General features: G+C 39.5%; 1 protein-coding gene and 1 pseudogene across 2 annotated transcripts; both read right to left on the bottom strand.

Moving 5' to 3' along the window:
• Positions 1 to 31604: 31604 nt before the first annotated feature.
• Positions 31605 to 32198, bottom strand: LOC308241257 (nuclear transcription factor Y subunit beta-like; annotated as a pseudogene). Its single transcript has one exon. The product of its transcript is annotated as a nuclear transcription factor Y subunit beta-like (transcript).
• Positions 32199 to 37786: 5588 nt separating this feature from the next.
• LOC308241258 (cell surface glycoprotein CD200 receptor 1-like) lies at positions 37787 to 41416 on the bottom strand (the record flags this gene model as incomplete). The annotated part of the gene is made up of 3 exons (XM_080654685.1): positions 37787 to 38061; positions 38182 to 38499; positions 41371 to 41416. 3 exons carry the CDS (start codon positions 41414 to 41416, stop codon positions 37787 to 37789), a joined length of 639 nt encoding a protein of 212 aa, XP_080510811.1.
• Positions 41417 to 72089: the final 30673 nt, after the last annotated feature.

A 72089-nucleotide genomic window follows, 5' to 3' on the forward strand; every position in this document is an offset into this window, starting at 1 on the left:
GGAGTGCATTGAATCTATAGATTGCTTTGGGTAGTATGGACATTTTAATGATTTTGATTCTCCCAATCCATGAACATGGTATGTTCTTCCATCTGTTAATGTCTTCCTCTATCTCTTTTTTCAGTGTCCTGTAGTTTTCTGTGTATAGGTCTTTTACCTCCTTGGTTAAGTTTATTCCTAGGTATCTTAATTTTTTTGGTGCGATGGTAAATGGGATTGCTTTTTCAGTCTCTCTTTCTGTAAGTTCACTATTGGTGTATAGAAATGCCATAGATTTCTTGGCATTAATTTTGTATCCTGCTACATTGCCAAATTCATTTATTAAGTCTGTTAGTTCTTTGATGGAGTCTTTCGGGTTTTTATGTACAATATCATGTCATCTGCAAATAGGACAGCTTTACTTCTTCTTTTCCAATTTGGATGACTTTTATTTCTTCTTCTTGTCTGATTGCAATGGCTAATACTTCCAGTACTATGTCGAACAGGAGTGGTGGGAGTGGGCATCCCTGTCTTGTTCCTGTTCTTAGGGAAAATGGTTTTAGTTTTTGCCCATTGAGTATGATGTTGGCTGTGGGTTTATCATATATGGCTTTTATTATGTTGAGGTATGATCCTCCTATTCCCACCTTGTTGAGAGTTTTTTATCAAGAAAGGGTATTGGCCGAAACCGGTTTTGCTCAGTGGATAGAGCGTCTGCCTGCGGATTCAAAGGTCCCTGGTTCGATTCAGGTCAAGGGCATGTACCTTGGTTGCTGGCACATCCCCAGTGGGGGGTGTGCAGGAGGCAGCTGATCGATGTTTCTCTCTCATCGATGTTTCTAACTCTCTATCCCTCTCCCTTCCTCTCTGTAAAAAAAAATCAATAAAATAAAAAAAAAAAAAAGCTGTGGCCATAAAATATTAAAAAAAAAAAAAAAGAAAGGGTATTGGATTTGTCAAATGCTTTTTCTGCATCAATTGATATGACTGTGATTTTTATCTCTCAATTTGTTTATGTGGTGTATCACGTTTATTGATTTGTGGATATTGTACCATCCTTGCATTCCTGGGATAAATCCGACTTGGTCATGGTGTATGATCTTTCTGAGGTACTGCTGGATCCGATGTCCTAGAATTTTGTTGAGGATTTTGGCATCTATGTTCATGAGGGATATTGACCTGTAATTCTCTTTCATTGTGTTGTCTTTATCTGGTTTTGGTATTAGAGTGATGCTGGCTTCATAGAATGAGCTTGGAAGTGTTCCTTCCTCTTGAATTTTTTGGAATAGTCTGAGGAGGACAGGTTTTAGTTCTTCCTTGAATGTTTGGTAAAACTCCCCTGTGAAGCCGTCTGGCCCTGGGCTTTGGTTTGCCGGAAGCTTTTTGAGGACTGCTTCAATTTTTTCCATAGGTATTGGCCTATTGAGATCTTTAGATTCTTCCTGATTGAGTTTTGGAAGGTTATATTTTTCTAGGAATATGTCCATTTCCTCCAGGTTGACAGTTTGTTGGAATAAAGTTGTTCATAGTATTTTTTTTAATATATTTTATTGATTTTTTTAAGGGCGGAAGGGAGAGGAGGGATAGAGAGTTAGAAACATCGATGAGAGAGAAACATCGATCAGCTGCCTCTTGCACGCCCCCTACTGGGGATGTGCCCGCAACCAAGGTACATGCCCTTGACCGGAATCGAACCTGGGACCCTTGAGTCCGCAGGCCGACGCTCTATCCACTGAGCCAAACTGGTTTTGGCTGTTCATAGTATTTTTTAACAATCCTTTGTATTTCTGTGGGGTCTGTTGTTATTTCACCTCTTTCATTTCTGATTTTGTTTATTTGGGTCCTCTCTCTTTGCTTCTTGGTGAGCCTGGCTAGAGGTTCATCAATCTTGTTTATCTTTTCAAAGAACCAGCTCTTGGTTTTGTTGATCTTATGTATTGTTTCTTTGGTCTCTATGTCATTTATCTCTGCTTTGATCTTTATAATTTCCTTCCTTCTGCTTACACTGGGCTTTTCTTGTTGCTCTCTTTCTAACTCTTTGAGTTGTAAGGTTAGGTAATTTATTACCATTATTTCTTGTTTTTTTGCAGTAGGCTTGTGGAGCTATGAACTTCCCTCTCAAGACTGCTTTCACTGTGTCCCATAGATTTTGGATTGTTGTGTTTTCATTGTCATTTGTTGCCATGATGTTTTTTATTTCTTCTTTGATCTCTCTGGTAACCCAGTCATTGTTTAATAGCATGCTGTTTAGTCTCCATGGGTTAGATTTTTTTGGATTGTTTTTATTGTAGTTAATTTCCAGTTTTATGCCACTGTGATCTGAGAAGATACTTGGTATGATTTCTATTTTCTTGAATTTGAAGAGACTTTGCCTATGTCCCAGCATATGGTCTATCTTTGAAAATGATCCATGTGCACTTGAGAAGAATGTATATTCTGTGGCTTTGGGGTGAAATGTTCTGAAGATGTCAATTAATTCTATCTGGTCTAGTGAGTCATTTAGGATTGATGTTTCTTTGCTGATTTTTTGTTTAGAAGATTTGTCCAATGGTGATAGTGGGGTATTAAAGTTTCCTACTATGAGTGTATTGCTGTCAATCTCCCCCTTGATATCCTCCAGGAGTTTTTCTTATGTATTTGGGTGCTCCTCTATTGGGTGCATATATGTTTACCAGAGTTATTTCTTCTTGATGGATTGCTCCCTTTAGTATTATGAAGTGGCCTTCCTTATCTCTTTTTATGTCCTTCACTTTGAGATCTAATTTGTCAGATATAAGTATTGCTACCCCCACTTTTTTTTCATTTCCATTCGCCTGGAAAACCTTTTTCAATCCGTTCACCCTCAATCTGTGTGCATCTTTTTTTCTGAGGTGGGTTTCTTGTAGACAGCAGATATATGGGTCTTGTTTTCTTATCCAATCTTTTACCCTGTGTCTTTTGATTGGGGCATTTAATCCATTTACATTTAAAGTTATTGTTGATAGGTGCTTATTTGTCACCATTCTTATTCTTTACCTCTGTGTTCCTTCTTTGCTTCCTATATTTTTTTTTACAGCAGACCCTTTAGCATTTCTTGCATTGCTGGTTTGGTGGTGATAAATTCCCTTAGTCTTTTTTTGTCTGTGAAGCTCCTGATTTCACCTTCAATTTTGACTAATAGCCTTGCTGGGTACAGTATTCTTGGATTCAGACCCTTCCTTTGCATGACTTTGTATATTTCATTCCATTCCCTTCTGGCCTGATGAGTTTCTGTTGAGAAATAAGTTGCTAGTCTTATGGGGATTCCTTTGTAGGTAACTTTCTGTCTCTCTCTTGCCGCTTTTAAGATTCTTACTTTGTTGTTGGTGTTTGCCAATTTAATTATAATGTGCCTTGGCGTCGATCTTTTGGGGTTCATTTTGCTTGGGACTCTGTGAGCTTCTTGGATTTGTGTGGGTTTTTCTTCCCTATATCAGGGAAGTTTTCTGTCATTATTTCTTCAAACAGGTTTTCTATTCCTTGCTCAGTTTCCTCTCCTTCTGGAACCCCTATTATGCAGATGTTGTTTTGTTTCGTGTTGTCCCGAAGTTCCCTTAGGCTCTCCTCCTCCTTTTTAATTTTTTTTTTCTAGAAGCTGCCCTACTTGGGTATTTTTTCCTACCTTGTCTTCTAGCTCACTGATGCGGTCCTCTGCTTCTTCTAATCTACTCTTGATGCTTTCTATTGAGTTCTTTACAGCAGCGATGTCATTTTTCATTTATTCTTGGTTCTTCTTCATTTTCTCTTGGTTCTTACTCATATTGTCGAATTTGTCTTCCATTCTTTTCATCCACCTTATGACCATTTCTCTGAATTCTTTCTCTGGAAGGTTGCTTGCCTCCATTTTGTTTACTTCCTTTTCTGGTGATGCCTGCTTTTCTTTCATATGCGGGCTTTTTTTTTTTTTTTTTTTTTTTTGTCTCCCCATGGTTTCTCTTCTCCGGATGTCTGGTTATGTAGTTCTCTCTCTCCTTATCCCAGGCGAAATCTGACCTTTCCATGGTGGAGTGTAGACCTCTGAAACTGCGTGTTTGCGCCAATTGGGGACCGGTGTTCTGGGGCTCGCAGTTGTTCGGTGGGTGCCGCAGTTGTAGATTTTCAAGCTTCCGATAAGATCCACTTTCCCCTTCAAGATGGCGCAGTCTCCACATCCTAGCCGGTCACTCTGAGAGGGAACCCAGCCGCAGTGGGGGCTGCCAGGTCAGGGGAACCCCGTCCAGCAGTCCCCCACCTTCTCCTGGAGTTTAGCTCTCCCTTAACTCGCCAACAAATACCTGGATGCTTTTTATTTCTTCTTCTTGTCTTATTGCTATAGCTAGTACTTCTAGTACTATGTCGAATAGGATTGGTAAAAGTTGGAATCCCTGTCTTACTCCTGTTCTTAGAGGAAATGAGTTTAGGTTTTGCCTATTGAGTATGATGTTGGCTGTAGGTTTGTCATATAGGGCTTTTTATTATGTTGAGATATGATCCCTATATTCCCACTTTGCTGAGTTTTTATAAAGAAAGGGAGTTGGATTTTGTCAAATGATTTTCTGCATCAATTGATATGATTATGTTATTTTTTTTCCTCAGTTTGTTTATGTGATGTATCACATTTATTGATTTGCAGATATTGTACCATCCTTGCATCCAGGGAATAAATCTCACTTGGTCATGGTGTATGATCTTTCTAATGTATTGCTGAAACCAATTTGCTAGAATTTTGTTAGAATTTTAGCATCTCTGTTCATCAAGGATATTGGCCTGTAGTTCTCTTTTTTGTGGTGTCTTTATCTGGTTTTGGGATTAGGGTAATGCTGGCTTCAGAGAAAGAGCTTGGAAGTGTGCCTTCCTCTTAAATTTTGTGGAATAGTCTGAGGAGAATAGATTTTAGTTCTTCTTTGAATGCTTGGTAGAACTCCCCTGTAAAGCCATCCAGACCAGGGCTTTGTTTTCTGGAAGATTTTTGATCGCTGTTTCAATTTCTTTGGTAGTTATTGGCCTATTCCAGTTTTTTTATTCATCTTGACTGAGTTTTGGGAGCTTGTATTTTTCTATGAATATGTCCATTTCATCTAGGTTGTCCATTTTGTTGGAATAGAGTTGTTATAGTATTTTTTCATAATCGTTTGTATTTCTGTGGGATCAGTTGTTACTTCACCTCTTTCATTTCTGATTTTGTTTATTTGGATCCTCTCTCTTTGCTTCTTGGTGAGCCTGGCTAGAGATTCATCAATCTTATTTATCCTTTCAAAGAACCAGCTCTTGGTTTTGTTGATCTTTTGTATTTTTTTTTTTTTTTTTGGTCTCTATGTCATTTATCTCCTCTCCAATCTTTATTATTTCCTTCCTTCTACTTACGCTGGGCTTTTCTTGTTGCTCTCTTTCTAACTCTTTGAGTTGTAGGGTTAGATAATTCATTACCAATGTTTCTTGTTTTTTGAGGTACGCCTGTAGAGCTATGAACTTCCCTCTCAAGACTGCTTTTACTGTCCCATAGATTTTGGATTGTTGTGTTTTTATTGTTGTTTGTTGCCATTATGCCTTTTATTTCTTCTTTGATCTCTTTGATAACCCAGTCATTGTTTAATAGCATGGTATTTAGTCTCCAGGTGTTTGATTTTTTTTATTGTTTTTATTGTAGTTGAATTCTAGTTTTATGCCATTGTGATCTGAGAAGATTTTTGATACGATTTCTATCTTCTTGCATTTGAAGAGACTTTGCCTGTGTCCCAATATATGGTCTATCCAAGGGATTGTTATGAAGTAATTTGGACAGAACCAGATGCATGTCACACATTCAACAAATGTTAAGTGTAATATTATTTGACTCAGCAGATCAATTTGGATATGTGTCTTCAGATTTCAGATCCCAGTTTCAAATCAAGATGTTTGGGATAATAATAGAGTAGGAAAAGTGTTAGACTTTGATCCAAGATAAAATAACAAATTATAGCTATTAGTTGCTGTGTAGTTCCTCAACTTTTCTAAGTCTTATTTTTTTAATATGCAAAATGGGTCATAATAATATCATTTCTCTGTACATTGTAGGATTATTGCGAGGGCAAAAGTTTGTCTGTTTTCCCAATCTTCAGATTCTACATTCCTTCTGTTCCTAAAAATAATGGCTGCTATTAAGTATGTATATGTTTCCTCAAATTACCAACTTCTAATGGAGTTGATTGCCTTCAAAAGGAAATAGACTCTATTTAATAGAGTGAAAGAATTTTAGCTAGGTTCTGGAATTCTACAGTCTTCTGTAAGGGATCATTTTATATGCAAAGGCAAACAGTAACTTTATAACAGAACACTGGTAACAGCCATGGTTAAGATAATTATTCATCTTTGGAGAAATGCTACCATCTTTTGTGATCTTATACTTTCAAGTTCAATAAGGTATGATAATTCCATAATAATTTAAATCCCAGAACTACCTTTATTAAGAGTCTGAGTAATAGTTTCAGAACACTCTACAAATCAAATTTTATAGCCAAATGGCTGTATTGTTAGATAAATCAAGCTTAAGCTCATGAAACCCTGAGTATTTTAAGAGTTCAGAACCAGTGAATTGGGTGGTATTCTAGAACATGAGGCATACATGAAAGTTTATGTAGCATTGCCTGGAGGAGAATAATTAGTTTACTGGGAAATCAAATGCTCAAATTAATTTATCTTCTTCCATTGGAAAAAAAATTAACTCTCTTTAAATTCTAAATAATTCATAGATATATTCCTTTTTAAAATTTATCTTTATTTTTGAAAATATTACAGATGTCCCCTTTCCCCCCACCACCATTGACCTCCTCCACCTCACTCCCACCCTCAGGCCCCCACCACATATATAAAATCTTTAAAAAAATGGTCAAACATAGAAACAGAGTAGAAAAGTGGGTAATGGGGGAATAAGAACACATTTGTAATACCTTAATCAGTAAAGAGGGGGAAAAAATAAGAGAAAGAAAAGGAAAGAGGTTGCCAGACTGCAAGGTGGAGGAAATAGGGAGAGGTTGGTCAATAGATATAAACTTTCACTTATAAGATGAGTAAGGTCTGAGGCCCTAACATATAACAACATGACTACAGTTGATAAAGTTGTATTGTATAATTGAAATTTTCAATTGGAAGATAAATGTTCTTATCAAAAGAAAACAAAAGTAAATATGTGAGGTGATGTATGTGTTAATTAACTCTATGGAGGAATCTTTTCATATATACATATATCAAATCATCATATTACGTACTTTAAATAGCTTACAATTTTATTTGTCAATTATAACTCAATAATACTGAAATAAACAAACAAAAGCTGTTCTTGTCTCAACATTTTCTGGATTTTGAACCACAATGAAAAACAATGCTTGAAGTTCTAACAAAGTTTGAGCTTAAGTTCTCAGATCCTCTGCAGGGTAAGTTACATAGCAGGAATGAAAAAGTATACTACAGGGCTAAAAGCCACATAGCTTGAATGAATAATTCCTGATTATTCCTGGGTCTACAACTTAGCTATCTCACAGCCTGCATGTGTTCCATTTGTAATCCTCAGAGGTAGAACTAAAGAATTTAAAGCCAATTTTATTTTTAGGAGAAACTTCAGTTGTCTGTTTAACACATTTATTTAAAAAGTAGGTTTGCCAAAACCGGTTTGGCTCAGTGGATGGAGCGTTGGCCTGCGGACTCAAGGGTCCCAGGTTCGATTCCGGTCAAGGGCATGTACCTTGGTTGCGGGCACATCCCCAGTAGGGGGCGTGCAGGAGGCAGCTGATCGATGTTTCTCTCTCACTGATGTTTCTAACTCTTTATCCCTCTCCCTTCCTCTCTTCCTCTCTGTAAAAAATCAATAAAATATATTTTAAGAAAAAAAAATAAAAATAAAATAAAAATAAAAAGTAGGTTTTTGTTTTTTTTTTTTTATCCAATATGTCATGCTGTCATGAAACATACCAAAAAGAAGACCATGTTCCTGTCCTCCAGGAGCATGTAGGGTGGAGGGAGGGAGAGAGGGAGAAGGTAAAGGGGAGATAAATGGTGATGGAAGGATGCTTGACTTGAGATGGGGAACACACAATATAATATACAGATAATGTATTATAAAATTATACACCTAAGACCTATATAATTTTGTTAACCAATGTCACCCCATAAATTCAATAAAAATTAAAAAAAAAGAAAAAGTTTCATTCTTTTATGTCCCTTTTTCATGCACAGAGAATACCAGTTTGAAGAACTAGAGCTTCAACAAAGGTAATGGGAATAAAGTCAAGTTGAAAGGGAGTGTGCTTGCCCCCACTCCCCTTAGTAAGTCTCAAGCCTACTAAAGGGGGAGGGGCAGGTGCACTTTATCTCTGGGCCCTTCAATAAGGGCAACTACCTGTGATGGCTCAGGTCTAATTTATGAAACTGCTCCTTTGGCCCCTGTCAGACTGCAATTCTCCTAGTCACACACACAATTTCCTGGCTCTCTAGTAGAAACTTAAACTTAGATACGAACTAATTTCTCAGGTCAGCCTACCTTCTTCTCTTGGTGAGGCAGGTTTTGTCTACTTAGATATTCCTTCCTTGAATTTTACGTATTTCTTAACTAACTAGTGACAGCTTCCTGCTCCTCTGGAGATGTCTGATCCTGGAACAATTACCCTTATGCTTCCCTTCCCCTTTCCCAATTTTCTAAAAGAAGGTCTAGGTGGTAGCAGTATTGTTGGAAATCCCCAACTTAGAACCTTGGCTCTCCACCACTTAATAATTTGAACTTCAATGTTCTTGATTGTAAAATAAATAAAACCATTGATAAGTACCTGCCTGGACATATTGCTGAAATGATTAAGGTATGTAAAACAGGTGCCTCTATAAGTACCGGCTGCTCTCTCCTTTTTCTAATTAAACCTTAAATTCTTTCTCTAGACTGTGGATCATCCCACTTTGGTCTACAGTAACCTTTCTTACTTTTTACAAAACTCTCTGTGGCTCTGACCCCTAAATATCTTCTGAACCAGTTCTCTTTGTCCTGTGGGCATTGCCTTCACTTGGCCCAAGCAGCTTTCCCTTCAGATGAAGCTCAACTTTTACCACCTCCTCCTCCTCCACCACCACCACCACCACCACCACCACCCATTGTGCAAACTCTAAATCATAGTACCACATTTTCAGGTGGTCTCCACTATGAGCCTCCTACACATCCTGGTGAATTAGTTATGACTGTCCTAACAAAATAGCATAGATTCAGTGGCTTACACAACAGAAATTTATTTTCTCACAGTTCTAGAGGCTAAAGAGTCAGTATTAAGGTGTCAAAAAGTCTGGTTTCTCATGAGACCTCTCCCTTCCTTGCAAATGTCCATCTTCTCACTGTGTCCTTACATAGTCTTTCCTTTCTTTTTCTAAGTCCAAACTCTTTTCTTATAAAGACACCATTCAGATCAGATTGGAGCCTAATATGATGGCCTCATTTTCACTTAATTTTCTCTTGGGGGGAAAAAAAAAAAAACCCTGTCTCTAATAACATTCTGAGGTACTAGGAGTTAGGGTTTTAACATAAGGATGTTGAAGACAACAATTCAGTCCGTAACAACTGGTTCTGTGGCAAGGGAGCCCTGATTTACAGAATGGTGCCAATAGTCCCACTATGTCCTACTTCAAGGCACCATAGCTTAACAACCAGTGCATACATTTCCTGAACATTTACTAATCATTCTCACAAGTTGTAAGAGCTGGCTTCAGCACATGGCTGGTATAGATGCCAGCCAAAAACTTCTTCCCTATTTAAGGAGGTTTCCCTGTATTCTGTAGCCATCATGAAACTTTGTAGGACTTTATATTATGTCCTTTTTCCAGTTAATGGACACCTAGTTTAAAGCCCATCTGCAATGCTGAAATGATTGACATTACCTAGCGCCAAGTAAATTCCCAAGCCCTTCCAGGATTATAATATAAATCTACTCACTTCCTCAGTATGGTAAGCCATTCTCTCTACCCTTGAAAAGCTAGCTATCAGGAAACATTTCATTCTTTATTTTTATCTTTCAATTACAGTTGGCATACAGTGTTATATTAGTTACAGTTATACACCATGATGATTAGATATTTATATAACTTACAAAGTGATCTCCCTGAGAAGTCTAGTTTTCTTTTACTTTTTTAGCATCTTAAATTCAGTGATACTTATTTGAACCAAAAGGGATATATACAAATAATTTAATTTAGGGCCAAAGAAGAGAAAACTTATTAAAATTCTATATCTCAGGGAGAAACCAAGATGGTGGCATAGGTTAGCACCTAAACTGCTGCCTCACACAACAATTTCAAAACTACAACTAAAAGACAAAACGGACACCATCCAGAACCACAGGAAAGCTGGCTGAGTGGAAATTCTACAACTAGAAGGAAAGAGGAAAGCTCGTGGAGAATCAGAGGAGCGGCAAAGGGCTGAGGTATGGAGACACGTGCGCAGAGAGGAAGGGCAGCTGAGTGCCTGGCTGACTTTCTCAGGCGGGAGGGGGAAAGAAGCCCCGACTGCACTGAACTCCAGTTCCAACTGCACTGAACCCCAGTTCCAGGCGAAACCCCGTGGACCCAGGCTTATACAGGGGGAGTCTGGACTGTAAGGTAGAGAGAAAGGCACATGGAGACTCGGAGACTCGAGGGAGCCGCGGTGGGCAGGGGTCTGGAGGCGCGTGCGCGCGAGTGCTCGCAGAGAAGACTGAATGCGGAGGTTGCCACAGGCTTTCCCTAGTGGAAGAGAGTCAGAAGCTTCTGACTGCACTGAACCCCAGTTCTGACTGCACTGAACCCCAGTTCTGGGCGAGCCCCTGGGGACCCACGCTCTTACGGGGGGAATCTGGACTGTCAGGAGGAAACTCAGGGGAGCCGCGGAAGGCAGAGGTCTGGAAGCGCACGCGCAAGGGCAGGGCTGATGGGAAGCCAAGACTGTCTGCTCCACCCTGAGACTCTGCCCCATCCAAGCTGAGCACAGAGGCTTTTGCAATTTGCAAGTCTGATCCTATATGTGTGTCTCCAGCACCGAACTTCTCCCAGCGAAGACACAGCTGATCCTCATAGCCAACTGGCCTGGAGGTCAATTCCTCCCAGTGATACCAACAACAATCAAGGCTTAACTACAATAAGGCTGTACACACAGTCCACAAAGGGGTGCACCAAGAGTGTCCACCTCAGGTTAACTGGGGAGGCCGACCCACTGGGCCATATAGGAAACCTAGCACACAAAGCTACCCTACCAACTCAGGGAAGCAACAAAAATGTGGAGACAAAGAAACAGATCACAAATGAAAGAAATGGAGGAAAGCAAATGACTGGATATAGAATTCAAAACCACGGTTATAAGGCTTTTCAAGAATATACTAGAAAAGGCTGATAAATTTAGTGAGACCCTCGAAGATATGAAAAAGGACCAACTAGAAATTAAACATACACTGACTGAAATAAAAAATATTATACAGAGACCCAACAGCAGACTAGAGGAACGCAAGTATCAAGTCAAAGATTTGAAATACAAAGAAGCAAAAAACACTCAACCGGAAAAGCAAAAAGAAAAAAGAATCCAAAAAGTTGAAGATAGTATAAGAAGCCTCTGGGACAACTTCAAGCGTACCAACATCAGAATTATGGGGGTGCCAGAAGAAGAGAGAGAGCAAGATACTGAAAACCTATTTGAAGAAATAATGACGGAAAACTTCCCCCACCTGGTGAAAGAAATAGACTTACAAGTCCAGGAAGCGCACAGAACCCCAAACAAAAGAAATCCAAAGAGAACCACACCAAGACACATCATAATTAAAATGCCAAGAGCAAAAGACAAAGAGAGAATATTAAAAGCAGCAAGAGAAAAACAGTTAATTACCTACAAGAAAACACCCATACGATTGTCAGCTGATTTCTCAACAGAAACTATGCAGGCCAGATGGGAGTGGCAAGAAATATTCAAAGTGATGAATAGCAAGAACCTATAACCAAGATTACTCTACCCAGCAAAGTTATCATTCAGAATGGAAGGTCAGATAAAGAGCTTCACAGATAAGAAAAAGCTAAAGGAGTTCCTCACCACCAAACCAGTATTATATGAAATGCTGAAAGGTATTCTTTAAGAAGAGGAAGAAGAAAAAAGTAAAGATAAAAATTATGAACAACAAATACATATCTATCAACAAGTGAACCTAAAAATCAAGTGAATTAAAAACCTGATGAACAGAATAAACTGGTGAATATAATAGAATCAGGGGCATAGAAAAGGAGTGGACTGACAATTCTCAGGGGGGAAAGGGATATGGGGGGTGCAGGAAGAGACTGGACAAAAGTCGTACACCTATGGATGAGGACAGTGTGGAGGAGGTAAGGGCAGAGGGTGGGTTGGGAACCGGGTGGAGGGGAGCTATGGGGGGGGGGGGAAGGAGAAACAATTGTAATAATGTGAACAATAAAGATTTATTAAATTAAAAAAAATTAAAAAAATAAAATTCTATATCTGAACTGGGAGAGCAGTAGGATAAGAGAAAAGTGAGTCAAACTTGTGAGTGTTAAACAAGAAAAAGGCTCAGAGTTATCCTAACATAAAAAATAACAGTCCTTATCTTTTACCAATATCCAAAACTTCATGACTCCTCATATTTCTAGAGTGAAAGAATTTATTGTTTTAGTAAAATTTAAGGACTTTTCAATCAAATAGTACTTTAGCCAAATAATGCATCAAGAAGAATAAATATCCTTAATTTTCTTGCTTTTCAGAAAGAGTGGAAGGGAAGGAGGGAGAGAGAAATGTCGACAAGACAAGGATACACCTAAAGGACACACCAACTGGTTGCCTCCCACAGGCAACACGACTGGGGGTGGGGAGTGAATGGGAAACCCAGGTACATGCCCTTGACCAGGAGGAATTGAACCCGAGACCCTTAGGTGGGCAGGGTGATGCTCTAACCACTGAGAAACACTGGCCAGGGCTATTCTGACAACTTTGGAAGAGTAAGAGAAAGTACCTTTTGATGAAAAAATTCCAAATTGGCTTCATTGAGAAAAAAACAGGTCTTTAATCTATTTTGTGAGATGCTTTTCATTTCTGGAGTTTGTTTAATCATTATAACAGTAGATTCAGCTAAGATTTTGGTCTTCAAATAAAGTAATTATGATAACTTCATTCTAAATGTGTATCTACATATCTCAGGTAGTGGATGTTTTAGACTTTCTACTTTGATTATGAAATTAAGTAGATAATTTGCAATTTTCTTTCTTTTTTCTTTTTTCTTTTTTTTTTTTTTGTGTGTGATAAGCCAGCCTCCATTGAGCCTCTCCTCCTAGTGTTCATGCCTCCAGTGTAGTCCTTTCCTACACTAAATAGGACTGGCCTGTATAACCAATAGAATATTGTGCAGAAATGTCATAGAAGATGCTGAAGCTCTGCTTTGCTTTCTCCTGACTCACTAACAATCATGAGAGTGCTCAAACAGCTTTTAGAGGGGTCTATATGGGAGGAACAAAGTTCTTCCAACCCCAGACATCAGCTGTCAGCATGTAAGTGAGCCATGAGCCCCCTTGGAAGTGGATCCTCCAGTCCTGGTCAAGCCTTCAAATGACTGCAGCCCCAGCTGACATCTTGCTTGCAACATCATGAGAAATCCCAAGCCAGCTAAGCTTTCTCTGAATTCCTGACTCACAGAAACTACATGAAATAATAAATGCTTTTTGTTTCAAACAGCTAAATTTTGGGGTGATTTGTTATATAGAAATAGAAAACTAATACACCCAGGTAGGCATATGAAACCCAGTATTCAGAGAGCCATTGTGTATCAGTTTCTCCAGGCCCATAAATGCAGAAAGGAAGAAAGAGAAAGAGAGAAAGAGAGGAAGGAAGGAAGGAAGGAAGGAAGGAAGGAAGGAAGGAAGGGAGGGAGGGAGGGAGGGAGGGAGGGAGGGAGGGAGGGAGGGAGGGAGGGAGGGAGGGAAGGAAAAAAGGACAACTCAATCCTGTGATAAGCATGTATTTGATTTTAACATTTCATTAGCCTTTGAACTTCCTTCCTATGTTTGTGAAGTCTCTTCTTCTGAGTCTTAGTGACAGGCAGAGCATTTTTTCCCACTGTAGGCCCAGAAAATGCAAGTTCCTCTGGCACAGTGGTTCTCAACCTTTCTAATGCCACAACCCTTTAATACAGTTCCTCATGTTGTGGTGACCCCCAGCCATAAAATTATTTTCATTGCTACTTCATAACTGTAATTTAGCTACTGTTATGAATCGTAATGTAAATATCTGTGTTTTCCGATGGTCTTAGGCTCTACAGTAGGTTGAGCCCTCTCCCCTTGGAAAGGTACCAAGCTGCCTCTCCCTCTCCCTCTCCCTCTCCCTCTCCCTCTCCCTCTCCCTCTCCCTCTCCCTCTCCTTCTCCCCTTGGAAAGGTACCAAGCTGCCTCTCTGGACAAAGCCACCTCCCTTTTTGCCAGACCAGAACTGCTGACTGCATTTGGGCTCACCTACAGCAGCTGGACCTGGTGTATATTCTGCATCCTCCCAGCTGAGGCACTTGTGCTGCAGAAACGGGGTCCCAAGCAAACAGGGAGGAGGCATACATCACCCTGTGGTAGGAGGGCCGCAGCCCGGGCCTGCCTCCAGTTTCCCTTTGGGTCCTGATTTGGCTTCAGGCTACTGCATACATGCCTACCCATTAGTAAGGAGCAGCACCTCCAACAACAGAACAGCCTAAAGTCCAGACCTAATCCAACCGCTGCTGTAGAGCCTAAGACCATCGGAAAACACAGATATTTACATTACGATTCATTAACAGTAGCAAAATTACAGTTATGAAGTAGCAACGAAAATAATTTTATGTTAGAGGGTCACCACAACATGAGGAACTGTATTAAAGGGTCGCGGCATTAGAAAGGTTGAGAACCACTGCTGGCAGCTGCTGGACAGGTGCCCAGGCATGGTTTGTCAGGGGCACTTGCTCACAGTAATGGTACTGTAAGCTATGGTGACTACGATGGTCCAACAACTACGGTGGTAGTGGCCTTCCTCGTTGGACTGGTTTGTTCCTGCTCATTTTCCAATACTGGTTTTCCAGCCACAGAGATTCTTTGAGCTACCCAATATTCCTTAATAAATTTCTTTTGTGCTTAAATCATCATCTACTGTATGCATATTGCATCATGGTGGGTGTAGTGGAAATTACAAAGGCATCAGATACATCAAAAGGCTGTAGTCAAAAGGAACTTCCCGAGCAATGGGATTACCTAATTCTAGACAACTGAATCTGTTTTTAAAGGCACAACTTATTTAGAAGGGCGAGACTGAGTCATGATATGGAAAGAAAAGCTTATAGAGCACAGGGTCTCTAAGATAAACTATTATAGGTATGCATCAGTACACCAGGAATTTGGGATCCTCAAACACTGATGATATATAAATGAAACATTTTCACCTGAGTTTTTATCCTTTAGTAGTCTTATAATTACATGTTTATTTTTTAGTAAAAATTATTTCAAAGTGTTCATAACTTCAAAAAAGAGAAGGCATTAAGAAATTTAAAAAAAAAACACATAAAATTAATTTTAAAGCCATACGAGTTAAAGCAAAGACACACCAGAAAGTGAAATTTAATTTATGCACAACTTAATGTGCTTGGAATCGAAACCAGCTATAAAAGTATGAGACACTCATAAATATCATATTTTATACTGTTTTTCCATGTAATTAAAAAGGCGTATCCATGACAGACTTGGATTTAATGCTTCATCTTTCTCCTCATATGCCTTTGATTACTCCCTGAGTTACAAATTCTCATGAATTCTGGTATTTTCAAACTGGTCGACAAATCTGTAGGCTAGAGGAATTACCTATATGCAGAACAAATAAAAATGCAGAATCACCATTTTCTACAGGTCGAATTCAGCCAGTTCTACCCCAGCCTTATTGGATTCTTCCTTAATAGCCTGTCAGCTCTAAACTCTGCCCCTAAGCATGGGCAAATCCTTTAACTCTTACCTACTTTTAATTACAAACTACATGAATGTGTTCTTGGTACAAAATCAAAATATCACAGATCAAGCTAAAGCCTCTCTTTATTACTGCCAATGGTCCAGGTCTTCATCACAGCACCCCTATTTGGAAACAGCCCAAGTGTCTGTCAATAGGTGAGTGGATTAAAAACAAAACAAAACAAAAACAACAACAACAACAACAAAAAAAGCTGTGATACTTTTACAAAATGGAATATTACTCAGCCATAAAAAAGAAGGAAATCTTACCTGTTGCAATTGCATGAATGGACCTGGAAAGTATTATGCTAAGTGAAATAAGCCGATCCTTGTAAGACAAGTACCATATGATTTCACTTATATGTAGAATTTAAGAAACAAGATAAATTAACAAACAAAATAGAAACAGACTCATAGATACAGAGAACAGACTGATAGAGCTATCAGAGGAAAGGAGGATTAGGGGGCTGGGTGGGAAAGGTGAAAGGAGTAAGCAAAAAAAAAACACACATACACACAAAACAACCTCATGACACGGACAACAGTATGGTGATTACCAGAGAGATAGAGGGTTGGAGGAAGTAGAAAAAGGTAAATGGGGCATAAAATATGATGAAAGGAAATTTGACTTGGGGTGGTGAACATACAATACAATAAACAGATGATGCATTATAGAATTGTACACCTGAAACGTACATAATTTTATTAACTAATGCCATCCCAATAAATTCAATAAATAAATAAATGAAAAGGTAAGGTGGAACTATCCTAATCTTTTACCCATAAGTAAGAAATACAGTGAGAAACTCAATACCTCCCAGTCTCCTTGGAAAGGAGTCATCAAGGAAAAGGAGAGCACTGCTGACCATGAGGAGTTAAGTAGAGATTTGGAGTGATGCATGAACACAGATAGCCTCGCCCTCAGGCTTGATGACAGCCCGAAGACGGATTGTTGCACAGCCCTCCAGCATGTGCGTGTGCACTGCCAGTGCGCCAGCTGTTTCCTCTGGCCGGAGCCCTTGCCCTAGAACAGCTGCAATCTGCAAGTCTCAAGTCTGTTTTACCATCCTGCAGAGGTAAGAGTTGGATAGTTTATGCACTATGACTTCACAGTCCTCTGGGGATGTGGCCAAGGAAAGCATGTTTTGGATAGAAATCATAAAAAAAAGTAAAAATAAAAATGTTACATACCCGAGAGAGTTTGGCATAGGGATGAGGTTTCACATCCAGCTCTGCCATTTAATCAGCCTCCAGGACACAGGGGCTGCCATGGGTTACTATGGATAGAGATTAGGCTTCCTTAGGCTGCATCAGCAAACACCCTCCAACTGACAGGCAGTTGGAAAATAATGGGATTGGGGTTTTAGTTGTAAGGGAGTGATGGAAAATGTTACAAACAGCTGATCTTCTTAGCCCTACCGACATGGCCGCCTTCCTGTGCACATTTTATGTTGCTTTGGGGAGAATGACAAAAGACAGATGCTTCTTGCTGGAATGCTAGTTGTTTAATCATTCTTTCTAGTCCCAAGACATTTACTGTAGTTTCTTGGAGCTGACATCTTGAGCCACTCCTTGGTTTTCAACGTCTTGTAAATGATGTTGTGTTGTGATTTTCCATTACACAGAGTATGGGAAGTCTGTGGGAGAGTTTTTAAAAGGTGTTATGTCGCAAATGGTATCCTCGGGCCAAAAGCCTTAAATTGGGAGTGTATAAATTGTAAATAAACTGGAAGCTCTGGTAGTTAGACACAAAATATATAACTGGTCTGGGTCCCATCTGCCACAGAGTATCACTCAAATATACAAAAATGCTTATGTGCATTCCAAGGATCACCAGCAACATACAAAATTAGTCCTTCCAGTACCATGTCCTCTCCAAACAGCACCCACCCAGGAGGAGACCTGCTTCTTCTCCAGGTTCAATGGACACCATACAACCCCAGGAAGTGGCATAGTAGACAAGATGCCCTTCAGAAACATAGCAAAACTCTTGGGTTAGCCACAAACTCCTTGCTCAATAGGCCTATTGCTCTCTATTTTCATAAAGATAACATACCAGAGAAACTGAAAAGATGTACTCAAGCATTTTCATCATGTAAAGGAGCATGATTAAATGATTAATCTCATAATCATATACCACTGTTTTCCCAAGAGGATCACATTCTTATTAACAGGCAAGTCACAGCAGCCATTTGGAAAGCAAGTCATTTTTCTTCCCCCAAGAGTCTTATTCTTTGAATTTAAAAAAGTTTTTATTACAGTTTGCATCCAATATTATTTTTAACTATTAATCTGTACTTCTCAATCCCTTTTACCTTTTTTACCTAGAGTCTTAAAACTTGGTGGAACTTTACAATTCTTGTCTTAGTCTACCTTATTTAATTTTTTTCTGATTTTGAGCCTGTGTATGTTTTTCCTTTACCTCTTGTTAAATTTGCAAATTCTCTTTATTAGTCCCATGATCACCCTCTACCTGTGCAGAGATGATCATTTCTTTCCTCTCTGGTGATTACCATACCTGTGAGGAGCTCTCTTCTCAATGTGTGGGAGTTTTAGAGTAGAGAAGACACAACTGGAAATGGGAATCTGTTTGTGGTGCCTCTGTGTGTCTTAGATAGAACAGAAGTTTTAAGGAAGAACAGGTTGTCAAATTTCTCAACATGACAATATGTGCATAAGGGTCATTGGAAAGCAGGTGAAATGATAACACTTTGTGTTTCTATATAGCACCTTTCCCAAGGACATTTCTAAATCTATAAAGATCATATTCAAAACCCTCTCTTCAACTGGGCTAAGAGCAAGAATTATTTCCATATTTCATGAGGGGAAACCAGAATAAGATATGTCTCACCTCTGTCAGTTTTATCCAGCTCAGAAACGGAGTCCTGCTCTCCAGAGCTGGATGCCATCATTCAGCAGACCCACTGCCTCTCCAGCCTAAACTCCCCTGACCTTTCTGTCATCCTCACTGTGTTCAAACCAATGTTCTTGGCTCCTTATTTGATTTTAAATCAGCAATGAGTGAATCAGTCAGAAAATGTGGACATTCTGTTCAGAAAACATAAATTCATCAAGATTTGCTGGATCTGCACAACTCCCCTGGCATTCTTAATAGAATAGCAGTCTTCTGTCCCCAGATGACTTCACAAAATGTGAGAAGATGATACCAATAGTTTCCCCATCACCCTGAAAGAGACACACCCTGTCACAGCTCCCTGCCTTTATCTGTGCCTCTCTTCCTAGCATGCTTTTCTTCCCTGCCCTTGTCCACCTGCAGTTCTCCTCTGCATCTCTTAAAACTCAGTTGGACTGTTACCATCTCTTTCATCAAGGCTTCACATGCATTCTCCAGTTCTGTTTTCTTAACAGAGCCCCGATTTTTTTCAGGCCTCCACTCTTCTCTCACCAGGATGCGTGCTGGTGAAGGTGTTGACTTTAGCCCATCTCCATGGAAAGTCTAATCAACATAAGTATAATCTCAGTTCCTTTGCTGGAGATTGGATAAAGAATTATCCTGTGACCTCGGCTAATCAGACAAAGAGAGGACACATATAGGGGGATTCTTGGTCCTCACTAGTAAAATGGAGTTTGAAGAAGAGATAGTCAACTCTCTTCCTCTGGACATGATGTATGGTCTTGAGGTGACTGCCGTCTTCTCACCTCCAGCTGGAGGATGAAGCAAACACTGGCAATAGCAAAGATAAGGATTACAGGTCCCTCGAGGCTTTGTAGAACCATTGACACAACCAGACTTGAAATTGGCTCTAGTTCTGGATGCCTTCTTCTGTGAGATAATAAATATCCTTATTAATTAAGTCAGAGCCCTGCTTTATGTTTCTTGGAGTTGAGAACTTCCTCATTCACCCAACGATTTTTCTGAACTACAAGCCACATGTCCAGTCAGAATTGGACAGACCTTCCTTAGATTGCTCTAGCATTGTGTATGTGAATATATATATACTAGAGGCTTGGTGCACGAAATTCGTGCACAGGGGAAGGGGTGTCCCTCAGCCCAACCTGCACCCTCTCCAATCTGGGACTCCTTGAGGGATGTCCGACTGCCCTCTCACAATCCAGGACTGCTAGCTCCCAACTGCTCACCTGCCTGCCTGCCTGATTGCCCCTAACCGCTTCTGCCTGCCAGCCTGATCGCCCCCTAACCACTCCCCTGCCAGCCTGATTGATGTCTAACTGCTCCCCTGCCAGCCTGTTTGCCCCTAACTGCCTTCCCCTGGTGGCCTGGTGACCCCTAACTTCCCTCCCCTGCAGGCCTGGTCCCCCCCAACTGCCCTCCCCTGCAGGCCTGATCCCCCCATCTGCCCTTCCCTGCAGGCCTGGTGCCCCCCAACTGCCCTCCCCTGCTGGCCTTCTTGTGGCGGCCATCTTGTGTCCACATGGGGGCAACCATCTTATGTGTTGGAGTAATGGTCAATTTGCATATTACTCTTTTATTAAATAGGATATATATATATATATATATATATATATATGTGTGTGTATACACACACACACACATATATATATATATATATATATATATATATATATATATATATATATATATAATAGCACCAATATTGGATTTTAACAATCTGCTTATACGTATATCTATCTTCCTCATTGTGAAATCTTCAAGGATCATATTTTATTTAATACTAGAGGCCGGGTGCACAAATTTGTGCACAGGTGGGGTCCTTCAGCCTGGCCAATGATGGGGGCCAATTGGGGCCCTGTCTCATCCAGTCCCAGTGGGGCCGATCGGAGCTGGCGGGGGGAGGGACTGTGGAAGGTTGGCTGTGGGAGCGCACCGACCACCAGGGGGCAGCTCCTGCATTGAGCATCTACCCCCTGGTAGTCCGCATGCATCATAGCGATCAGTCAATTGGTCATTCAGTCAACTGGTTGTAAGGGTCGCTTAAGCTTTTATATAGAGAGATTTGATCAACATTTTATTTTAGATTTATTTCTAGAGTTTGGTGTTATGGCTGACATATACCAATTAATTAGCAAATATTTGATGAGTTAATGAGTGAATTTACTTAGTACACATCAATGTGGGTGCCATAGGTGGCCTTTACATTTAAATAATCACTTGAAACCCAACCCTTTGGACCCTGTTTCCAGGGCTGATTGTGTTTTATCCATCATCTCTCCATTCATCTCTCCAATCCACAAAAGTTCCAGACACCATGCTAACCTCCAGGAATTCAGAGATACACTGTCATTCTGCTCACTACAATGTAAATTGGGAGCTCTCTGGCCCTTTGACACCATTTCCATCTCACACTTTTCTAGGTACCTGTGGGAAGCTGGTGAACAGAAGCACAGCTCTCAGTGTAGACATATACACTAGTACTGACAAGAAAATGCTTAGCTTTCTTCCCAGGAAGTGCAGTTGGACACACGTCCAAGAGCAAAATAACACAAGATGCTGCTTCCCATCTGAGCACTGTGGGCCCTGACCCTCACTAGGCCTGGTTACACAGAGTCATTGGGAAGATCTATTGAAACATCTTTCTGGCCTGTTGTAGGTATTTAGAAATGGAGAGAGAATGCAGATTCCAAAGAAGAGGAGAAAATTCTATGGGAATTTAATAATTTCTGAGTATCCCTATTAGACTCCTTGTTTCTTTCTTCTAGTCCAGAAAATCACAAGCTATAAGCCACAGGGAAGTTAGACTTTAGATCTAGCTGGTACCTTCAAAGATTGTGGAGTTCTTCTTCCTGCTCCCAGAGCATAATATAAATATAATAAATGTTCAGAGTTCAAATAATAAGTCTATAGGTAAACTGTGAGCTTCTTGTTCTAAAGATCTTTGTAATTCCCAATGGTCCCTAAGAGTTCCAGCCTTCTAGGAAAATATTTTCCTTTAATGTCTAAATAAAATAACTGAAGTATGGCCAGTGCAATTTAGAGAAGTTCATCAGCCTCCCCAGCATTTTGGAGATGCCTGTTGGAGTACTTGCCTTCCCTTGCTGGCTTCTTATCCTCTCATCCTGAACTTTGACTCCAAGACCAATTCTTGTCATCATTGGTTTCCCATCACTAGTTCACCAACTGCTGCCTTCTTTGCACTGATTTCTCCAGAATGTGATGCATGCCTTCTTCCTCTGCTATTCCATTATAGAGAATTTATGACCAACCAACTTTCTCTTTGTAGCTAAGGCCCAATCTATTTCTTCTTTTACCTGACTCCTCAACAGTCCAATAACTCCTATCTCTGGAGCCCAGAGAGAACACTTTTTTAATGATGATTATTTTAGTTCCCTTTGTTTTGGTATTCCCATGCATTCTACAACTTGGACCCTAACTTCCCTATCTAAACTTTTAGTGTATTTCCCTAAACATATAATTTTTTTTTTCTTTTCTGCCTCTTCTTTGCTTCCAGATTGTAGAAAGGACTAAAGTGAGGTTCAAACAAGCACTTTTTAAAATTACTTTATTGCATTTGTATTCTCAAAGTTTAGATGTGATGTCTCATGTCAAATTTGGACATGTGATATCCTTGGTATATGGTGACGCTCAATAATAAACAATTCTTTCCTGAAGTAATAATCTAATGAACATTTTATGTGTTGTTTTAATTTTTTATCCTGTAATACTTATGAAGACTCCAATAAATTTCCTCTTGAACCCCAAGACTCACTCCAAACAAAAGAAACTATCAAGTCCACTTTGTGAGTGCTCTCATCAGCAAGCAAACAAGTTCACACTCCAGCTGGCTTCTTAAAAACACACGATGGTCATTTAACTCAGAGAGTCTGTTTCCTCTTTTGTAAAATGAGGAAGGTAGCCTCGTTAATCCATAGTTTCCTTCCACTTTTAGCACATCATGCCTCTAAAAGTTGATGGGGGAGGAGATACGGGGTTGAACCCAGGAAGTAGAGAAGACCAGCTAATTATATTTGTAGCTCCAACCATCTGCTGCTATTAATATAACAAGCAGCTATTTGCCTTTTAGTGATTGGTGATGTTAACTCTTCAGTTTAAGAAATATGTGAGTATTAACCTTGGTTTAACCACTAAGAGATCCTCATATTTCCTCTTTCCCTAAAATGAGACTATTAATATCCACCCCTATCTCATTTGATAAACAAAATGTTTCTACTAAATGTAAGAGACAGGAATAGTACAATTCAAGTTTGGGAACCGAAAAAAAAAAATGTTTTTCCCCTCAATTATAATTTAAAACATTTTTCCTTTCTTCTGTTATTGTTCCAAAACTACCTAAGAAGAACTTAAAAATTAGTAAATGGAGGGGCGGCTATGCAGAAAATTTAAAGAAAAAAATGCAGAATTACTGTCAGGTTAACAAATTTTAGCTTGTTTTAAAATGTTAAAAGAATTAAGTTGAAGCACCATCTAGTGGCTCTTAATTATGTTTGTTTAAAGTTGTTCCCAATTTTTCTCAATTCAGGACCACAATAAATGTATTGTGCATATATACATATGTGTTCAGAAAAGAAGTTTTTTTATCTTTATGCAGGGGTAGAAAGTTGAGGGGGAGTAGCTGTAGCTTTTTACTGTCCTCCAACATAATGTCACCTAGAAAATCATGACAGTGCGAATGCAACAAAGAAGAAACATGAATCCAGAGAAATCGTTTTCAGGAGGAATATAGTCCTTTCACTGGAAAAAGGATTAACACAATAAAGTCCCATAGATTTCAGTTCCTCTGTTTCTCCTGCTCACATCCTCACATCTTCCCTATGAGCCCACAACAATATATCTATCTTCCCACTCCTATCATGCAGACATGCTGATTATTAGATGATCTTTGCACATACTCCAGATCTCAAGCCTTTTCCTACCACAGCATCCCTTAAATTTACATAACAAGCAATTCTGCTGTCATAGAGATGGCTCTCATATTTATGATTTCTATCTTCTGAAGTTATATATTTCATTATTGCTAGAGGAAGAATAAAAATGCACATGAATAGAGCATAAGCTGCTGTTGCAATGTTGACAGCAAACCTTGAGATTGGCAAACTAGTTATTTGTATCAATCAGGATTAAGTTAAGTTGTTAAGTTCACTAAAATAACAGTGGCATGAACAAGTTAGTTTATTTGCTTTCTCACAAAAGAAATTTACATGTAGGTGATTTAAAATTCGAACTGTCAACTCCATGGTCATCAGAGCCCAGGATTCATCCAGCTTGCTTTTCCACAATGTTAGTGGGTGGCTTCCATCCTCAACATCCCCCTTGGCCCAAGTTGGCTGCTGGACCTCCAGTCATCACATCAATGTTGAAGTCCAGGTGATATGGAAGAAAAGCTAAAGAGGACTTCTCCTTTCTCTTTAAAGAGCTTTTTCGAAAATATTCAAATGATTTATGCTCACATCTCATTTGGGAAAAGGTTTTTGGGTGGTCACACTCAGCTGCAAGGGAAACTGAGGAATGTCTTTTAGCCAAGCATGCCCCCACACTAAATAAAATTGGAGTTATGTTATTAAGCAATGCATCAGGGACATATGTCACAATAGTGCTGTGTAACAAACAACCATAAAACCTCTGTGATAAGAATTGCTCAAATATTTGGGAAACCAGTATAAGTCAGAGTTCACAGTGCTCAAATGTCAGATGGGCAGCTCTTGTGATCCTACTGAGCTTCTTCTCTTACCCGGGAGGTGGCTAATTATTGGATTGTCTAGGCTGGCCTCAACAGTGAGAGAGTGGGAGGACCAGGGTAAAGTTAGCTCTGCTCTACATTTTTCTCATCCTTTGGAAGACTAGTCCAGGCATGTTCTCATGGAATATCATGTAGAAATATGCAGGATCTCTAAGAGTTTGGATCAAGACTGGTATACTACCATTTATACCATATTTGAATGGCCAAAGTACATTGCATGGGGAGGAGGGGCGGGTATGCACTCTTTTTATGGAAAGAACTCTACAGTCACTGAAAATTACATGAATAGAAGGAGAGGTGAAGATTTGGAGTCATGAATATAATCATCCACCACAAGGAAAAAGGGGAAGATGAGCACCGAACCAGGCAACATGCAATCTGTGCTACAGCATTTTTAGTCTGTTACAGAATTGTGTTACTAGACGTTTTTCTGTCCTATGCTCTGTTTTTAAAATGAGGAAATTATAATAAAAGGAAAAGAGAGAAAAGAGCTACTGCAAGTCATATGTGACATTATTTACTAATTTAATTATTTCTTCACTCATGTTCAATTACTAATGGAGTAGGTATTAATCTTAGCATTTGCCTATTCTTACCATAGGCAGAAACTGGCTAAATGTACCTAAAAAGCTGACTCTATTTTATCCAAGACAGCTACACTACAGTTTCCAACTTCCATAGAATTAGTGTGACCATAGGACAAGCCCCAGCCAATGGAATGTGAGAGGTGTGATTACTACTCCAGGCCTTGTTCATGAAAACCTCCCTCATAAAATTTTTCTCCCCCTCCCTTCTTACCCTCCATTCATCACTGAAGGGAAATACTCTGAGGCAGGCAGAGCCATAGGATAACATGCTAACTTAGAGAGCCACTCTTGCCCCCTGCCCTAGCCTCAGCAACCTGCACTAGAATATAAAATGAGCAAACATTAATGTTTTATGGTATAAATACACTGAGATTTTCCAGCAATTACACTATCCTACTTATATAGTATCCTCCAAATAGTATGCATTCATTTCTTTCCTTAAAGTTTTGTTAAAAAATAAAATTAATATTCCAAATCACCTACCAATTTACATAAGAACTTTTCCTTTAAATAAAAGAACACTTTTGCCTGGCCAGTGTGTCTCACTGGTTGAACATCGACCCAGGAGTCAAAAGGTCACCAGTTCCATTCCCCATTAAGACGCTTGCCTGGGCTTGATCCTCTGTGGGGAGTGTGCAGGAGCAGGAGGCAGTTGATGGATGTTTCTCTCTCATCAATGTTTTTATCTCTCTATCCTCTCCCTTCATCTCTCTCTAAAAATCAATAAAAACATACTTTTAAAAAATAACCCTTTTTACTAAAGGATTGCCATATGTATCAGTAAAGAGAGGGTTTCAGTTTACAGTGCCCCTAGAAGATGCTAGGGTTTCATTAATCACTATTATTCTTAGAACCATTAACCCATTCTAACCTGGAATGCAGATAAAGGAGAGCTGAGAAAGAGACTTGAGACACTGGAACTCTGAGCAGTAAGGTGATACTCAGCTCTGCTTCCAATGACTCTAATAACTCTTTATTTAGGATCAACTTACAATTTTTTCAAAAATGCGCATACTGCTAGAAATAACTCCTGTCCATTTATTCAATGATCAGTCCAAACATACAGCAGCCCCACTAACTGCCAGCAAATAAAGGGGTGGGGGGCATGGGAAGTCAGCTATGAGCTGACTTGAAGACAGTTTTTGTAGCTGCTCCTGCCATTGTAACATTGATTAGCATCTCAAGTGGGCCAAAGAAACAAGTTAGGACATTGATTTTCAACCCTTTTCATCTCACGTCACACATAAACTAATTATTAAAATTCTGCAGTTTTTGGTGATCTGGCAAAAAAAAAAAAAAAGGTATAATTTTGATTCATTCACACCGGACTGCTATTGTTGTGTTGGCTGTTGTCATTTTTTTATTTGACAGTCTAAGGGAAAAGAGGTCAGTGCCCCTGACTAAATAGTCAAGTATTGCATGTTTTAAAAATTCTTTCTGCACACTGGAAAATTGCTGCGCTAGGATGAAAGCGCTGTCTAAAGAACCCAAGGGGTGCAGAAAACTGCACAGCATTGTTGTAGGCTTTTGTTGAGTCATCTTCCTCTTTAGGGTGAGAAGCAGGATAGTTTCTCATTTTAAAATAAAAGTAACCAGAGCAAAGATGAAAGTAGATGAGTCATCCTAGACATTTATAATGGCAGCAAACTTTATATATATATACCCTCATATATATATATATATATATATATATATATATATATATATATATATATAGAGAGAGAGAGAGAGAGAGAGAGAGAGAGAGAGAGAGAAAGAGAGAAATAGAGAGAGAGAGAGAGAGAGAGAGAGAGAGAGAAATAGAGAGAGAGAGAGTCTGAAACAGGCCTCGCAAATTATCACATTGGGGTTCTCATAAACGCAAAGGCATCAAAGAGTAACAGGAGCAGTTGAGCTAGATGTTGAACTCGAAGTCTGATTTCAACTGGCTGCATATTTGTGATATCTCATCAAATTTAAATTGACTTCCAGATTTTTTATTTTTGTGCTCTAGGAAAAAAACATAAAACATACAATTATACACGAATAAATACAAGCCTTCTGAAGTATAGAAACTTGGAAGTAAACACTTAAGTCCCCCATGGAATTTTCAAAGGGTGGTCTAGGATATGTCTCTCCTAGGGAAAAACTACAGTAAAGCAGAATCTCTTATTCCAGAAATGCCCATATTTGCCCCGGCTCTCAGTTGTTAAAAAAGCTTTTATTCAGAAAAGGAGCTGACAGAATAAACAAAATGTGCCAAAAAATGCACCAAGCTGTACCCAGGACATTGTACACTCAAAGTTTTACAATGATGTCTTCTTTTTTTTTGTTTGTTTTGTTTTGTTTTGTTTTTATTTGTCTATATTGTTGAAAGTATTACAGATATCCCCCTTTTTCCCCCCATTGATCCCCTCCACCCTGCCCCTGCCCCCTTTCCATGCCTCCTCCACACTGCTGTCTGTCCATGGGCTATGCATATATGCAGATAAGTTCATTGGATAATCTATCTTCTTTCTAAAGAGTTTATATTTTTCAGTTTTCAGTTCCTACCTGCAATCATTTATCCTCTGGAAGTAGATGATTCCCACGATGCCCAGGATAACCACGAAAATAGAGGATTTCAGATAGAGTATGATCAGTAAGTGTGACACTGGAAATACCAGGGTTCTCATACCTTTAAACAGAGGCAACACAGGCAGGGCTAAGGAGTAGTTTCAAGGATTCTTCTAATAAACAAATTAGAGTCACTAGTTTAAAAGAGCCCTTTAAAATATTCCTAAAAGTTCAGATTATCATAATCAAAATACCTTCTAGATTAGAATTTGAATGTTGTTAATGTATCACTCTTTCATGACAGAGTTTAGGAATCATGTCTGTGTTTTACACATAGTTGCTTTAATTATTTTCTGAATGAATAAGTGCAAGTAAGCATTTCTAGTACTTCCCAGTTTTATAATTTAAAAAAAGGAAATGTGCCCTAGCCAGTTTTGCTCAGTGGATAGAGTGTTGGCCCGAGTACTGAAGAGTCCTGGGTTCATTTCCAGTCAAGGGCACCTACCTTGGTTGCAGGCTTGATCCCTGGCCCTGGTCAGGGCGCATGCAGGAGGCAACCAATCGATATGTCTCTCTCACATCGATGTTTCTCTGCCTCTCCCCCTCTCTTCCACTCTCTCTAAAAACCAATGAAAAAATATCCTCAGGTGAGGATTAATTTTTAAAAAAAGGAAATATACTTCCTAATTTCTTGTGTAAATGTTTCTTTGGGGCATTATTCTTAATATTTTGGACACTATCTAATAATACTTTCCACACAGTGAGGTGATTTTGTCACTGAATTGTTCCACTCCCCCCTTTACTGGGGCATTTTATGTCTTCCTTTCATTTATTCATTTGTGAAATGCCCCCAGGAATTGTTTGAAAGATAAAATGGGACTAATTAGGACCATTACTCTGAAGTTTTTTCTCTTATGAAAATGAGAGCCAAAGAGAGTGTGATCTCTAAGTACAAGTCTGGTTCTTGGCTCCAAGAGGTCAGGTCACCCATTAAATAACCTGCTCAAATACTAAACTAGAATGCTGTCAGACAATCTCCTAGGCACAGTAAGGGAAGAAGATGAAGACACATCATAGCCCTCAAAAAGCACACAATCCAATTGGAAAAGTCAGATCCATACAAATGAAAAGATAACTTACAAGAGAGCAAACAGTGCTAAGTGAGTATTATAAATTATAAGTCATATAAGGAGTAAGAAATCTTAATCAACTCTAACTGGGAGGTCAGGATGAAGTAGGATTTGAACTGGGCCTCATTGATAACACCATTAATTAGATTAAGAGAACAAAGGACTTTTCAAGAAAAAGAAACCAATTAAACAAAGATTTGAAAATGAGTGAACAACTAATATTTGGAGCATAGAGTAAGATATATAGAAATGAAATCTGTAATGATTTGAACCTAATTTTGCAGTCATTTTTATGTGTTAGGTACTGGGCCAGACTCTGAGGACATAGAAATGAAAGATGTGGTTCTTATTCTTAAGGAGCTTAGACTGTACTGGGAATCAGAGAAGTGGGAAGTCCATTACAGGACCATGGAAGTGCTCATGCAGAGGCATGGAAGAGGTATTTGGTAAGTACAGAGTAAAACAATTAACTAAACTATAGGGTGAGAGAAAATTATCTCAGAACTATATCAAACCAAGTCTTAAAACCTCAATAGGAACTGATCAAATGGAATGGAAGAGAAGAGTGTGGGAAAAGAAGTGCATTATGGAGAAGTAGAAATTGCATGAAAAAGAGAAAAGAGGGCTAAAAGAGCATACCAGTTTTGAGGAACCCAACAAGGCCGACATGCATGAGGTGCAGGTTGGAAAACAGCAAGATATGAGGCTAAGAAGAGCAGCAGTTAGAGATTGGCACCCCTGAGTTTAGATTTCTATGAGGCAAAGAGAAGCCACTGGGGGCAGTGAAGTAGGGGAGTAGCATGTTTTTCATTTTAGGAAGGTTACTCTGACAACAATGTAGGAGATATATTGGAGGAAGGTAAACTAGGAAGCAGAAGTCCTATCACAAGGACCTTGCAATAATCTGGGTGAGAGATAATTATGTTCTCAACTAAAGCAATGGGGAGAAAAAGAAAGCTTCAGATTTAAGAAAGATTTTTAAGGTAACAAAACATAGCAACTGATTTTGAATATGGGAAATAAAGAGTGATTTACATAATATCTTTAATTTTCTGACTTGAGTCATTTATCAAGATATAAAATATAGGTGTGGCATTTATAAAAGGCTAGAAGAAAGAAATACCATTTCATGAATATGCAAGTTGAGGTACCCTTGATGCATCCAACTGAAGCTGTCCCATTGAAAGTTGTTTTTGATGGTGGTATAGCTAAAGAGGGAAACCTGAGCTAAAAATACACATGTGAGACTCAAGAACTAGGCAAAGGTTGAAGCCATGTGTATAGATGGGATTGCTCAAGGAATAAGGGAAAGGGTTAGAAGAAGGGAGGGCAAATGATGGAACCCATAGAAGTGTCTTCCTTTGTGGGAATAGATGAAAAAGAATCTAAGAAGACTAAGAAGTTGATTTAAAGTTAAAAAAAAACAAAACCTGAAAATGGTAGGATGACAGATGAGCAGGGCAAAGAGACCATATGAAATACCATAAAAAGGCTAATTATTAACAAAGAATGAGAATTTTATATAGTATTTAGCATCTGGGAGATCTTTGGTGCTTTATATCAGAGCATTTTCTGTTCAGAAGATACAAGTAAGTCAAAGAGTAGATGTGAGGTAACATGGAAGAGACAATGAGTATAGACTCCTCTTTTTAAATCTTACAGGTGAGTAGAAGGCAAGAGCCAAGAGTTTGAGGAAGGCATAGCATCTAGTTTTTAACTTGGGAGAAAAACAAGCATTTTACATAATCAGCCTTATAGAAAGGATTTGTATAACATAAGACTGAACAAAAGAGGGCAAAAATAATTAGTGAACCAAAGCCTCTAAAGTAATGGAAGGACTTATTCCAAAGGACTTAGAGAATAGGTTGAATGTTTGGTCTACCAAAGGGAAAGTCAGGTGGGACTGGAGATAACTGCATAGGTCTAGATACAAGAAATAGACAACAAGAGCCTAGAACCCATGGGAGATTGATAATGGAAAATAAAGAATAGATGTGAAAACATGCATGATTCTTGAAAACATTATGCTAAATGAAAGAAATCTGTCACAAAAGTCATGTAATAATAGTTCCACTTATATGAAATGTCCAAAATAGGGAAATCTATAGAGACAGAGATTAGATTAGTTGTTGCCTGAAGCTGGGAGTACAAGCTAAAGAGTACAAGTTTCCTTTTTGGAGGGATGAATATGCTCTAAAATTGATAGGGTGATGGTGGCACAACTCAATAAATACACCAAAAGCCATTGAATTGTACACTTGAAATGGATGAATTGTATGTAAATTAGATATCAATAAAGCTATTGAAAATAAGCAAATAAATATGAGAGATGTTATGGGGAATAATTTATAGAATATGATTATATTTCAAACTCTACTATTATATTTTATTAAAAGGCCAAACATCATGAATTGACACAGCTGCTTACTTGAATTACATAAGTAGCATGATTCAGTATGAAAATAAGAAACTGTCTACAAATCTCTCACAGTAATAAATTGCAATATACAATGTGCATACAGGAGTCATACAGAACAACAAACTCTCATCCAAAACAAAAATACTATAATACCTTTAAAAATCCAATTTTTCTTTAAAATAATTCGTGAAAAAAATTATCAGGTCAGTATTAACACCTCAAATAGTGAAGAATCAGGAAGCTACATTATAGCTATTTATACACAAAGAAATATCCTTTCACCAGTCATTTCATTCTAATGTCTCTGCTTGCTTCTCTATATTCTCCACTCCATCATTTCTTGAAATCATGCAAACTGAATTTGTTGAACACCAGAAATCTGTTGATATTATTTGTGTAAACCATAACATTCTGTTTTGACTATCTGCAGTTATTAAACCAGATGATAGTTAGTAAATGCCTCCTCTGTTGAATCTTCACTTAGTTCATCTGTAGCTGTGACTGTTCTAGCAATTCCTTTCTCTCATTTCATTGCCTCTCTGAATTTCCAAAGGTATAATTTTAGAGGTTCTGCACAACTGTCATAGCCTAACATAGACATGGCAAAGAGAATATCTTCTCCATTGATTGGCTTCCATTTGTCTTGATGGCACCCTTCACTTGTTTCAGATGTAATAAAGCTGATGAACTCAGGTGTTCTTGAACACATTTTTTGGCATCTTTTGCAATCTTTTCTGTTTGAGGTATGGCATTTTCATATCCTTGACACATTTGCAATTGGAAGATATATATCTTGTTCTCTGAAACTTTCTTTTAAACCATTTGTAATGTCCTCAGTATCATCATGAGGCTGTATAACATAATGACTTCCTCCAATATAGTCTGCAAAAATTTCTAGTTGAGAAGCGCCTGTTGTATAACTGTCACTATCAATTGTCATGAAATACTGTCAGAACCATGGTATCAGTAGTGTTCAAAAACACCCATCTAATCACAGGTATACAAATGATCATATTAGAATACTATCAAAGACTATGCACTACCAAATTCAATAACCTAGAAGAAATGGATAAGTTCCTAGAAAATTATAACCTTCCTACTCTGAATCATAAAGAATTGGAAGATCTAATATCATACTCAATGGTGAAAAACTGAAAGCTTTTCCTCTAAAATTAGGAACAAGACAAGGATGCCCACTCTTACCATTCTTATTCAACACTAGAGGCCCGATGCACGAAGATTCGTGCAAGAATGGGCCTTCCTTCCCCTGGCTGCTGGCACTGCCTTAGCTCCTGCTGGAGCCACCTTTCACCTTCCCATGCTGCCCAGAGGCCCAGAACAGTTGGGGCAGTGCAGAACGCCTGCATCATCACCATGGCGACGACACAAGTGTCCCGCCCCCGGCCACTCAGAGCCTGCATATGCAAATTAACCTGCTATCTTTGTTGGGTTAATTTGCATACCCACTACTGATTGGCTGGTGGGCATTGCAAAGGTACAGTCAATTTGCATCTTTCTCTTTTTATTAGTGTAGACTAGGGGGCCCAGTGCACAAAATTCATGCACTGGGTGGGGGGGTCCCTCAGCCCTGCCTGCCCCCTCTCACAGACTGGGAGCCCTCAGGGGATGTCCCACAGTCTGGCTGATCAGGGGAAGGCAGCAGCCCCATCACCCCACTGCTGCAGCCAGCCTCATCACCCCACTGCTGCAGCCACTGCCAGCCACCACAGCCGCCAAGGTGTTTTCATCAACATGGATTCCAGTCCCTTCACCATGAAAAAATGACAACTTTCTTTAGGCATTTTCAAGATGTGTCTTTCATAGAATATGATATTTCTTTCTTTCTTTTTTTTTTTTAATCCTCACCTGAGGATATGTTTTCATTGATTTTTAGAGAGTGTGGAAGAGAGAGGCAAAGACAAAGAGAAACATCAATGTGAGAGGGACACTTATTGGTTGCCTCCTGCATGAGCCCTGACCTGGGCCTCAGCTAGGGAGGAGTCTGCAACCTAGGTACATGCCCTTGATCAGAATCGAACCTGGACCCTGCGGTCAGCAGGCCGAGGCATTATCCACTGAGCCAAACCAGCTAGGGCAGGATATGACATTTCTTAGCCCTCCAGCAGCGGACCTTCATTTTTTCGTCCAGAAGTGTGGTGTAAAAACCCTAGATCACCTTTTTGGATTCTTATTACCCAAGTTACCAAGAACATTACCAGTGGTGTACAGGGAGCTTAGCCAATGAATGGTCAGAAAAGGTGTTTCCTCTGCAGCTCATGTGCAGAGGCAGGACTGCTGGCAAGCCAAGGCTGGTAAACCTCCCCCAACCCCCCATCTCCGGGCCTGCTCAAGCCTCCACTGCAGCTTGGGCAGGGCCCCCCCCAGCCCTGCTCAAACCTCCACTGTGGCTTGGTCAGAGCACCCCCAGCTCCACTCAGGCTCTGCTCAAGCTTCAGCTGTGGCTTGGGTAGGGCCCCCCCAGCTCTGCTCCAGCCCTGCTCAAGTTTCTGCCACCTGCCCCGGCTGCTCGGCACCAAGGCCCATAGGCCAGGAGTGGCCAGGGGCATTCTGAGACCCCGGCCACTCAGGGCCTATACATGGGCCTACAGGCTCTGAGCGGCTTGGGTCCCAAGGATGTTCCTGGGACCCAGGCCATTGGGTGCCTGCATTTGCAAATTAACCCACCATCTTTGTTGGGTTGATTTGCATACTCACTCCTGATTGGCTGGTGGGTGTTGTGGAGGTACAGTCAATTTGCATCTTTCTCTTTTATTAGTGTAGATAGTTCTGGAAGTTCTAGCCAGAGCAATCAGGCAAGATAAAGAAATAAAAGGCATTCAAATTGGGAATGAATAAATAGAAGTGTCACTTTTTGCAGATGACATGATTCTGTATATAGAAAACCCTAAGGCCTCTACCAAAAAATCTATTAGAAACAAATAGAGTAAAGTTGCAAGATACAAAATCAATGTACAAAAATCCACTGCTTTCCTATATACTAACAATGAAAACTCAGAAAAAAATAGAAAAATAAACAATTCCTTTTGCATTGCAACAAAAATAATAAAATATCTAGGAATAAACTTAACAAAAAAAGTGAAGGATTTATATACTGAAAACGGCAATGCATTATTAAAAGGGATTGATAGACACAATGAAATTGAAAGATATTTTGTGTTCATGGATTAGAAGAATCAACATAGTTAAATGGCCATATTACCTAAAGCAATATACAGATTTAATGCAATCCCAATAAAAATCCCAATATCATTTTTTTAAAAATATAGAACAGCCCTAACCAGTTTAGCTCAATGGATAAAGCATCAGCCTGAGGACTGAAGGAGCCCAGGTTCAATTCCGGTCAAGGCATGTACCTTGGTTGCAGGCACATCCCCAGTGGGGAGTGTGCAGGAGGAGCTGGTGGATGTTTCTCTCTCATCGATGTTTCTAACTCTCTGTCCCTCTCCCTTCCTCTCTGTAAAATATTAATAAAATATATTTTTTAAATAAAAAATATAGAACAAAAAATCATCAAATTTGTGTGGAAGCACAAAAGACCCCAAATAGCCAAAGCAATCCTGAGAAAAAAGGAATGAAGCTGGATGTTTCATACTACCTGACTTCAAATTATACTACAGAGCTACAATAACCAAAATAGCATGGTATTGGCAGAAAACAGACATACAGACCAATGGAACAAAATTGAGATCCCAGAAATAAAACCATATGTATATAGGCAAATAGATTTTGACAAAGGAACCAGAAACACATAATAGATGAAAAAAGCCTCTTCAATAAATGGTGCTGGGAAAATTGGAAGTCACATGCAAAAGAATAAAACTAGATTACAGTTTGTCCCTATGTACAAAAATTAATTCAAAATGAATCAAAGACTTAAATATAAAATCTGATACAATAAATTACATAGAAGAAAACATAGGTACTAAGCTTTTGGACCTTGGTTGTAGAGAACATTTTTTGAATTTGACTCCAAAGGCAAGGGAAGTAAAGGCAAAATAAATGAATGGGATTATATCAAACTAAAAAGTTTCTGCACGGCAAAAGAAACCACCAACAAAACAAAATGGCAACCAACCTAATGGGAGGTGATATTTGTAAAGAAAAACTCCAACAATGGGTTAATACTCTTAATATATAAAAATCTCATACAATTGAACACCAAACAAATAATTCAATTAAAAAAATTTGCAGACCACCTGAACAGACACCTCTCCCAAGAAGACATACAAATGGCCAACAGATATATGAAAAGATATTCAACTTCACTAGCTATTAGGGAAATGCAAATCAAAACACAATGAGATACCACCTCACACCTGTTTGAATGGCTCTTATCAATAAGACAGGTAATAAGTGTTGGAGAGGTTGGGAAGAAAAAGAAACCATCATTCACTGCTTGTGGAAATGTAAACTAGTACAGTCATTATGGAAAACAGTATGGCGGTTCCTCAAAAAAATAAGAATCGAGTTACCAGATGGCCCAGCAATCCTTCCTCTGGGTATCTACCAGAAAACTTGAAAACATTTATTCTCAAAGATATATGCACCCCCATGTTCATTGCAGTATTATTCACAGTGGCCAGGACATGGAGACAACCAAAGTGTCCTTCCATAGATAATTGAAGATGTGGTGCATATATACAATGGAATACTACTCAGCCATAACAAAAGATGAAATACTGCCATTTGTGACAACATGGATGAACCTTGAGAACACTATACTAAGCGAAATAAGTCAGTCAGAAAAAGCTAAGAACCATATGATTTCATTCATATGTGGGATATAAAACATAAACTCATACACACAGTCAACAGTATGATGGTTACTAGAGGGAAGGGGTTAGTAAAGGGTAAAGGAGGCAAAATGGAAGATGATTTGACTTTGGGTGGTGGGCACACAATGCAAAGTACATATCATGTATCATAAAAATGTACACTTAAAACCTATATGATCTTATTTACCAATGTCACCTCAAAAATTTAAATAAATAAATAAAATAACAAAAAGAACACCCTTCTAAATCTGTGTCTAATCTTTGCCCAGTTTCAACCTCCAATGCAGCTCTGGTTGGCTCCTGTCTCTGGTCAGCTATTTACTTGGACAGAAAATGGCCATGAAGGACCCAGTCCCAGCACAGAGCTCCACTTCCAGCTATAATAATTTATTTTTATTTTTTAATCCTCACCTGAGGATAGTTTTCCATTGAACTTTTAGAGAGAGTGGAAAAGACAGAAGGAAAGACAGAGAGAAACATCGATGTAAAAGAAACACATCGATTAGTTGCCTCCTGCATGAGCCCCAACTGGGCTGGGGAGGAGCCTACAACTCAGGTACATGCCCTTGACCGGAATCAAACCCAGGACCCTTTGGTCTGCAGGCCGATGCTCTATTCACTGAGCCAAACTGTCCAGGGCCCACATATAATAATTTTTAATGAGAACTATAATAACAAGTATGATAGCCAATGAGTATTAATATAATAAATATTAGCACTAACATTTATTAATATTAATAACTAATATTTGTTAATATAATAAATACAGTGGCTAATATTTGAGTACCAACTATATGTTGGGCACTATGTTAAATACATATTATATTTAATTAACACAATCACTCTATGAGGCAGTATCATCCTCCTCTTTTAACAAATGAAGAGGTCATGGGACAGAGAAATTAAATGTTGTTCAAGATCAAACTGCTGATAAATGAGAAGCCATATTATACCAAAGGCTTTGCTCTGGAACAATATGAGGACATGGACCTTGTCATTTCATTTTTTATTACCAATTTTAAACATATAAATAACATTAACACATACACTGAGTGGCCAGATTATTATGATCTCTGAACGCATAATAATCTGGCCACTCAGTGTATATCCTATATAATAAAAGGCTAATATGCAAATTGTCCCCTTGACTAGGAGTTCAACCAGCCCATGTCCCCTCTCCCTGGCCATTCTGGCCGGACCCCACCCATGCACAAATTCATGCATCAGGCCTCATATATATATATATATATATATATATATATATATATATATATATATATATATACACACACACACACACACACACACACACACACTGAGTGGCCAGATTATTATGATCTCTGAACACAGAGATCAGTGTACTTTGTGAGTGCATTGATGAACTGGTTTCAGATGACAAAAGAGGGAGAAGAAAAACTTGTCTCTTACTAAATCAAGGTAACAATGTGGTGACCACTACAAGAAATGATCTCAAAGTAAAAGCCTATATAGGTCACTAAGTAAGCAAATAATAGTTTTACAGCTGCCACACTGACAGATATTTAGAGACTGTACAGTTGAGAGATTATTAAATTAATTCCTTCTATTTGACAAAAGAAGACAAACAATTGCTCTGGCATACAAATGCATTTCCTAGTTAAGTTTTAGAAAATACCTACAACTTAGTTGTTCAATCTTTCTTTACCTTGTGTTTGGTTCATTCATAATCTTTTATGGTAGAACATCAAGTTTACTACTCAGAATGAAACAGGTGCTTACTTTGATTCAGCTCTATGGACCGACTCCAGCTGCCAGTCTCATGGGAGACAGAGCAGGACACAATAGACATATTGCTTTCTGCCCAATGGCACGTGCTCTGGACAGTCACTGTGCCATTGCCCCAATCTTTGTGCTCAGGGACACAATCTCCTGCTGGGGTCCAGGAGATCCAGGCAGCTGGCCTCCCTGCAGCTGCCTTGCACACCGCTGTTCTATTCTCGCTTTGAAACAGAGTCACCTCAGGGGCCACTGCAGAGATGAAGAAGTAAATGCTTTAGTCCTAAAACATTAGACATGGAATTTAGAGAGGAATTCCTTTAAGGCCCAAATCTGGTTATCTGAAACACCACAGTGTATAATGTTCCTTACCTAATACTCGGAGGTGATATTCATACTGGAAATTCCCATCAGGTGTTGCCACTATACACCTGTAATACCCTTCATGAGTGATGGCCACTGGGTCAACCTGAAGGGCAGGAATCTGGTCAGGTCTGTCGGGCCAGGTCATTCTCTCGTCAGTGCAGTTTGTTTTTGCGGTCTCATTTCTGTCTCTCCTGTGAGTTCTGATGCAGAGAGACTTGTCTCCAAGGGTTATTTCCCATGTTGTTAAAAGCACATTTGTCAACAGGATAGGAGGGCAAGAGAGCACAGCCTTTGTATCCACCAGTGCAGGCAGGGAAGTATCAACTGGAGACACACACACACACACACACACACACACAGAATGAAACAGAAAAGCTTGGTAAGAAATTCACGTTACATTGTCCACATCATATTACATAATGTTGTACTAGAACATTATTTTGCTGGTGGTCTTATTCCAAAAATATTAGACTTAGATAGAAAAAGATTGAACACTACCAAAATACAGGGTATCCCCCAAAAAATGTATACATGATTTAACAGTTGACAACTCACTTTTCACTTTTTTTCAGGTTTAACTGATTTGAAATAATGGGTGAAGCCAGACTACATTTTGAACAAAGAAAATTTATCCTAAAGAGCCACTAGACTTTTTTTAATGGGGATACATAAAAGATAAAGTTTACAGTACAAAACCTGTAATAATCAATGAATTGAGGGCACACAAATACTGAACTAAATGATTCTTTTTAAAAAATACTATGTAAACCTTTGTGTATTATTATCCATCTCCTAACTCAATGACTGCCCATCAGCAGATGAGTGGATTAGAAAACTGTGGTACATCTACACAATGGAATACTACGCTGTGGTAAAAAAAGAAGGAATTCTTGCCGAAACCGGTTTGGCTCAGTGGATAGAGTGTCGGCCTGTGGACTGAAAGGTCCCAGGTTCGATTCCGGTCAAGGGCATGTACCTTGGTTGCGGGCACATCCCCAGTGGGAGGTGTGCAGGAGGCAGCTGATCGATGTTTCTCTCTCATCGATGTTTCTGGCTCTCTATCCCTCTCCCTTCCTCTCTGTAAAAAATCAATAAAATATATTTAAAAAAAAAAAAAAAAAAAGAAGGAATTCTTACCATTTGCAGCAGCATGGATGGGACTAGAAAGCATTATGCTAAGCAAAATAAGCCAGTCAGAAAAAGATAAATACCACATGATCTCACTCATTTGTGGAATATAACGAACTAAATGATTCTTGATGTTTGTTATTCCATTGCTTCACATTATTAGCAGTGCCTGGACCAGAAGGGTCATCAGTTGAAAACAGGTATTGACAAAAAAACTATTCATTTCTGTAGATACTTTTAAATTTTGAAATTGAACTGTATGTTAATAAACACTGATTTTATAATCATTCAAGGTGTGTATACATTTTTGGGATGCACTGTGTATATAACATATTAAACCTAATCCAAAGATTAACTCATTTTCTCCTATATTATGTATTATTAGATACACAGTATGTATTATACAGTATATGTGAGAACTTTTTTAAGTATTTTGAAATTAATTCAGGAGTTTTGATATCCAGGAAAAAAAAAACAAGAAAATTCATATCTCAACTACAAACAATGACAATGAATCTTTTGGTCAGAGACTATTATATTTATTTTATACACCATGCTTCTTGGGGTAAAAAATGGAATAACTAATGATGTGCTTATTTCCTTCTAAGTTTTAATGAGAGATAATAAATTAATAATACCAAATCTAAAAGCCTATCCCTAAGGGTGACACTTCAGGCAAAAATAAATATGGAAGGTAAATGGTATTAAAAATAATAAGATGGCATTCAGTTTTAGCAAACTGGAAATTTTTTAAGTTTTTTTTTTATGTGGAGAATCAGAAAGTTAACAAAACTAACAGATTCTTAATTCCTTTCTTCTCAGTTATACAGACTTCCAAAGAATTCAACTATAAACTTTTCTCACAGATTTTGTTGCCATATAATCAATCACTCTAATTATGAGCATTCAATATAGAAGTTGACTCCTTTTCTCCATCATTTAAAGTAAAAATTAAGCCCTGCAACATACAAGTATTTTCCAACATGGAAGCTCACATTTTTCCTATAAATTGACATAATGTGTCCATGACTGGTAGGCGTTTGCTAGTATATGTGTTACAGCTCACCTGTAACAAAGATATCCGTAATTTCATCATTTTTAACATGAGCTGTGTGGTGGGGCAAAATTTTTATGTGAATGAAGCTTGCTTGTGCTAAACACTGCATTAATCTCTCCCTTCTGTTCGTGTTACCTGCCTTTTCTGTAAAGTACTCAAGCCTTTGAATTTCACAGCCAAATAAAGATCATTTAACTAGATGAGATAGAGGGAGGATTTAAAAGCAGATCTGAAAGGCAGTTAAATATAAAATTTAAAGAGACATTTATTTCAGCCCCAAATCTGATTATCTGAAACTCCACAATGTACAATGTTTCTTACCTAACACTTGGCTTGTTGGGAACCACTAGAGTTCGATGTGGGTAAGCTACATGTACACAAGGGAAAGATGCTGAAGATAAAACTGGAAAGAAAAGGGAATGGTGAGGCGGCAAGTTTGAAGGCTCTCCTAATTTCTCAGGAGTTTGAACTTTAGCTTGTAAGCACTATAAGGCCTTAATGTTTTTTGTTTAATATTTATCTTCAAGATCTGATTCTATTTTTTTAAAGGAAGTACTAGGTAATCATATAAACATATGAATTTTAACAGAGCCAAGTACCCAAAGTATTAACTCAAATGGTGAGGAATCTAAGCATACTAAGTATTCTACATTCTTTCACCTTCCTCCATGCTATAACTTTAAATCAATCACCCTTCTCCTTTATAATGATAGTTCTTATGAAAATGCTATAATTTTATCCTTTCTCTACCATCCTTTTTTCTTTTTAATGCCTGATCATTAACAATAGCTAGTCACTCCCTCACACTCAGTGGGTTTGACACCTGTCTAACACTACTATTCTTCATACACTCCTGTGATCAGCTAGGGTGATTTCACCTTCTACTGCACTGAGGAGAGAGAGGGTAGATTCCAGAACCAGCAGTCATATCCCATCTTTTCTGGATCCTTTGTCTATAAATATCTCCCAGTCTCACCCAGCTACCATCTCCTAGTATAAGTCCCCATTACCATTCATTCTAGAATCTAGCATGTCAAACTCGCAGCCCACAGTCATGTGCAGCCCACAAGGAATATTTTTGCGGCCCAGCCAATATAACAGTATGTAAGAAACATTTTAATAAAAATTTTGGGACTTAATTTTTACAATATCCTATTATGCATAATTATTAATAACGAACTACAATGTTCACAAATGACTGATTACTATAATCATGTTGCATTCATTTCCCTTATGAGCCTTACATGCAGGCACACCATTTCTCTCCACTAATACTAGCAGTAAATATGTTAGCAGCCGATTGCCACATCATTAGTCTTGGAATGACTTGTTTGGTGCGCACAACAGGAAATATTTCACTTTCCGAGAACAAGAAAAGTAGGTTTATTTGCGTTACGCTTATTAATTTGTGCAGTTATTCAGTGTCTGGTGAGTTAATGTTCAAGAAAAAATAATAATTTTTATTAAAATGTTCTATTATTTTATGTTAATGATTACTCATTTATTTTAGCCCTTTGTATTCAGCATGTCTATCGAAATAAACCTATGTTTCTATGAAAATTGAAGCTTTTGTTTTTTTGCGGCCCACATAAACCTAAACCTTATTTATTTGGCCCATGTTAGCCTTTCAGTTTGACATGCTTGGTCTAGATACTGCAAAGCCTCCTAATTCTATCTCTGTCTCAAAACTCTCCTGTCTTCAATTCATACCTTACATTGCAACCAAGTACATCATTCTATAACACATATGTGATTGACTCAACTGTAAGATTCTTCAGAGATCTCTCCCTGCTTGAAGAAAACATTTAAATGCCTTTGTGTTGCCCTAACTGGTTTGGCTCAGTGGATAGAGTGTCAGCCTGCCAACTCAAGGGTCCCAGGTTCGATTCCGGACAAGGGGCATGTACCTTGGTTGTGGGCACATCCCCATTATGGGGTGTGCAGGAGGCAGCTGATTGATGTTTCTCTCTCATCGATGTTTCTAACTCTCTCTCCCTCTCCCTTCCTCTGTAAAAAATCAATAAAATATATTTTAAAAATAAATAAATGTCTTTGTGTTGCTTTGAAAGCCCTCTTTTCCAAACTTATCTTCCAAACCCAATCACTCCCTACATTGCTCCCCAACTTCAGAAAGAAAACACCAAGCACAATTGCATTTCTGTGTCTTTCCTCACATGTTCCTGTGGTCTGGCATGCCCTACACAACATTCTTTGTCTATTATAATACTCCTTACTCTAGTGTTTCTCTTCAGAATGTGCAAATCTTTTGACTTTTTTATTCTAATACTCCTCTTCCTTTAAGACCCAGCTCCCATGACACATCCCCTGTGAAGCCTTCTCTGAGCCTTGGTGCTCACAGCTCCCTCCTCTAGACTCCTGGCACACTTGATCTGAGACCTGTGCCCATGTCTGTGTGACTCCATAAAATTGAGCTCCCTGGGGGCTCTCTCATAGTGTTACTTAACTTGCTCATCCTTGTGCTACCTGTAAAGCTTAGATGAATGCCTGATAGAGAAAGCTCCACAATTTTCAAATGGAATTTAACTGCTTTGGGGCCGGAGGGGCAGGGTCATTCAGGGTCCCTCACCACACAGCATTCAGATCACCATATTCTTTAGTTGGGCACAAGGCTGGCCCTCAGACCAGACCATCAGCTATGTTTCTAAGGAAGTTCAACACTCCATTTCTTCAGTACTGGCCTCTAGAGAAAAAAAAAAAGTATATTACCTTCTGCAGGAGGTATTACCATTAAATGGTTCTGCTTTCTGTCCACAAATGAAACTAGAAAAAATATTTAGGATTAAAAAAGAAAAAGAAATCAATTTTAGGTACTTAAATCAAGTGGGAGCCACTATTCTCCACAAAATTTTATACAATATGATTGTATAAAATCAGTTAACCATAACTAAATTACATTGAAAGCCTTGCAGAACAGTCCTGGTTAGGTGGCACAATTGGTTGGAACGTCATCCCATACACCAAAACGTTGTGGGTTTGATTCTGTTCAGGACCAATACCTAGATTTCAGGTGTGTTCCCCCATCCAGGCACATATGGGAGGCAACTGATCGATGTTTCTCACTCCCTCTCCCTTCCTTTCTCTCTAAAATCAATGGGAACATATCCTCAGGTGAGGATTTAAAAAGTAAATGAATAAATAATTTTAAAAACCTGACCAGAGTGGTTCAGCAGGTAAGCCTCAATTTATAAACCAGGAGGTCACAGTTGGATTCCCAGTCAGGACACATGCCAGGGTTGTGGGCTCGATCCCCAGTGTCAGGCATGCAGGAGGCAACCAATCAACGATTCTCTCTCATCATTCATGTTTCTATCTCTCTCTCCCTCTCCCTTCCTTTCTGAAATCAATAAAAATATATTTAAAGAAAAAAATAAAAGTTAATTTTTAAAAAAAGCATTGCAAAACAAAGGAGTTATACCATCATTAAATGAAAAAATATGTTAACATCTTAAAATTACGTTCATAAGCTATTAGTCAATGATTTCCCATTTATGAAACACCTTCTTTTGTACTTGACTACTATTTTGTATGAAGTAACCCTGCCTCCACAAAGCTGGACTTATTATAGTCCTTTCTCCAGATGCTACCCATGATTAAAATTGTCTGGTCTAGTGGTGGACACCTCAACTACCTGGACAAATCAGAGTGCTTTCTCAACAATTTTGGAACCAGAACTAAGAAGAATAGTTCATTCTTCTTCCTTCCCCATTTTTTTTTCTATTCTGGTGGTTAATTATATGTCAACTTGGCTAGGCCACAGTTCACAGATATTGAGTCAAACATTAATCTACATGTTTCTGTGAAGACATTTTTTTAGGTGAGATTGACATTTAAATCAGTAGACATTGATTAAAGCAAATTAGTCTCCATAATGAGGGTGGGCCACATCCAATCAGTGAAAGACTTAATAAAAAAAAGACTGACCAAGAAAGGAAATTCAGCCAGAAGACTGCCTTCAGACTTGAACTACATATCTTTCCTGGCCTTCAGGTCAATTTCCCTTCAGATTTTGGACTTGCCAAGCTTCTATAATCAAAAGAGCTAACTCCTTAAAATAAATCTTTCTTTCTCTCTCTCTCTTTTACACACATACAGACACACACACACACACACACACACACACACACACACACACACACTCTCTCTCTCTCCTGTTTTTCTGTTTCTCTAAGAAACCCTGACTAATACATCTACCTTAGGAAGAAGAAAATGGAAGCAGAGGGGGAGAGGGAGAAGAGATGAGAGAGAGAGAGAGAACAGTCTTACCTAGCTCAAATTTCTAATTTCATAGTTCCAACACCCTTTGGATTTCCCTTTGGGTTTTACAGAGTTTCTGACAATCAAATTAGTCCGAATCTACTTCAAATTTAATTTCTGAAAAACTTCTGTTTTATAGTATTGTTTTTTAAAAAATAACAAAGATTTTTAAAATATTTATTATGATTTTTAAAATATTTATTATGATTTAAGGACCTAAAAATGTTTTCCTGTGAGTTTAACCACTCAATAAGCATTTACCAGTCCTCTGCTTATGAAAATATACTCATGCTCCCCATTCTAATGTTGTCCTCAATTCTACCACATTTAAAAATAAACAAAGAAATTCAGTAAAGAGCTTAGAAATGAGCAGCAAACAGGCCTCTGAAGTAATTTGGTTTTTCTAGGCAGCTGTAATTGGCTTGGGATGGAAGGAAGACAATGAATGAGATTCTGCTACATTTAGTTTGTATTAGACTCAATAATCTATTGCTGAAACAGATAAGAAGTCAGAGCTGACCTTAGAGGGCTTACCCAGACAAGGCATCCTTGTCTTGTTTCTGTTCTTAGGGGAAATGGTTTTAGTTTAAAATTCATAGTACAAAATATAGCTTAGCCTTTCCAGACCTCTCCTGTCCTACCACATCCAGCTCCCAAGGTTTCTGGGGTCTTTCAGTTTCTTCCATTTTCAAAATCACCACCGACCAAGACTGTGTTTGTAATGGAAGAAAATTTACAATGTGGGTACTTTTGATTATGCTATTATTGGAATTTCCATTGGAAGCATGAAGAAGAAAAATTAAAGTTTTATTAGGAATAAGGGGTTAAGTAAGGTGGGGTGGGAGAACTGGAAGATAAAAATCAGGATCTGTAAAAATTTCCATAAAGGGCCATAAAATAAACATTTGAGACTTTTTGGCCCATATGGTCTCTTTTGTAAGTATTCATCTCTGCTGTTACCTCAAGAAAGCAGCCACATATAATACTGAAACAATGGGTGTGGCCTGATTCCAATAAAATTTTCTTTACATTTTTTGTTGGTAATAAATGCTTATTTTTTTAATTTTAAAAAAATTTAATGTTCACATAATTGCAGGTGGGCCCTTTTCCCCACCCTTCATGCCTGGCCATAGTTTGCTGACTCTTAATTTAAAATACGGTGTTTTGTTTGTTCTAATTTCTTGCATATACCACAATTTAAAACAATAAGCATCTATTGAGTGCTCTATTTTTCTCTGCTTACTGTGCCTTTTAAAAATAAACTAAATCTCTACTAACAACTACAAATTCTCCCTTAAATTAAATAAATTTTCTATTCTGATTTTACTATAACTAGCAACTTTCCTCCCTCCCTTCCTGCCTCCTTCCCTTACCCTAAGTGAAGTGTGCCAAAGATCAAGAGCACCCAATAGGATTCTTTTGAAAAGAAAACTACCATGTGCCCTGCTCCATTCCCAGCTAAGGTAGCTGTCTGGTCACCAAGAGATGGCAGCCAGGATGGACTGTAGTAGATGAGGGCTTTCTCTTGTGGCATTTGAACTCTGCCAGCCCTGAGACCTGCTGTCTGTTTTAAAGACTTAGGTTTCTGTCAATAGAAAGTTCAAAAACTCTGCCTTGATTGATATTTTTAAAGGAATATTTAAAGGCTCTTCTATCCTTAGGATTTTTCTTCATATGCCCCATAGAAATTGTTTTTTTAGTGACAAAGTAAATATTTGTCATGCTCTAAACTGTTAGATTGTTGACACTCAGTGGATTTTCCTTTTAGCAAACTTATCTGGGAATATTGGCAATTTGGGCACATTAGTTCTTAGAAGATGTACCTAATATGTGTCCGGAAACTAACAGGAGTCTGTTAGACGAGGCTGGTCTTGCTTTAAGTGGTGTCTTCAGGATTGACTTGAGTGAAGCCTTCAAACATTTTGAGTTTCAATGATCTCCCAGGGGGCTGGAATATGGGTGAGACCTTCTGCTTAATAAAGGCTTTCCAGTGAATGGAGACCCATGGAGAAATCTGCCTCTTAACCCAGATAACAAATCCTCCTACAATCAGGGAAAATCCACCATCTTCCAAAAATACCCTGAGAAGGAAATCAATAAATTATCCTTACAACTTCTCATACCAGAAATAAAACTCACAAGTTAAAATGTACTTTTTAAAATTTCTTTATTGATTAAGGTATTACATATGTGTCCTTATTCCCCCATTACCCCCCACCTCCCATTCATGCCCCCACCCCCCTGTGGTCTGTGTCCATTGATTAGGCTTATATGCATGCATATAAGTCCTTTGGTTGATCTCTCCACCTTACCACCGCCTCCCCTACCTTCCCTGAGGTTTCACATTCTGATTGATGTTTCTCTGTCTCTGGATCTATTTTTGTTCATCAGTTTATGTTGTTCATTATATTCCACAAATGAGTGAGATGATGTGATATTTATCTTTCTCTGCCTGGCTTATTTCACTTAGCATAATGCTCTCCATCTCCATCCATGTTGAACCAAATGGTAAGAACTCCTTTTTTACTGCAGCATAATATTCCATTGTGTGGATGTACCACAGTTTTTTAATCCACTCATCTGCTGATGGGCACTTAGTCTGTTTCCAAATCTTAGCTATGGTGAATTGTGCTGCTATGAACATAGGGGTGCATATATCCTTTCTGATTGGTGTTTCTAGTTTCTTGGGATATATTCCTAGAAGTGAGATCACTGGGTCAAATGGGAGTTCCATTTTTAGTTTTTTGAGGAAACTCCATACTGTTCTCTACAGTGGCTGCACCAGTCTGCATTCCCACCAGCAGTGCACGAGGGTTCCTTTTTCTCAGCATCCTCGCCAGCACTTGTAATTTGTTGATTTGTTGATAATAGCCATTCTGACAGGTGTGAGATGGTACCGCATTGTTGTTTTGATTTGCATCTCTCTGATAATTAGTGACTTTGAGCAGGTTTTCATATGTCTCTTGGCCTTCCTTCTGTCTTCTTTCGAAAAGTGTCTATTTAGATCAGTTGACAATTTTTTGATTGGGTTATTTATCTTCTTTTTGTTAAGCTGCATGAGTTCCCTGTAAATGTTGGAGATTAAACTCTTATCGTTGATATCATTGGCAAATATGTTGTCCCATGCAGTGGGCTTTCTTGTTGTTTTATTGATGGTCTCCTTTGCTGTGCAAAAGCTTTTTATTTTGATGTAGTCCCATTTGTTTATTTTCTCTTTAGTTTCCATTGCCCTAGGAGCAGTATCCGTGAAGAAATTGCTTTGGCATATGTCAGAGATTTTTCTGCCTGTGAATTCCTCCAGTATTTTTATGGTTTCTCATCGTATGTTTAAATCCTGTATCCATTTTGAGTTTATTTTTGTGTATGGTGTAAGTTGGTGGTCTAGTTTCATTTTTTTGCATGTATCTGTCCAATTTTCCCAACACCATTTATTGAAGAGACTGTCCTGACTCCATTGTATGTTCATGCCTCCTTTGTCAAATATTAATTGAGCATAGTGATTTGGGTCGATTTCTGGGTTCTCTATTCTATTCCATTGATCTATATGTCTGTTCTTGTGCCAGTACCAGGCAGTTTTGAGAACAGTGGCTTTGTAACACAGCTTGAAATCTGGTATTGAGATCCCACCTACTTTGTTCTTCTTTCTCAGGATTGCTGCGGCTATTCGGGATCTTTTTTTATTCCAAATGAATTTTTGGAGAGTTCTTTCTAGGTCTGTGAAATATGCCGTTGGTATTTTAATGGGGAGTGCATTGAATCTATAGATTGCTTTGGGTAGTATGGACATTTTAATGATGTTGATTCTACCAATCCATGAACATGGTATGTTCTTCCATCTGTTTACGTCTTCCTCTATCTCTTTTTTCAGTGTCCTATAGTTTTCCGCGTATAGGTCTTTTACCTCCTTAGTTAAGTTTATTCCTAGGTATGTTAATTTATTTGGTGCGATGGTAAATGGGATTGCTTTTTTAGTCTCTCTTTCAGTAAGTTCACTATTGGTGTATAGAAATGCCATAGATTTCTTGGCATTAATTTTGTATCCTGCTACATTGCCAAATTCATTTATTAAGTCTAATAGTTTTTTGATGGAGTGCTTAGGGTTTTCTATGTACAATATCATGTCATCTGCAAATAGGGACAGTTTTACTTCTTCTTTTCCAATTTGGATGCCTTTTATTTCTTCTTCTTGTCTAATTGCAATGGCTAATAATTCCAGGACTATGTCAAACAGGTGTGGTGAGAGTGGGCATCCTTGTCTTGTTTCTGTTCTGAGGGGAAATGGTTTTAGTTTTTGCCCATTGAGTATGATGTTGGCTGTGGGTTTATCATATATGGATTTTATTATGTTGAGGAATAATCCTTCTATTCCCACCTTGTTGAGAGTTTTTTTTTTTATCAAGAAAGGGTGTTGGATTTTGTCAAATGCTTTTTCTGCATCAATTTACATGACAATGTGATTTTTATCTCTGAATTTGTTTATGTGATGTATCACATTTATTGATTTGCGGATATTGTACCATCCTTGCATTCCTGGGATAAATCCTACTTGGTCATGGTGTATGATCTTTCTGATGTACTGCTGGATCCGATTTGCCAGAATTTTGTTGAGGATTTTGGCATCTATATTCATGAGGGATATTGGCCTATAATTCTCTTTCATTGTGTTATCTTTATCTGGTTTTGGTATTAGGGTGATGCTGGCTTCATAGAATGAGCTTGGAAGTGTTCCTTCCTCTTGAATTTTTTGAAATAGTCTGAGCAGGATAGCTTTTAGTTCTCCCTTGAATGTTTGGTAAAACTCCCCTGTGAAGCCGTCTGGCCCCGGGCTTTTGTTTGCTGGAAGCTTTTTGATGACTGCTTCAATTTCTTACATAAGTTATTGGCCTATTGAGATCTTTAGATTCTTCTTCATTGAGTTTTGGAAGGTTATATTTTTCTAGGAATATGTCCATTTCCTCCAGGTTGTCCAGTTTGTTGGAATAGAGTTTTTCATAGTATTTTTAAACAATCCTTTGTATTTCTGGGGGGGGGGGGGGGTCTGTTGTTATTTCACCTTTTTCATTTCTGATTTTGTTTAATTGGGTCCTCTCCCTTTGCTTCCTGGTGAGCCTGGCTAGAGGTTCATCAATCTTGTCTATCCTTTCAAAGAACCAGCTCTTGGTTTTGTTGATCTTTTGTAATGTTTTTTTGGTCCCAATGTCATTTATCTCCGCTCTGATCTTCATAATTTCCTTCCTTCTGCTTACACTGGGCTTTTCTTCTTGCTCTTTTTCTAATTCTTTGAGTTGTATGGTTAGGTAATTTATTACCATTGTTTCTTGTTTTTTGCAGTAGGCTTGTAGAGCTATGAACTTCCCTCTCAAGACTGCTTTCACTGTGTCCCATAGATTTTGGATTGTTGTGTTTTCATTGTCATTTGTTGCCATGATGTTTTTTATTTCTTCCTTGATCTCTCTGGTAACCCAGTCATTGTTTAATAGCATGCTGTTTAGTCTCCATGTGTTTGATTTTTTTTGGATTGTTTTTATCGTAGTTGATTTCCAGTTTTATGCCACTGTGATGTGAGAAGATGCTTGATATGGTTTCTATCTTCTTGAATTTGAAGAGACTTTGCCTATGACCCAACATATGGTCTATATTTGAAAAGGACCCATGTGCACTTGAGAGGAATGTATATTCTGTGGCTTTGGGGTGAAATGTTCTGAAGATGTAAATTAATTCTATCTGGTCTAGAGAGTCATTTAGGATTGATGTTTCTTTGCTGATTTTTTGTTTAGAGGATTTGTCCAATGGTGATAACGGGGTATTAAAGTCTCCTACTATGATTGTATTGCTGTCAATCTCTCCTTTGATATCTTCCAGGCATTTTTTTTTATGTATTTGGGTGCTCCTGTATTGGGTGCGTATATGTTTACCAGAGTTATTTCCTCCTGTTGGATTGCTCCCTTTAGTATTATGAAGTGGCCTTCCTTATCTCTTGTTATGTCCTTCACTTTGAGATCTAATTTGTCAGATATAAGTATTGCTACCCCAGCTTTTTTTTTTCATTTCTATTCGCCTGAAAAACCTTTTCCATCCCTTCACCCTCAGTCTGTGTGCGTCTTTTTTTCTTAGGTGGGTTTCTTGTAGACAGCAGATATATGGGTCATGTTTTCTTATCCAATCTGTTACTCTATGTCTTTTGATTAGGGCATTTAATCCATTTACATTTAAAGTTATTATTGATAGGTGCTTATTTGTCGCCATTTTTATTCTTTACCCTTGTGTTCCTTCCTCCTCCTCCTCCTCCTCCTCCTCCTCCTCCTCCTCCTCCTCCTCTTCTCCTTCTTCTTCTTCTTCTTCTTCTTCTTCTTCTTCTTCTTCTTCTTTCTTCTTCTTCTTTCTTTATTTATTTTTTAATAGCAGACCCTTTAGCATTTCTTGCATTGTTGGTTTGGTGGTAATAAATTCCCTTAGTCCTTTTTTGTCTGTGAAGCTCCTGATTTCACCTTCAATTTTGATTGATAGCCTTGCTGGGTACAGTATTCTTGGATTCAGACCCTTTCTTTGCATGACTTTGTATATTTCATTCCATTCCCTTCTGGCCTGATGAGTTTCTGTTGAGAAATCAGTTTCTAGTCTGATGGGGGTTCCTTTGTAGGTAACTTTCTGTCTTTCTCTGGCCACTTTTAAGATTCTTACTTTGTCGTTGGTGTTTGCCAATTTAATTATAATGTGCCTTGGCATCGGTCTTTTGGGGTTCATTTTGCTTGGGACTCTGTGAGCTTCTTGAATTTGTGTAGGTTTTTTCTTCCCTATATCAGGGAAGTTTTCTGTCATTATTTCTTCAAACAGGTTTTCTATTCCTTGCTCAGTTTCCTCTCCTTCTGGCACCCATATTATGCGGATGTTGTTTTGTTTCATGTTGTCCCAAAGTTCCCTTAGGCTCTCCTCCTGCTTTTTAATTTTTTTTAATTTTAATTTTTCTCTACTTGGGTATTTTTTTCCTACCTTGTCTTCTAGCTCACTGATGCGGTCCTCTGCTTCTTCTAGTCTACTCTTGATGCTTTCTATTGAGTTCTTTACAGCAGCGATGTCATTTTTCATTTCTTCTTGGTTCTTCTTCATTTCCTCTTGGTTCTTATTCATATTGCTGAATTTGTCTTCCATTCTTTTCATCCACCTTATGACCATTTCTCTGAATTCTTTCTCTGACAGGTTGCTTGCCTCCATTTCATTTACTTCCTTTTTTGGTGATGCCTGCTTTTCTTTCATATGCGGGCTGTTTTTTGTCTCCCCATGGTCTCTCTTCTCCAGGTGTCTGGTTATGTAGTTCTCTCTCTCCTTTACGTGGTGGAGTGTAGAGTTCCTCTGAATCTGTGTGTTTGTGCCAATTGGGGACCGGTGCTCTGGGTTTCTCACCTGTTCGGTGGGTTCCACAGTTGTAGATTTTCAGGCTTCCTATTTGGGTTGTAGGTTCAGTCCCTAACCCCAGTCTGGGTGCTTGCAGAAGGCAACCAGTCGATACACATCTGTATCTTTCTCTCCCTTCCTTCCTTCTACTCTCTCTCTCTCGGGGCTTCTATTTCCACCACAAAAATGTGGCTCTCAAGAGCCTAGGCTGCTTCTTCCTGGAGTTGGTGGAGAAGAATGGAGGCACTGAGTGGCTCTTAAAGTAGCAAAACTAGTGTTGGGGCAGCATTCCCTTCCAGATGTGCTGAAGCCTACCCAGGATGAATGGGCAAAACTCAGGGTGCCATGGAGGCCACCTGGCCTTGGAGAGGGACCTGACCCTGGCCCTTTGGGATCTGCAGGCCCCGTTTCTCTAAAATGTATTCTTGAGTGTGCAAAAATGATTGTTCTTAGAAGAGAAAAGAAATCATGCTTATTTCCACAAATATTCCTCTGATTAGTTTTATAATAGTGGATATGCTTTTTAAAATTAATTAGTTGTTAATATATGAGTCCTTTAGTTTTGTTGTCTCAATTGCAGCTAGTTACTATAGATACCACTTTTACATCAAGTATCATGACTTCATTGGAAATAGAAAGTGTCCTTGTTCAGTCTTGTTTGAAGATTTGTATACAGTACCAAAGTAGTACAACAAACATTAAAGTTTCTGATCAGTGCTCCTGTGTTCTTTTTTTAATTTCTTCATATGAAATCAAATTTTCTTTCAAATTTATAAAGATTATAGTTTTACATTATTAACATGAGAAGTCTAATTAACTCTTTCACAGGGTGTCCAAAAAAAAGTATATACTGTAACAGCTGTTAGCTCAATTTTGAAAATGAAATGTAGTTTAATAAATACTTCTTTTTAAATTAAATCTTTATTGTTGAAAATATTACATATGTCCCATTTCCCCCTCATTTTTCCCTTCTAGCTAAACACTGTCTTTGTAATTATTCAAAGTGTGTGTATACATTTTGTGGGGACACCCTATATGTAGATTGAAACAAATGTGAATTGTGCTTTTTAAAATATATTTATAGTAGAAAAGTAACATTTATTTTGAATGTATTTTGAAATCATTGGAATTATTTTTCCATGAAATGCTTAATGTAACATATCACAAAAATAACTTTTTTAAATGCAATGAAGAAAGTTAACTATAATGGGAAATAAAAGATTGGGAAACTGTAGGGCTGGGTAGGGGGTACAGAAAATACCTTACTAACATCGATTAAGACCTACTTTTTAAAAGAATTTTCGAGTAATAACTTATGTTTTAAAAATTGAATGAAAAATATTTTGAAAATTGTTTTTTTCAGTGATAACATTCTTAAAATAGTACTAAATAAGCACAGAAATAATTTCAGAATGAAAAATTGACCAACGATCTTAAACATAAGCAGTTTTTCTTAAGTCCTTACTGGAGGATATGTTTTTATTGAATTTTTTAGAGAGGAAGGGAAGGGGAAAGAGAGAGAGAGAGAGAGAGAAACATCAATGTGAGAGAGAAACATTGATCGATTGATTGGTCAATTGCCTCCCATACAATCCCGACCAAGCATTGATCTGCAACAGAGATTTGTGCCCTAATGAGAATCAAACCTGAAACCTTTTGGATATAGGATGATGCTCCAAGTAACTGAACCACCTGGCCAGGAAAAAAAGGCAATTCGTTTTAGACAATACAGTCTATAAATGCACACATGACAATTCAAACTCCTAAAATGTAAAAATGATACAGGCATCAAGTACTCTCTTATTAGAATTATTATTTAAAAATGAGCATTACACAGACTGCAATTGTTCTTACCTAGTTGCTGTGTTGAGTTGATTGATGCACTTATGCACTCTAAAATGGGGTGAAGAGAGAAATATATGTATATAAGTATTTCTGATTCCTAGATAAAAACCACATTTTTTCACATTCTTAAAGCCATCTTTGTATTGCAGTTGCTAATTAAGAAACAAATTATGACAGGCAAAAAAGAGTCTCAAAAATTTACTCCAGTATGAACTTGTGAACAGATATTCCTGCCTGTTTGTAATACTCCTACTTAAGGCCCTACTTCCTGTCTTGATATTCAAATCAGAGTATTTCTTCTCCCAGGCTTATATGCATTTAGTCTATCTCTGTGGAAAAAAAGAGTTTAATTACCTACTACAGACTCTTTAGGAACCAGTGCCTAGTAAGAAAAAGCTTAGAAGTGCTATGTTGATTACATACTGCCATGGGACACACACACAAAAAAAGGATTTTCCTAAATATTGTTGAAATCACATTATGTGAACAACTATCTATGAACTTCAAATTTAGTAAGGCAAACTCTAAGTGGGAATTGCTGTAAACATATTTTGAGTGGCAAGTACTGGCAAACTACTTGCTAGACATAGAAACACCATAGTAAACAATACCTCTTCTCCCCAAGAGCTTAAGGTCCAGGCGAGGAAGCAGATATTTAATTATGATATAGACAGAAACCACGCAATCTTGAAGGGGACAGCTGCTGTGATTAGGAGCCCAGCTTCACCACCACCCAGACTGACCTCAGACACCAATCTGGACCCTACAGCCACTCCAGACAAAGACCTGCTACCTTAGATGCAGACCTACAGACACCGGGACTCCAGCTTCCCTGGCCATGGGCTCCTGTGGGCCCCAGAGTGAGCTCCTCTCTCACTGGCCTGCTGCTTTGGCCCCAGACCCCACGCATCCAAGTGAATGGGCCCTCCAATGAGTCTCAGAGTGTGTGACCCTCCTGCCAAGTCCACCACTTCAGCCACAGGCCTCGTATGACTCAGAGCCTGGACCCTTTAGTGAGAGCAAAAATGGGGAGACAAAAAAACAACTCCCCAAGGGGGGGAAAAAGGGAGGCATTGCCAGAGAAGGCACTAAAAGAAAAAGAGGCAAGCAATATGTCAGAAAATGAATTCAGAGTAAGGGTCATACAATTCTTAAACCAGCTAGAAAATCAACAACTTATGTAAGAATCAAGAGGAAATAAAGAATGATATAGCTACAATAAAAAACACAATGGAAGGTTTCAACAGTAGACTAGAAGAAGTGGAAGACTGAATTAGTAAATTAGAAGACAGGGCAGAAAACACACCTAATCTAAACTGCAATTAGAGGAAAAAATTAGAAAGCAGGAGAAGAGACTAAGAGAGCTTTGGGACTACATGAAATGAAGCAACATACATATAATAGGGGTGCCAGAATGACAAGAAGAGGAGCAAGAATTAGAAAAACTATTTGAAGAAATAATGACAGAAAACTTCTCTGACTTGGGGGGGAGGGGGAAAGTCACACAAGCACAGAGACTCCCAAACAAGATGATTCCCAAAAGACCCACAAAGAGATACATCATAATTACAATGGCAAACGTTAATAAAAAAGAATTTAAAGGCTGCTACAGAGAGATTGAGAGTTACCTACAAGAGATCTATTCGATTATCAAATGATTTCTCAAAAGAAAAACATCAGGCCAGAAAGGAATGAAATGAAGTATACAGTGATGCAAAGCAAGAGACTGAATCCAAGAATATTCTATCCAGCAAGGCTATCATTCAAAATTGTAGGAGAAATCAGGAGCTTCACAGACAAAAAAAAAAGGGCTAAGGGAGTTTATCACTACCAAGCCAGCAATGCAAGAAATGCTAAAGGGACTGTGGTAAAAACAAGAAATAGAAAGGGAAGAAGGAACACAGACACAAAGAATAAAAATGGCTACAAATTGCCGAAACCGGTTTGGCTCAGTGGATAGAGCGTCGGCCTGCGAACTGAAGGGTCCCGGGTTTGATTCCGGTCAAGGGCATGTACCTTGGTTGAGGGCACATCCCCAGTAGGGGGTGTGCAGGAGGCAGCTGATCAATGTCTCTCTCTCATCGATGTTTCTAACGCTCTCTCCCTCTCCCTTCCTCTCTGTAAAATATCAATAAAATATATTTTTAAAAAAATGGCTACAAATAATACCTATCTACACTAATAAAAGAGAAAGATGCAAATTGACCATACCTCCACTACACCCACCAGCCAATCAGGAGTGAGTATGCAAATTAACCCAACAAAGATGATGAGTTCATTTGCACACGCAGGCATGGAGCAAAGACTGATGACTGAAGACTGATGACTGAAGACTGAAGACAACTGAAGACTGAACACTGAAGAGGCTTGGCTTCTCCACTGTGGCTGGAGTGAAGGCCTGGGTCCTGGGTGCCGGAGGAAAACCAGTGCTGGCAGCCAGGGGAAGGAAGGCCTATTGCACGAATCCTCGTGCAACGGGCCTCTAGTCAATAATAATCTTAAACATAAATGGATTAAATGTTGAGTGAAAAGACATTGAGTGGCTGAATGTATAAAAAAACATGATGCATATATATGCTGTCTACAAAAGACCCATCTCAGAATGAGGGGCTCACACAGACTGAAAGTGAAGGGATGGAAAAATATATTTCAGGCAAATGGAAATGTGAAAAAATGTGGGATAACAATACTTATATCTGACAAAATAGACCTCAAACTGAAGGGCATAACAAGAGATAAGGAAGGCCACTTCATGATACAACAAGAGAATATAACTCTGGTAAACATATGTGCACCCAATACAGGAGCTCCCAAATACATTAAAAAAAAAAAAACCTTCTGAAAGATATCAAGGGAAAGATCGATAGCAATACAATCATAGTAGGGGATATTAATACCCCATTGACACCACTGGATAAATGCTCTAGACAAAAAATATCAGCAAAGAAACAGCAATCCTAAATGACTCACTAGATCAGGTGGATTTAATTGACATCTTCAGAATATTTCATCACAAAGCTACATAATACACATTCTTCTCAAGTGAACATGGGACATGTTCAAAGATAGACTACATATTAGGACACAGGCAAAGTCTCTCCAAATTCAAGAGGATTGAAATCTGCCGGGAGCCATAAAAGCAGAATTCGGTCTTACTTCCTGGTCAGCCCTACTTCCTGATTAAGCAAGAACAAAGAAAGCCCGTGCGCGCCAAGGGCCAGAAGAACCTCCCACATCAGAATAACCAATCAGCTAGGACAGATACCCAGTCCCCAACCAATCATCCCATGGCAACTCCTTATCCTACCCCTCCCCTCCTGAGTGCTTATATACCACAACACTCGAATAAAAAAACGAGGCTTGATCAGAACCTTGTCTTACCTCCGTTCTTCGCATTCCTTGTTTGTTTCATTCTCTTAGGTGGTTCCTGCGTGCCCTCGTTGCTGCCCCGCGGGCCGGGGCATCTGGCGCCCAACGTGGGGCACCCTGGGGACCCCCAACGAGAACGTCTACCGGAGAAGCCCTGGCCAGGCACCCCCCCAGAGTCGCCACGAGGACCCGCGAGTGAAGACTCAGCACAGATCGGAGTAAGGTAGGTAGACGATTTTTCAAACAAGATTTCAGAACATTTCACCCCTTTTTGCTCGACTGCTATTATTGGCTCTCTTGGTCGATTCCTTCCTGCCCACTAATAAGCACTCACTTGCCGATTTGGGGAAGAGTGAAGGGTACCCATCTCCAGCTGTGAGAACTCTGATTCACTTGAATTAGTATCGTTGCCCGGCTTTCTTGTCGCGAATTCTCTCCAATTAGATCTACTCTTAAAACCTTGAGCTTGCTTTGAACAAAAGGTCATTCACCTCACAGACTCAACAAAGGGAATTCCTACTCCCTGACAAGGGCAAAAGGGGTCTTCCCGTCTGTGCGGATCCGTGTAGGTGGATTACACCTACCGACTGTTTCACGCAAGCAAGGGAGTAAAGGCTAGAGTCAAAAAGAGAGTAATTCCGCCTGAATCCCTGGGTTGACGGGAAAATTCAGGCTGACCTGGAACGGGGATTATACGTCCCAGAGGCTTACGTGGGGGAAGGGGTCACTCGGAGAGCCATCCAGTCGACCAATAATGGGGAATTCTTTGAGTACCCATGAAATGTTCCTTGACGGTGTCAAGATATCCCTCAGAGCGTGAGGAATAAGGGTTAAAAGAAAAGACCTTAGGCAGTTCTTTGAGTTTGTTCATGATACCTGCCCTTGGTTCCCCCTAGAAGGAACTATTAATCAAAAACGCTGGCAACGGGTAGGAGATGCCCTACAGGATTTTTATCGGGCCCTTGGCCCTGAGAAGATTCCCGTTACTGCCTTTTCTTATTGGAACTTAATTCATGACATTCTAAAAATCCATTCTCAAGACCCTGATGTTAAAGAGGTCATCAAAACAGGAGAGGAGATTCTTAAGGAAAACTCCCATCCCCCCTCAACATGCCCTTCAGTCGTTATAGATCTCCCAGGAGAACCCCCAGAGACCCCTAAAGACCAAAAACCTTTAAATATTAAAAAAGAACCAGAAAAGCCACAAGAAAAAATCCCCAATATCTACCCCTCGCTTACCTTTAAAAGAGATCATTCAGATCACCTAACCCCCGAAGGACAAGAAACCTTAGATGAGGAGGCGGCTCGCTATCATGATGACCCTTGGCGCCCAACTGCCCCGGCGCTTCATAGACCTCCCCCCCATAATCCCAATTCCCTAGTTCATCCTTCTCCTCTTCCAGATTTTAACTCCCGTCCATCTGACCCCATCAGACAAGCTAAAATAACCCTTGCTCGAGAAGTTTCTTCTTTAAAGGAATTTTACAGCAGAAACGAGAGCATGTCCAACTTATTAAAGAAATTCAAGCCCTCGAGGCTGAGCTTTCCACCCTAAGTTCTACCCAACAGAATACTCCTCTCTCAACAAAATCACCCCCCAACAGATGAAAAACTAAAACTAAAGCCCCGCCCCAGGCCCTATCGGCTAAAAACAAACCCCCTTTCCTTGCCTTCCCGGTCACCACAGTCGCGGCCCTAAACCCCCCTCAAAAGATATAGGGGAAGAGGAAGAAAACTCCCCTGATGAAGATGATACTCCCCCAGACTCCCAAAATCCTGATCAAGACCCTACAGATAATGACTCTGAAACAGAGGACCCAGACCCCGAGCCCCAACACAAGAATCAGAAATACCGTCGCCTAAACCTTAAACACATAAAAGATTTAAAGGCGGCGGTTACTAATTACGGGCCCACGGCTCCTTATACAGTAGCTATACTTGAGAGCCTGAGTGATTGCTGGCTAACTCCTAATGATTGGATCTCTCTAGCCCGAGCGACACTCTCGGGGGGTGAATATGTCCTCTGGAGAACAGATTTTGTTGAAAACTGCCGAGAAACCGCCCAGCGCAATAGTGAAAGCAAAACTTCGCGTTCTTGGACGAGAGATAAGTTACTGGGCTGGAGTCCCTATGACTCCAATGAGGCATAGGCGGCCTTCCCCCCTGGGTTATTAGCTCAAATTCAAAACGCAGGCCTTAAGGCCTGGCACTGACTCCCCACAAAGGGCTCAGCCACAACCTCCTTGGCCAAGGTCCGAAGGGCCCTGATGAGCCTTATAGCGATTTCATCAGTCGCCTCACTGATGCCGCGGAACGGCTGATTGGCGAGGGCGAGAATGAGAGCACATTTATTAAACATCTTGCCTATGAGAATGCCAACCCGATATGTCAGGAAACCTTAAGACTGTACCGGTGTGGGAGCCTTTCTGATTATATCAAGTTATGTTCAGGGATTGGTACTTCCCACTCTCTTGGCCTAGCTATAGGGGCAGCTTTAAAGAACTTCGGCCCGGAAAAACAAAGAGCCTGTTATAACTGTAAACAACCTGGGCATTTTGCTCGTGATTGTCCTACAAAGGATCCTCAGACACCAACCCTCCAGAAACCCCCTTCTAACAACTCATCAGATCGAAAACCCCCTAGAACCCCCCGCCCACGCTGCCGGCGCGGTCTTCACTGGGCTAAGGAATGCTACTCTAAAACGGATATAGAGGGCAAGCCTTTACCACCAAAACAGGGAAACTTCCAGAGGGGCCAGCACTCGGCCCCAAACCAGGGACTGAATCAGGGGGCTATCCGATTCGTCCCACAGACGCTACCCCCTCAACAGATCCTTCACACTCAGGAGTCAGTTCCCTCCTCCGGGCCACCCCCAGCAGTGCAGGATTGGACCTCTGTCCCACCACCAAATATGTACTAACTCCCGATATGGGTCCACAAGCAATCCCTACAGGGATTTATGGACCATTACCTAAGGGCACCATGGGACTTATTTTAGGAAGAAGTAGCTTATCTATGAAAGGATTAGAAGAATATCACTACTTGCTCCTGGGAGAGGTGCAGAGAATGTACAGTTTGAATTTGAATTGCCATTGGCTGAGAACAAAGAATATCCTTACATGGTATTTTTCCTGGTTTGTATGCTTAAAGAATGTGGTTTCTTGTTCAAATTAAAATCTTAGTTTGTATTTGGAATTTAAAATCTATAATAAGAAATGAAACTCCACTCCTGAAACAGCCTCTGGTGTGGAGAAATTCAATGGTGGCAGGAGAGGGCAAAGCTATCTGCTCTCCTGCAATGAGATTACTTAAAAGTTTTCTTTAAAATTCATAAAATAATCCGCAGGAAGATTCTGATCTTGGCCAAATTGGGTGTTAGTTATAAAGAAAAAATTTGAGATCTGTCTTTTAAGCATGAAAAAATGTGGCCAGATCTGTTGCAAAAATTTCCCCTAAAGTAAGCAGGATGTAGGGGAAGGGAGAGACACGTGTCGATCCAATATAGACACCACTCCCCAAGAAAGCCACCATAAGAGGCCTCATATTCGCCATCTTTCCTTTTTCCAGCTAATGAATTAAAGTTTTTACAAATTCATAAATGCATCTGGGATTTCTGTGCTCATGTAAAGTGAAAAGGCCAGTTTAAAAACGAGTGCGCATAGTTTTTGAGCTGGGCTTGACACTTTTCTGTGTACAGAATAAAAACCTTAGAGATTTTAGCTTTAAAGATGGCGAAGATGAACTGGGAGACAAATTAAAGCTAGTTTCCCAAGGCCTTTTAAGCAGCCCCTTTTGAAATTCCCGCCCTGAGGCAAGCAACCAGCAGGAAGTAGATAACAAGTTTGCATATGAATGGCGGATGCAAAAACTAGTAAATCATATATGAATATAAATATTTGTTTGATGGGTTTTTTTTTCCATGTTAAAATTTCAAGGCCTTAACAGAGATAATTCTTGTAAAGCTCCAAAGGCCCAGAGTAATACAAGAAAATTATTCTCTCTTCTTAAAAGAAATCCTTTTAAAACATCTAATATACTTGAAATTGCATGGTATTATTCTACAATGTCATTATAATTTTTGATATTTTACAAATAGCATATTGTACAATTAATCCAAACAAACTTAAAAATCTAAATTTTTTTTAATGTTTGGCAGCAATTTAAAAGGGACATGAAAGGATTCAATTCCTTCCACTGTGTGAAAGGCCCATTGGGAAGGTACTTGAGCATTCTATATTGGCCCTTTTTGTCAAAAGGAACCCTCTTCTCACAATTCAATTGTCCACAGCTGTTGCTTGAGTTTTCAGTTCATTCTGAGTTTGAAACCTCATGTTGGATTGTACCATAGATCTGTCTCTCACACAATGGTGTGAGCTGGGCCCACCCTGTAGAAGAAACCTGGGTTCCCCAAGATATATGATCAATGCCGGGGCCCCCCACCAGTGGGGGGATCCCAAGGCAGGTGCTGGGCATGGAGGCCATAGGGGCATAGGCTACCAAGGAGACAGAACTGAACCTTACATCACCCTGCTTGGCCCCGGAGGATGGCTGGTTAGTCAATGACGGGTAAGACTCCTCAAGGGAGGGGCAACCTAAGACAGGCACAGTCGCAGGGGGCCATCAGGAGAGAACTTGGGGGTCAACAGAGGTGTGGCACAGATCCTCACCCCCGCAACATTACAGGGGCTTGAACACTCGCCCCTTCTGAGGGAGGTCTCCTGCCCCATGGCTGCTTCGTGCTTCCCATGCCCAGCTCAGATTGGGACCCAGGCAACAAGAGACTTGGCCCAGCTAAGACTGAGACCCAGGCAACAGAGAAGTGGTTGATGGCAGCTGCCCTATACCTAAATCTAGCCTAAATCCAGGAATGCTCAGGGCTTTCTCAAGGATGCATATAATCCTTTCCATTAACAAAAATTGTTGTTAAAGTATTAAATTTGACAGTAAAATGGTCAAGTTTTCAGATTAATTTAAATTGGCTAAATGAAATAAGGGAATATTCAAGAAAATCTAATGGTACAAAATGCTGTTCCTAAAGTATTAACCAAAATTTCTATTTGTAGTTCATTTCATGGTAAAATTGCTTAACATGCAATGAACCTAAAGCAGTCATATTTTTGTGCAAAAAATTAAAATTTAAAGTTATCAAGACTGCATTATATATTTTCCAAAAGCCTCCTAATAATTAAATCAAAAAAGGAGGGATAGTGGAGTAATATTATGTAAGGAAAAATACCTTGTAAGAAAATTACATCTAGAAAAATTTTTACTTTGAAAATTAATTTTCATTTGTTATGCTAACAGCAAGACACCCATGAAAAACACACATGGTGTCAAAATAAGCCAAAGGAAAATTAGTTGGGCAAAAATAAAAAGGATCCCAAGTCAAATTTATAGAAAAGACACCTTTATTAACTTTTGGCCTAGAATATGTTTGTATATTTTCAGAAAAAAAAAACTCCAGGACCATGTGGATTCCTGCAACAGAGAGGAATTAGCAGGAAATAATTTAGCCATGAAGACAAGAGGAGATGGCATACGCTGAGGGGCTCTTCTATAGGCCCTACCTGCAACCTAAGACAGGCACTGAATCAGAGTGATTCAGTTAGGCCGATGACGGGTAATGCAGGCATTAAACCAGGTATCCCGAGTCTCCCGACCTAAGACAGGCGCAGCCACTGCAGGGAAGGCTCTCTGGCCTTAATTCCAGGCTCTACCTCTCCTCCCCAAAAGATACCGAGAGTCGTTACCTGTGGTCTTGGGAAACCCACGGGAGGAGCCGGGTCACTACTCCCTGGCTCGGTTAAAGCCCACTCCCGCTTAAAAACAGAAAGGGAGGAGATGCCGGGAGCCATAAAAGCAGAATTCGGTCTTACTTCCTGGTCAGCCCTACTTCCTGATTAAGCAAGAACAAAGAAAGCCTGCGCGCGCCAAGGGCCAGAAGAACCTCCCACATCAGAATAACCAATCAGCTAGGACAGATACCCAGTCCCCAACCAATCATCCCATGGCAACTCCTTATCCTACCCCTCCCCTCCTGAGTGCTTATATACCACAACACTCGAATAAAAAAATGAGGCTTGATCAGAACCTTGTTTTGCCTCCGTTCTTCGCGTTCCTTGTTTGTTTCATTCTCTTAGGTGGTTCCTGCGTGCCCTCGTTGCTGCCCCGCGGGCCGGGGCAGAGATCATATCAATCATTTTCTTAGATCACAATGGCATAATATTAGAAATCAACTACCATGAAAACAATAACAAAATTCAAACACTGCCCTAGCTGGTTTTGCTCAGTGGATAGAGCATACACCTATGGAATGAAGGGTCCCAGATTCAATTCCAGTCAATGGTGCATGCCTGGGTTGCAGGCTTGGACCCCAGTGTGGAGTGTGCAGGAGGTAGCTGGTCAATGATTCTCTCTCATCATTGATGTTTCTCTCCCTCTCTCCCTTTCCCTTCCTCTCTGAAATCAATAAAAATATATTTTTTAAAAAGAATGTGACATTAAAAAAAAAATTCAAACACTTGGAGGCTAAATAGCATGCTGTTAAACAATGTTTGGGTTACCAAAGAGATCAAAGAAGAAATTAAAAACATCCTGGAAATGAATGACAATGAAAACACAACAATCCAAAATCTATGGGATACAGTGAAAGCAGTTTCGAGAAGAAAGTTCATAGCATTACAGGCCTACCTCAAAAAATAAGAAAAACTGGTAATAAATTATCTAACTCTACAACTTAAAGAATTAGAAAGAGAGCAACAAGAAAAGCCCAGAATGAACAGAAGGAAGGAGATAATAAAGATCAGAGCAGAAATAAATGACATAGAGACCAAAAAACAATACAAAAGATTAATGAAACCAAGAGCTAGTTCTTCAAAAAGATAAACAAGATTGATGAACCTCGGGGGAAACCAAGATGGCAGCATAGGTAAACATCTAAACTGCTGCCTCGCACAACAATTTCAAAACTACAACTAAAAGACAAAACGGACGTCATCCAGAACCACAGGAAAGCTGGCTGAGTGGAAATTCTACAACTAGAAGGAAAGAGAAAAGCACACTGAGACTCAGAGGAGCTGCAGAAGGCAGAGGTACTGAGCGCGGAGAGGACTGGCAACTGAGTACGCGGCTGGCTTTCTCAATCGGGAGGGAGACAAAAGCTCCCGACTGCTCTGAACTCCAGTTCCAGACGAGACTCTGGGGACCCAGACTCATTCGGGGAGAAACTGGACTGTCTGGCAGCAGGCGAAACTTGAGGGCAGCTTTCTCTCAGAAGTGCTTGCAGCGATTACCGCAGGACACTGAGACTCAGGGGCCTCTTAGGGCAGGGCTGATGGGAAACCAATGCTGTCTGCTCCTCCCTGAGATTCCGCCCCATCACCAAGCTGAGCACAGAGGCTTTTGCAAGTCTTATCTCATAAGGGTGTCTCCAGCACAGAAGTTCTCTCAGCATAGACACAGCTTATCCTCACAGCCAACTGGCCTGGAGGCAAATTCCTCCAAGTGATACCAACAACAACCAAGGCTTAACTACAACAAGACTGTGCACACAGCCCACAAAGGGGTGCACCAAGAGTGTCCACCTCAGGTAACTGGAGAGGCTGAGCCACTGGGCCCTATAAGACACCTAGCACACAAAGCCACTCTGTCAACTCAGAGAAGCAGCCAAAATGTGGAGACAAAGAAACAGGTCACAAATAAAAGAAATGGAGGAAAGCAAATGACTGGATATAGAGTTCAAAACTACGGTTATAAGGCTTTTCAAGAATATACTAGAAAAGGCCGATAAATTTAGTGAGACCCTCGAGGATATGAAAAAGGACCAACTAGAAATTAAGCATACACTGACTGAAATAAAAAATATTATACAGAGATCCAACAGTAGACAAGAGGATTGCAAGAATCAAGTCAAAGATTTGAAATACAAAGAAGCAAAAAAAACCCAACTGGAAAAGCAGAAAGAAAAAAGAATCCAAAAATGTGAAGATAGTGTAAGGAGCCTCTGGGACAACTTCAAGCATACCAATATCCGAATTATGGGGGTGCCAGAAGAAGAGAGAGAGCAAGATATTGAAAACCTATTTGAAGAAATAATGACTGAAAACTTGCCCCACCTGGTGAAAGAAATAGACTTACAAGTCCAGGAAGCACACAGAACCCCAAACAAAAGGAATCCAAAGAGGACCACACCAAGACACATCATAATTAAAATGCCAAGAGCAAAAGACAAAGAGAGAATATTAAAAGCAGCAAGAGAAAAAACAGATAGTTACCTACAAGGGAGCACCCATACGATTGTCAGCTGATTTCTCAACAGAAACTATGCAGGCCAGACGGGAGTGGCAAGAAATATTCAAAGTGATGAATAGCAAGAACCTACAACCAAGATTACTCTACCCAGCAAAGCTATCACTCAGAATTGAAGGTCAGATAAAGAGCTTCACAGATAAGAAAAAGCAAAGGAGTTCATCACCACCAAACCAGTATTATATGAAATGCTGAAAGGTATTCTTTAAGAAGAGGAAAAAGAAGAAAAAGGTAAAGATAAAAATTATGAACAACAAATACATATCTATCAACAAGTGAATCTAAAAATCAAGTGAATAAAAAAATCTGAGGAACAGAATAAACTGGTGAATATAATAGAATCAGGGGCATAGAAAGAGAGTGGACTGACAATTCTCAGGGGGAAAGAGGTGTGGGGGTGCAGGAAGAGACTGGACAAAAAGGATAGTGGGGGGGTGGGTAAGGATAGAGAATGGGGTGGGAACCGGGTGGAGGGGAGTTATGGGGGGGGGGAGAGGAACAATTGTAATAATCTGAACAATAAAGATTTATTAAATTAAAAAAAAGAAAAGATTGATGAACCTCTAGACTGGCTCCCAAAAAGCAAAGAGAGAGGACCCAAATAAACAAAATAAGAAATGAAGGAGGCAAAATAACAACAGACCCCACAGAAGTACAAAGGATTGTATTAAAAAAATACTATGAACAACTCTATTCCAACAAACTAAACCTAGAGGAAATGGATATATTCCTAGAAAAATATGATCTTCCAAACTTAATCATGAAGAACCAAAAACTCTCAACAGGCCAACAGCTCAGAAGGAAATTGAAGCAGTCATCAAAAAAACTTTCAGCAAACACAAGCCTGGGGCCAGACAGCTTCACAGGGCAGTTTTGCCAAACATTCAAAGGAAAACTAAAACCCCTCCTCCTCAGACTATTCCAGATTATTCAAGAGAAAGAAGCATTTCCAAGCTCTTTCTATGAAGCCAGTATTACCCTAATCCCCAAACCAGAAAAAGGCACTACAAAGAAGGAGAACTATAGGCCAATATTCCTGATGAACATAGATGCTAAAACCCTCAACAAAATTCAAGAAAATCGTATACAGCATTACATTAGACAGATCATACACCATGACCAAGAAGGATTTATTCTGGGGATGTAAGGATGGTGCAATATCCGCAAATCAATAAACATGACACATCACCTAAACAAATTGAGAAATAAAAACCACATAATCATATCCATTGATGCAGAAAAAGAATTTGACAAAATCCAACAACCTTTCTTGATAAAAACTCTCAGCATAGTGGGAATAGAGGGATCATACCTCAACATAATAAAATCCTTATATGACAAACCTACAGCCAACATCATACTCAGTGGGCAAAAACTAAAACCATTTCCCCTAAGAACAGGAACAAGTCAGGGATGCCCACTTTCACCACTCCTGTTCGACATAGTAATGGAACTGCTAGCCACAGTGATCAGACAAGAAGAAGAAATAAAAGGCATCCAAATTGGAAAAGAAGAAGTAAAACTGTCATTACTTGCAGATGACATGATACTGTACATAGAAAACTCTAAAGACTCCATCAAAAAAACTATTAGACATAATAAATGAAATGAGGTGGGGGCACTGTGGGAATAAGGACACATATGCAATACCTTAATCAAAAAAGAAAAATAAATAAATAATTTAACAGCATATTTCACAGACCTAGAACTAACTCTCCAAAAATTCATGTTATAAAAAAAAGACCCTGAGTAGCTGCAGCAATCCTGAATAAGAACAAAGAAGGAGGGATTCCAATACCAGATATCACGCTATATTACAAAGCCACTGTTCTCAAAACTGCCTAGTACTGGCATAAGAACAGACATATAGACCAATGGAAGAGAAAAGAGAACCCAAAAATCGACCCAAGCTATTATGCTCAATTAATATTTGACAAAGGAGGCAAAAGCATACAATGGAATCAAGACATTCTCTTCAATAAATGGGGTTGGGAAAATTGGACAGATACATGCAAAAAAAATGAAACTAGACCACCAAGTTACACCATACACAAAAGTAAACTCAAAAATGGATAAAGGACTTAAACGTAAGATGGAAAACCATAAAAATATTAGAAGTCATAGGCAGCAAATTATCAGACGTATGTCTTAGCAATATCTTTCTTTACCAATTCAGCTCCTAGGACAATGGAAACGAAGGAGAAAATAAACAAATGGGACTACATCAAAATAAAAAGCTTCTGCACAGTGAAAAAAAAACATCAACAAAACCACAAGAAATCCCACTGCATGGGAGAACATATTTGCCAATGTTATCTCCAATAAAGGTTTAATCTCCAAAATTTATAAAGAACTCAAACAACTTAACAAAAGAAAGATACATAATCCAATCAAAATGGGCAAAGGACCTAAATAGACACTTTTCAAAAGAGGACATACAGAAGGCCAAGAGACATATGAAAACATGCTCAAAGTCACTAATCATCTGAGAGATGCAAATCAAAACGACAGTGAGGTACCACCTCACACCTGTCAGAAAAGCTATCATCAACAAATTAACAAACAACAAGTGCTGAAGAGAATGTGGAGAAAAAGGAACCCTCCTTCACTGCTGGTGGGAATGCAAACTGGTGCAGTCACTGTGGAAAAAATATGGAGTTTCTTCAAAAAAATTAAAAATGGAACTCCTATTTGACCCAGTAATCTTGAAGCATCCATCTTATATAAAAACAGCTGTTTGAAATTTTAACCCTGCTATTTTGGTGTCTGTAAATGCTTGCTTGCTTAAATAATAAGGAAAATAAGACTACTCCCATTCCAGAGAAGCCATAAACTATGCCCCAGACAGAGCTGTCAGTGCTGGCACCAGGCCAGGCCTAGAGATATGGTCTCATGGCCCCTTCCAAGCATGCAGGCCTTCTTTCTCAGAAGGCCAGGAAGTCTCATTCCAAATTTGGGAGACAAAGGACTGGAAAAAGTATAAATAGAGAAAGTTTCCTCCACGTTGGGGGGGTGGGGGCCAGAATTTGAAAGACACATTTTTTCTCTGGGCCTGCATATAATTATAATTAAAATGTAACTCCCTTTCTCCAAGCGTGGCTTGGTTTTTCTCTGGTCTTCTGTAACAATCTCACTTCTAGGAATATATCCCAAGAAATAAGAATCACCAGTCAGAAAGGATATATACACCCCTATGTTCATAGCAGCACAATTTACAATAGCTAAGATTTGGAAACAGCCTAAGTGCCCATCAGCAGATGATTGGATTAAAAAACAGTGGTACATCTAGAAAAACAAATTTGTTTTCTTTTAATCTTTATTGTTGAATGTATTACATATGTCCTCCTTTTTCCCCCGTTAACCTCTTCAGCCTACTTCAGTCACGCCCTCCCCAGGCCCTCACCACCACATTGTCTGTGTCCACATATATGCATAAAAATTCATTGGTTAAACTCTTCCCACCCACCCTCTCCTGCCTCCCCTCTGAGGTCCAACAGTCTATTCATGCTTCTATGTCTCTGGGGAGGAATAAATTCTTTTTTTTTTTAATTTTTTTTAAATAAATAAATCTTTATTCAGATTATTACAATTATTTCTCCTTTTTCCCCCCAGTTCCCACCCTACCTTCTGCCCTTACCTCCCCCCCACTGTCCTCATCCATAGGTGTATGATTTTTGTCCAGTCACTTCATGAACCACCCCATACCCCTTTCCCCCTGAGAATTCAGTCCACTCCCTTTCTATGCCCCTGATTCTATTATATTCACCAGATTATTCTGTTCCTCAGGTTTTTAATTCACTTGATTTTTAGGTTCACTTGTTGATAGATATGTATTTGTTGTTCATAATTTTTATCTTTACTTTTTTCTTCTTCCTCTTCTTTAAGAATACCTTTCAGCATTTCATATAATACTGGTTTGGTGGTGATGAACTCCTTTAGCTTTTTCTTATCTGTGAAGCTCTTTATCTTCCCTTCAATTCTGAATGATAGCTTTGCTGGGTAGAGTAATCTTGGTTGTAGGTTCTTGCTATTCATCACATTGAAAATTTCTTGCCACTCCCATCTGGCCTGCATAGTTTCTGTTGAGAAATCAGCTGACAGTCGTATGGGTGCTCCCTTGTAGGTAATTAACTGTTTTTCTCTTGCTGCTTTTAATATTCTCTCTTTGTCTTTTGCCCCTGGCATTTTAATTATGATGTGTCTTGGTGTGGTCCTCTTTGGATTCCTTTTGTTTGGGGTTCTGTGCGCTTCCTGGACTTGTAAGTCTATTTCTTTCACCAGGTGGGGGAAGTTTTCGGTCATTATTTCTTCAAATAGGTTTTCAGTATCTTGCTCTCTCTCTTCTTCTGGCACCCCCATAATTCTGATGTTGGTACGCTTGAAGTTGTCCCAGAGTCTTCTTACACTATCTTCAACTTTTTGGATTTTTTTTTTGCTTTTTGCTTTTTCGGTTGAGTGTTTTTTGCTTCTTTGTGTTTCAATTCTTTGACTTGATTTTTGTGTTCCTCTTGTCTGTTTTTGGGTCTCTGTATAATATTTTTTATTTCAGTCAGTGTATGTTTAATTTCTAGTTGGTCCTTTTTCATATCTTCGAGGGTCTCGTTATATTTATCGGCCTTTTCTAGGATATTCTTAAAAAACCTTATAACCGTGGTTTTGAATTCTATATCCAGTCGTTTGTTTTCCTCCATTTCTTTCGTTTGTGATCTGATTCTTTGACGCCGCATTTTCACTGCTTCCCTGAGTTGGTAAGGTAGATTTGTGTGCTAGGTTTCCAATATGGCCCAGTGGGTCTGCCTCTCCAGTTAACCTGAGGTGGACACTCTTGGTGCACCCCTTTGTGGACTGTGTGTACAGCCTTGTTGTAATTAAGTCTTGATTGTTGTTGGTATCACTGGGAAGAATTGACCTCCAGGCCAGTTGGCTGTAAGGATCAGCTGTGTCTATGCTGGGAGAAGTTCGGTGCTGGAGACAGCCTTATAGGATTAGACTTGCCAAATTGCAATAGCCTCTGTGCTCAGCTTGGATGGGGTGGAGTCTCAGTCTTGGCTTCCTGTCAGCCTTACCCTTGCGCACACGTGCGCACCTTCAGACCTCCACCCTCCCTGGCTCCTGAGTCTCTGCCCGAGAGTCCAGACTCCCCCCACAAGAGCGTGGGTCCCCAGGGGCTCACCTGGAACCGGGGTTCAGTGCAGTCAGGAACCTCTGACTCCCTTCCACTAGGGAAAGCCTGTGGCAACCTCCGCAGCCTTTGTGCGCACTGGCACGCGCATGTGCGCTTTCAGTCCTCTGCCTTCCCCGGCTCCCGAGTCTCCACCCGAGAGTCCAGACTCCCCCCACAAGAGCGTGGGTCCCCAGGGGCTCGCCTGGAACCGGGGTTCAGTGCAGTCAGAACTGGGGCCCAGTGGAGTCAGGAATCTCCGACTCCCTTCCACTAGGGAAAGCCTGTGGCAACCTCTGCAGCCTTTGTGCACACTGGCGCGTGCGCGCTTTCAGTCCTCCGCCTTCCCCGGCTCCCGAGTCCCGAGAGTCCAGACTCCCCCCGTAAGAGTGTGGGTCCCCAGGGGCTCGCCTGGAACTGGGGTTCAGTGCAGTCAGAACTGGGGTTCAGTGCAGTCGGGGGCTCCCTTCCCCCTTCCGCCAGAGAAAGTCAGCCAGGCTCTCAGCCGCCCTTCCTCTCTGCACGCACAAAGACCCTTTGCTGTACCTCCAATTCTCTGTGAGCTTTTCTCTTCCCTTCTAGTTGTAGAATTTCCACTCAGCCAGCTTTCCTGTGGTTCTGGATGGTGTCCGTTATGTCTTTTAGTTGTAGTTTTGAAATTGTTGTGCAAGGCAGCAGTTTAGGTGCTTACCTATGCCGCCATCTTGGTTTCTCCCCTCAGAATAAATTCTTAAGGGTGTGATTTCTCAGGTGGCTCTAGGTTTTTTGGAATTGGTTCTCTAATCTGGTTAGACTTAAAGGCTCTATTTCTAGTGGTAAAGATAACAGTGATAGTCCATGGTATGATGCAGCATTAGAGATATACAAAATACTACTATTGAATACTCCTAAACAAATACTTATAAAAGGTCTGGATGACCATGTATTTGATACTTTAGAACATTCTAGTATAATGACTTTAGCTGGTTTCTCCTAATTGCACTGGAGAAAGTGGGGTTGGGGAGCAGGTAGGGGAAGTAGATGAAATCATAGCATCAGATTCCCAGCTCAAGCTCTGTATAAATGACGAGAAAGTTTCAATGTCGGCCCTGAAAGAAATATCTCCTAGAGCAGCAAGGCTGAGATTTCTAAAAAATAAGATAAACCTTATTCTGTGAATGGTTGAATGACAACACAAATTCTCAAACTTGCAGACTACCTTCTGTTAAGAGGAATAAATGGAATCCTGAAAATTGGAATGGGGATATATGAACAGATACCAGTGAAGTTGGAGACATCAAATCCCTAAATTCTGCTGAGTCTTCTTTGCCCAAAGTAGCAGCCCTTCGAACCCTGTCTGAAGAGGTTAACCCTCCTTTGGCCTCAAAAAATGCAAATGGC

Source organism: Plecotus auritus, assembly GCF_963455305.1.
Source record: "Plecotus auritus genome assembly, chromosome: 2".
Taxonomy (NCBI): Eukaryota; Metazoa; Chordata; class Mammalia; order Chiroptera; family Vespertilionidae; genus Plecotus; species Plecotus auritus.